A 72,089-nucleotide genomic window follows, 5' to 3' on the forward strand; every position below is an offset into this window, starting at 1 on the left:
CTTACCTCCAGCAGAGCTCTGCGCTAATGTGGTCACACAGCTCCAGAGCACTTGCTGCCAGAGCCATGAGCACTCATGGAGCAAGTGAAACCCAAGAATTTACAGGAGACTCCATGGGAGACAATTTGGGGGTAATCTTTGAGACAGAGAGACCGAGTCCCACACACCCCCAATATCTTTTTGGATATTGGAAACCAGGAAGAAGAGAACAGTACCAGAGGAGGTAAGGCCAAAAAAAAAGTAACACACTCACTAGGAAAGACAAGTGAGGTGAATGCTGGATGCTGATAGGGTTCAGCTCTTTTCTCAGCATTACTGGCCAACCTGAGTAAGACTGGACTTGGTATCTCCTGTTTCCATGAGCTTTAAACAGATGTGCTATTGTATTCTCTTATTGCTGCTTTATTTAACACCACTGCGGAAGCATGCTGAAAATATACACAATCAGCAAATGCTTACAGAGCAGAGGCGTTACTTTGAGAAAAATCCTCCCTGCTTTGTCTCCCCTCAGCTGCACTGTTCCCCCTCGAAAGACACAGGCAGGTCTCCTGCCTCTCCACAGAAGTCACTGTCACACTGAAGCCAGCAGCTGCAGCACACCGCCACTTATTTGTGCCCGCCCTCATCTGATGCCCTCCCAACCTCCCGTGCTGACCAGGGCAATCCTGAACCAATTGCTTACAGGTCTCTTGCTGGCAATTTTCCACTCAACAGCCTACCTCGGTGACCTACCCACTTGGACTGTGTTACACTGAGCAGTTCTGCAAGAAAAGCAGCTTTAAACATACATCAAAGTAAACGTGGACCCAGATAAAGCACCTCCACTCCGCTCTGCCCAGGGCAATTCCCCGCTATAACTGGCAGCCTGCAAAATCCAACACCCTGTACGGGTCCCACATGTTGTTCCAACCCAAAGCACTAATGCAACTGGTTTTGTTAAATCTTGAGTAATCACCATAGGCCCTCAGCCTGCGAAGGCCAATGCTGCCACCACCCAGGGAGTCCTGTGACCCCAAGCATTTGACAGTGACTACACCAAAGCAAGAGGCGGCTATTTCAGCAGGATGGACCATGGCAAGCTCATGCCCTCGTGTCCTGCCCCAGCCTTCCCCCAGGATCGTGCTGTCAGCAACATCAGCTAAACTCCAGCAAAACCCATCAGCTTCAGCAGAGGGTATTTACATCGGCTTAGTGCAGATCAGGACTTCAACCTCTCACCGGGGAAAAATGTTTTACCTTTCCCCCAGCAGAAGGAACTCCACCACCACCAGCAGTTTGAAAGGACAGCAGGACCTAGTCACTGAGCTATTCAGGTAAGCTGGAGGCAAGGCTGTCACAAGCACGCCTCCTCTTCACATGTCACATCAAACAGCAAGGAAAAGGGCAGGAAAAGGCTACCTTTGGATGAGAGGTTTCACTTCTCTCTAGAAGCTGGATAATCCGGGGCCGCCTCATCTCCCGAGTGCTGGCCAGTCTCTGCTTGGTGGTGAGAGACATCTCCTTCAGGAAGGCAGAGGGAGTCAGCTGAAATGCAAAACACCAGCAAGATGTACAGAAATGCCTTTGTTCAGGAAGGCTTTTCTTGTCAAGTGCCACTGATGAATAATTTGGGATCACAGCCACTCGCATAGTCCTGGAAGAACCCTAAGTCACCTGCTGAAATATTTAACATCAGTAAATGAATGATATAGAGCAGAATACACATGCCGTAACCAAGTGGCTCTGTCCCATTAGCTTCTTCATCATTTGGTGTGACATTTTGGGGGATTTCTGCTCTTCGGGCATTTGTTTCCTCTTTAGTTTTGCTGGATCGAGCCAATGACCTTTGAAAAGAGTGGGGAGGAGTTGTCAGAAATCCCCCAACTCCACCCTTGCACAACGCCAACACTCGTATGGAGACGTCTCTGCTGGGTGACTCAGAGGAAAGCAGAACAGCAGTGTTGTGCCAAGACAGAGGGGGAAAGGAATGGGTCCGAGTTTTAGTTCTCTCTTTTTAATTAGCACTTGCTCTATCTCTGTTCCGGCCTCACAGACCCCTCCACAAAAGTATACAGAGATACCTCCTGGACAGAGCCTCAGCACTAGGTCATCTCCAGTCAAGTGAGATCCAGTCAGCAAAGGGGACATTTGTGGAAGGGAAGGAGGAATTGCCCTGACTCCGCTGCTCTTTGCAGGGCTGGATCGGGGCTCCACAAAGAACACAAGATACAAACAACTGGTTTGCAGCCTGTTCTATCTGGGAGCAGCAGCTGTCAAGTCTTCAGGCAGAGTTGGAGCAGCCCACCACGTGCCCAGCTGCCTGGACGGCAGCTATGCTCAGAGCAGCACTGGCAAGTGCGCCTGCCCAACAGAAAATACCACTGCCCACGCCAAGAGGATGGAGAGAAGGACACGCTCGTGCTTCAGCCGTTCCAGTGCAATGCCCAGTACATCCGTTTAACTCTGCTCCGGCGGCACATCCAGGCAAGACTCTGGACTTTCCCTCAAGCAGCACACAGTCCATCCCCCACTGCACCATGGCAGCCACCTCCAACAGCAGCACGGCAGCAAAGAGATGGGGAGGGCGTGTCTGGCTTCGCAATGCTGCTCGACAACAGGGGGGGCCGGCAGAGGAGGGAAACACGGGCATTTTCCAGCCTTAACCAGCTCCTACCTGGCCTCAGCAGGTACTTACAGTTAAAGGCTCCTCTGCCTCTCTGACCAGCTTCGGATTGCGAGGTGCTACCACTTTGCTCTGGAATCCATTGGCCGTTCTGGAGGACCCCATGGAGCGACGGAGCCTAGCAGCAGCCATGTCTCAGCTCACCTGGAAGAAGCAACAAAGGGACTTTGACAATCCAGAGTCCCCTTCACGGCAGACCCAAAGGATACGCCTGTGTCTCCAGGCTGGGGCATCCTTCACAAGCGCAGAACGTTCAGGCCTCCCCACCCTGCTTCAGGATCAGACCATATGAAGTGGCAGAGTTAAAATTCATACAAGTCAAACCCCAGAACAAACATTCCGAGCCAAAACAGCCTGTTGCTGTGCGTGCAGTCCCACAAGCCACACACACACCCCAGGGCCTGCTGGCACTTCTCCCCACACTTGCATTACTTTTGGAACTCCATTTACTAGAATGATTATCCAAATCTCTAATATCATAACTGTCCTCTACTACTCTTTGGGTGGGAACAGAAGCAAGGTGTCACTCAGCTGCTTCACTTTGCAAGAGCAGCTGACCTGACTTTCTGCCTGACCCTACTAAGTGCTCAGACTATTGTGAACAACCTTAACCCCAGCAACTGCTGCTGCCTCGAGCACTAACAAAATCAGACCATCTTTTCCTGCTTTGCAAACCCAAATGTCCACCCTTTGTGCAAGAACCCTGGGGATGTTTCTCACTAATGGAGCATCGAGTTCAATACTCTGATGAAGAACTAGAGTTTCTCAAGGCTAATTTGGTTCTTTAAAGTTACAAAAATTATCCAGCAAATATGGCTCCTTCCAGGCATGAAATTACCACAGTGCCCAAGACCATTGCTCCACGGAGAACAAGGGCCCTAATTTTCACTTATTAACACCCAAACTCAAGGCTCCCTACAGGCATTACAGAGCCTGTACCAGCAGCATGAAACCATTGAAGGAACCTGAGCAATTAGCTCGAATAGAAATGCAACACACGTGAAAGCAGGGCCACTTCAGGCTTCATCCTAATGGCAGTTCTCCAGCATCCTTATCCTACAAGTAGCATGGGGTAACAGGTCCAAGGGCCACTCTTCTTCCAATCACCAGCCTGCAGACCGCCTCCCTTTGTCGTGTCACACAAAGTGGGGGTGTAAGAAAGGGCAAGAAGACAACCCCAGAAAGCAGGTCTCAAGCACCAACAAAAATCAAAGATATAAACATGTTCAGCATTTACTAAGCACTACTTTGGACGAGAAATCATTTCCCCTCCCCTTCTGGCTAACTGCACCAGGGAACAGATGGATTTGCCCACTTTTCTGGGACTTGACAGACCAGTGCTCTCAATCCCAGCTCTACTCTAGAATTTTTTTAGATCCTGACATTGAGTAAAATCACAGATCACATTCCCTCCTGCTTCCATTCATTCCTCATCATTTTTTGTGCGGACTTGCTGTGTACAGCAAGACATCATCTACACAAAGTTGACCATTCCCTTCCCCTCAAGTTTCACCCACAGCCTGCACTCAAAGCAGTAACTTCACTCCCTTCCTCCCAAAACAGCTACAGCATTGCACGTGGTTGTGGTACTGAGCCTTTAGAGTTTCAGGGAACAACAAGGTTGCCGTTTCCTTTAGTTCTTGCAAGAAACAAGAGCACAGCACTGTCCTACGGACACTAGGACCTGCTGCAGCAAGAGCTAGGATTTAAAGCTGGAAGTAACTCTTTTTCAAGAGACAAATCTAATTAATCTGGATTTCAGCGTTTTATTACTGGGTCTTGAGAATAACTGGATTATTTGTTCCAATTTTCTAACTGCAATTTCACTTCACTTGAAATTCATCCTGTTCATCATGCCCACAATGCTTATTTCCAGAGGGTTTCCAACCTTCACGCCCCCCATCCCAGTCTTACAGCTTCCCCTACCCTCTAGCCCTGGAGTAAGGCTCTCCCACAGCCCCACTGCCCTAGAGCCTCCAGGGATCAGCCTCCCACATTAGAAGGAAAGGAGCAGAACTACCAAGTCAGCCCCATCTCCCTGCAGAGGCAGAACAAAACAGCACCCACAACACAGCACGCCTCCAGCCCAGCACCCCTGTCTGGTGGGGAGAGATCTCCATCTTCCCCACCTCAGACAGCCCTCCACCGCCCCCCAGAAATTAAGGACTAGAATTCCCCCTCTGCTCCAGGCTCAGGGCACAGACAGCTCTGGCACCTCATGTTTCGGTTCAGAGCATGAATGTCCTGAGCCTGGGCAGAGGAACCAGCTGGGCCAGGACACAACAGCTAACACCACCTAGAAAAGCAATGAAGAAATACGCCCAGGGCTGGGGCAGAAATTCCTGACATGTCGCAGAAACCCAGACGTAGCAGAGCAGGGTGCCAAGCTGAAGATCACCAAGGACATCCAAGCTTCAGCCTCCTCCCCAAGGCTCCCCTTACTCCAGTATCTACAGCTCAGCTAAAGTCTCTACCACCCCTGCAAGCTACACAGCAATTTTACAACGCATTAAAAGCCCTTCTACCTCCCCAGACCTGCTCTTAGACCAGGTACATAGTTAAATCCTGCCGAGTATCACAGAGCTGCTGCCTCCCGGCTCTTGGCCCTCCTGCCAAAAAAACTGCCTCCATCTTGCCCAGTGGCCACACACCACCTCAGGACACGTAATTCGTGCTTCTCTGGGAGGAGCCACTACACAATGTGTAGCGCCCAGCATTGCTTCCTGAACCCCAGGGGCTATTTGGTGGCTGTGAACAGCCGGGAGGGACAGGAGCAGGCCAGGGAACTACGGGTGTGACCGTGCACCCACCAGTGCAGCAATAACTGTCACTGGGCTGGCAGCCGGGGAAGAAGCTGATACGAGCACTTGGATATGGCCCTAAAGCGTCCCAACCCCTTTGTGCACATGTCCAACAGCTTCCTTCTCTAAAATACAACTGAGCAGCTCTCTGAGGACACTGGGCTGAAAAAGACAGGAAATTAAGAATATACAGCAAATTTCTTAACAGACATTAATTAAAAAAGGGAATTCCATGTAAAGGCACAGCTTTGTGTCTACACAGATCCTGTGGCTGGCACTATGCCACGTGCCAGTGCCCTCATTTCAAGGGATCCCACGTCTCTTGGGCTCAAGCAGCAGCACCAGCCTTAGAGCTACTCTGATACCAACCGACTGCCCTCCGAACTTAAAGGCTGGGCGTGTATCGGCACACTCTGCACCACAGTACACTCTACTCAGCTTTTCTGTAGGAGCACAGACTGGTGGCTGAATCTTGCCTCAGTGTACACCATAAACCCTCTTTCTTCTTCCTTCTGCAAAGACAAACCATCTCTCTCTGGAGTAATTGGTTAATTTGCCTTTCTAGTACACTTTGCTGGAAGACTAAGACAGGAGATCTGTTAAACCTGAGAACCAGGGTGCTATTTGAACAATTTTCTTCAGGTAAATCATTTTGCCCTGTTCAGGGTTAAGTAGCAAGATCACATTTCTTGCCTAGAAATCACCTCCTTAGCTACAATCATCATAGAAAGAGCATCTCAAGGAAGCCAGGAATGGAAAAGCAGAATTTCCAGGACTAATCTCTTGCCCCTCCAGCCCACTGCTAAGTGGCTGAGGGCTTTCTAAATCAACTCTTGCTACCCAGGAAGTCCCACCTGCCATCTTACCTTTATATTCCAGTCCTTCTGTATTTTATCACTTAGGTACTGTCATCCTGCACTGTAATACAAAAGCTCTACCATAGCTGAGAAAATTAATAGGAGCCTGGTGTTACACCTTCCTGATATTTCTTTTCATGAACATCAGCTGTCAGCTGACAGCGAGATGGACCAAGCTCCCCTCCCAAGGGTCTGATGGAGCTTCCCCACTTCTACACACTGTAATTTACAACTGTGGCTCCCGCCTTAAGCATTTACAGTTTACTATTACTACTTTCCCTTTCCCAGCTGCCTCCCCCAGCATCTGCTCTCTGCTATCCTGGCTTTGCAACTTTGCAACTCCTTTTTTATTTACTCTGGGTCTCCCCAGTGCCCCCCTCCTTTCCCAGTCCGCCCGGGCACACTCACACTGGGCCCTGCAGCCAGCCAGGCCGCTGCCCCCGTTCCCACGGCAACAGGGCCGGCCCAAACACTGCCATGGCGACGGGGGACAGGGCTGCTCCGGCCCGCAGAGGAGCGGGGGCTGCCGGCGGAGCCCAGGCTGCCCAACGGCCCCCGACAGCCTCAGCAGGGAGCTCCTGCCCCCTCGGGGCTGCCCCGGGCCCCCCAACCAGCTGCCCCCCCCGGCTGTCGGGGCACGGGCACTGCGGACGCCCGCCCAGCAGGGCCTCCCCTCCCAGCACTCCCAGCAGCGCGGGGGAAGCGCCCAGCGAGGACACTGCCTCCAACACACCCTGCGGCTGCAGCCCAGCCACAGCCCTGCCCGGGGCAGCCCGACACCGAGCAGCGGCGGAGAAACTCCCGGCAGAACCCGCAGGGGGTCTCCCAGCTCCCAGAAAGCGAGCCAGCACCCTGGACTGGTCAGGAAAGACCCGCACACCGCCGGGAAACACCCACTATGTCCACGGAACCTAAAAATCGAGTCACACACAACCCACAGGTGCCAGCGCTGCCCTCAAACGGACTGTCTGCTTTCCTCTCCTGCACACTTTGCCATAACCTGGAGCCCCGTTCAACCAGCTCACCTGCTTTGCTGGCACCCCCCACCTCCCAGCCTGCCCCTGGCAGGGCTCCCAGCACAGGCTCACACCGATGCACAAACCAGCACAACCGACCTTGTCATTCTCAGGGAAGCACTGCAATAAATAAACCCTGATCAGCACAGCCCAGCAGACACAGCTCTAACCTCTTCCCTGAGCCCAGACTCCCCCTCCTGCCCTCACTGAGGAGCTCCCGATGGCCTCTCAGCTCCAGCCACCTCTGCTCTGCTCACCCAGATGGATTCCACCGGACTGCCTCTGCCCAGGGCTCTTGTGCAGGGTCTGACACTAAAGAGAAGTCAGTGCTTGCTGAGGTTTGCTCAGATCCCTCATGTTCATTTCAAGGCCAGAGATGCTGCTGCAAGGAGGAAAACAGCCAGCAGTTTCCACCACAGGGGAAAAATGAAGTTGCCTAAGATGGCAAACAAGAGCACTTCCAAATGAGATTATCTGGAGATTAATTCCTGCTTCGCAGTGAGCATCACCAGCATTTCACTAAGAATCAGTCCAGGACACCTCCAACCCTTGGGCAAATGCCATGGGACTGCAAAATGTGACCTAATGATCTAAAAGAACATGTCCTCTGTTCATCTTCCCCACAAGTCCTCTCCAACAAAAAGGCTCCTGCCTAAACAACCAGACCTGAGAAGACCCACAGTCACTAACGCACTTCACTTGGGAGGGCGGCATTGTGTTCCCGGGCAAGAGCAAGCCTTCGGGCAAGGCTCACCCTGTTCAGGACACCCTGCAGGATGCAGAGGACTGCAGCCGCCACTTTCTGACCCAGTGCTGGGCTTCACCCTGCTTGGAGATGGAAAAGTCCTAAGACAGACCGTCCCTCTCACAGACCTTGCTGCCCAGCTACACAGGTGTAGCTGAGACAGGGAAGTGGAGAGAAGACCAAGCCTCTTCCAGGCTTCTTCCTCGGGACAGGGCTGATCAGTCCCAAGGCAGCTTGCAAGCCAGCCACAAAAGGAAGCGTCAGCCACCGCCCCAGGGGAGACCCACACTTTCCAAAAGCGAGCCCAGAAGCTGAATTTCACACCGTCACACATGCTCAGGACCATGGGCTCAGGGGAGGTACAGGGTTCACATCACTGCCCCCTCTCCATTCCTGGGGCTGTGCATACCCACCCCCGCACCCTCCTCAGGGACCAACAAGTTCCCTCGCCAACACCCTCTCTGCCCCAAGAGCCCCCCTCTGGTTTCCTTCACCACATCCAACGGTCACCATCAAGCCCAGCTCGGAGCCATCACACCCCATCACACCCGCTCTCACCTGGCTGCCTGCACTTCTGACTCCAAGGACACATTCCAAGCAGCACAGCCTGCGGCCAGGCCCCGGGAAGCGCAGAGGGGACCACACTTGCACACAGCCCAGGCAGAAGCCAGCCAGCCACCGCAGCACTTCAGACAAGCCACCCTTCTCCACCCGAGCAGGGTCTGACCAACCCAGGCTGTTGGCCCTGCTCTCTTCAGAGGCACAGGTACTGCTAGTTCATGCAGGGAGCTGCTCTTCGGGGCTGAAAATCCCTCCCCCTTCCCCTGGGAAAGGCAGTTTACCCAGCTCCCATCCCCCTGCAGACCCCAAGGAGCATACAGCCCAGGGCAGCAGGCAGGCACGTTGCATTATTAACCCCTCCTTTGCTGCAGTGCTAGAAGGACACAGAGCACTATCAGCCAGCGTCCTCAGAAGCCCTGCTGCAGGCTCTGAGGTGAGACCTGACAGCACAGGCACTGTCTCCTTCTGAACACCAGAACCAGAGCCCCCGGGGGCATTGAAACAAGCCCATCACAAACATCTTTCCTGTCATCATTGCTGCACTCACCAGATCAAACCCACACAGTAACTGGACTCACTGGGTCTTGCACAGGACACGGAGCTGCAGCAAAGGCAGAGACAAGGGCTGCAGTCAGGATCCAGGGAGAGGAGGGAAGCGCTGGCACAGGCAGCTTACACGAGCAGATGGGAGCATTCACTACTCCCAGGTTAACCCAGCGCTCGGTTAAAGAAGGGACTGACAGCAACACTCCAATCACTTGAGCTGCTATCAGAACATTTCCTACCGAGCGACTGCGGCGAGATCACTCACCCAGCTGCAACTTCATGAAGTCACAATCATGACGTCACAATAGGCAGCCCATAGTCCTCTTTAATCCAAGCAGGGTTCGTATTGGTTTTCATCTGAGAAAGAAGGAAAATAAAGTTGGCTCATTTAACCATGTTTCCCCTGCCTTCCTCTGAGCAATGCAATCCCATATTGCAGGGGGGAACACTGACAGTTTTGGATACCATAGACCTCAACAAACAGCCCTGCGTTTGCTTTCTCCCTTTTTATTCCCATGTCAGGAACCAATTTTATTTCCTCACTTTTTGCTTATTTTATAGCTCACTTCCAAATCCTGAACTGCTTCGCTACTCCTTTTCTAAATCAAGACAATATTTCAAATGCCCACATTCTGGAGACCCTGACATTAACTGTGCAGCCATGAAATCCAAAAAGCGTAAACTGGGGTTTCCCCACTGCCTTTTAAAACAAAGCAAAGTCCTTGGCCCCAGCAAGTGTAACACCTCCTAGGTTTTCTTTTTCCTTAATACTATGAAACCATTTAATCCAGCTGTCTTTGTGTAAATACAGAAGAAAATTTATAAGCCTCCAGAAGTTAATCACAGTTCTAGGGGAATCTCTGACATGGAGGTTAGCAAGGCAGTAACTGAGGCTGTGATTGCCAGGAGACAATGCCACAGGAAGACAGGTAGATTTTGGATGGAGGTTCAGCTCTCATCCCCTCTCCTGCAGGGGACTTCCAAACACCAACATCTGGGTCTGTCATTTGAAGCCTGGCAGAGGAAGATTAGAAAAAACAATGGTTGTCAGTGGGACACAGGGAAGGGACAAACCCAGCCCATGACACGGGTTCCAACACAAGCCCACAGGAGCCCCTGTCACAATCCCAGCAGCTACGAAGCACCGCAGGGTGTTCAGCAGCAGTGCTGGGAAAGGAGTAGCTGGTTTTATTTATCACTTGGGAAGCACCAAAGGGACAAGCTGGTCTCCTTGCCACTGCCAGGCCAGCTGGGGCAGCTCCCTGCAGCACACAGGGCTGTGCTGAGAGGTGCTGGGACAGCCTGCAGGCACCAGCCCTGCTGTGCAAGAAGTGACAACCCGAAGCAGGCACTAAGACAAAAAATGTCAAAGCTGAACGTGGCTTTACCTGCTCTGGGCAGTTGCCTTCACAGGCCAAATCCAACCATGCAACAGCCACAGTGGCTGAGTTTGAACTCAAGCAAAATCCTGAAGCGATTCCCGAGTTGCTCAAGGAGAGACTGCTGGATCCCCTTTTGCTTAGGCAAGTATTGGGCTGCATTTGTGTCCAAGTCTTTTGCCAAAAAGACTGGGAGTTTTGTCAAAGAGTAGCTACGCAGAGGCTGTCCTGGGCTGGAACCTGAGCCAGGGCTTTCTGGTTTTTAAACAGGGCACCTACTGCATCCCTTAAAAGAGCCTCTGCTCTCTGCCATGCAGGTACCACCAGACTCTACAGCTTTTACGCGATCCAGGCCTCCATGCCGACCCCCAGCACATCACATTTTGGCAGTGAGGTGAGAGGGGCAGGTTTTCATTTTCCACATCGAGATTGTCCAAGCTGAACTGTTAAATGAGTTCCTCGGGTTCTGCCTTTGAACTGATTCCCATCCTTCACATGTCCCAAGAACTACCAGGAATCAAAGAGCCAGCAACAAAACCAGCCCCAAGCATCTCCTGAAGATTGTCCTTGAGAGAAACCGTCACACTCATGAAAGCCCAGCTTTGGAATAAATATATGGACTCAAAAGCAGAGGGGAAAATCCTTCCAAACACAAAGCAGGAGTGGAGCCACTCAGGAAATTAAGCATGGTGGATCAGAAAAGCCAACAGGTCTGTGCAGAGAGCACCAAAGGCCGAAAAAATGAACCTGTCAAGTCGCTGATGTCATTTAAAACAGCTGGGATTGCAGAAGACAAGACAGTAGCCACATGGAAAAAACAAAGATGAGGATAAGAACATTAAAAGACGGGCACCCCAGTGGGCCCAGGAACAGCCAGATTTGCATCTCTGTGACCATCAGCACAAGCACCTCTGAGTTTCAAGGCTCGGACTTGCAGGACAGACCCACCCGATGCAGAGCTGCCAGCCTCACTGCAGAGTTCTTGTTTCCCCTTACCAGGTCTGTTACAGGAGCAGCTCCAGCGGGTGCAGGTTAGATCTGAGCAAGCTCTCTCTGCCAAGGATGAAAGCAAGAGCCCGAGTAACCCATTTGTGACTTCCTCTCACATTAAAAAATCTTCCTAGTGCACTCTGGCACCCGATCCCATTAAAAGGGAAGAGAGGGAACCGATGGAAACATGAAAAGAAGCTGACAGCTGCCAACCACTGACCCCATCTGACTCCATCCCTCTCCCCGCTGCAGCAGGAGCACGACTGGCTGCTCTTGGAAGGACAACAAGGCCAGCAGGAGACAAGGAAGATTTCAGGCAGGCAACAAACAGCAGGAGCAGATGAAATCTCGGTGAGTAAGAGCTCCTTTTATCAGGAAGAAATTCACCTGCAATCAGGAAAGACAACACATGAGGACTGTGTCATGTCTGGGAACCCTCCTGTCCCTGCAAACAGTGAGGAGCGCGGTGCTGGCTGGAACCGCCGTGGTCCCTGAGGCCATTCCAGCATGCCTCTGCTCCAGGCACCAGCAAAGCCAGCATCAGAGTCCCAGCACACAACCTGGGATCCCCAGCAGGGCCTGCAGGAATCTCACACTCCTGTCTCTCAGCCTGTAGTTCAGGCAATCACGCGTGCTAGGAAGCCTCAGCAGACCCAGCTGAGGTCCTGTACCCAAGACCATAAGAGAAGGTACTTCTATCCACCACCCTTCCTTTCAAGGGGTTTGCTTCATTCCTGTCCCCAGAGCATCCCCCTTGGGCTCCTCCAGAGACAGCCCTGCAACTTTCCCTTACCAAGCAGCACAGGGACTCCCAGGGCACCCAGGCCACAGAGAAGCCTTCCCCATTTCCTTACCCAACCCAAAACCTTTCTCTCTTTCCCATAGGCAGGAAAAATCCCCCCTCTCATGCCAGAGGTAGCACATAACATAAACTAAGGAGAACACTGAAGGTCACCAATTTGCACTCATCTAGTACAGCTCTGCCAGGGACCAGGCAACACGTTTGATCTCACAGGGACTCAACTTTCCTACCTGCGAGGCAAGTCCAGCAATACCGATTGGGAAAACGCAAAGTCACAGGGACTAGCAAAGAGCTCACATTCACCACCGTGCTGTGAATATATGGAGAGGCTGATCTGTCCTCCCTCTCTGTAATCAGCCTCTCTCTAATGCCTGAGCAGCCCAACATTTTTAGCAACATAGAATAAGCTTGCTTGGTAGAAAATAGTATCTTTTACCAGACTGACTTGATGGGAACAAAAAGCATTCCTGACAAACCTTACCTTACCCATCTCCTGACAGCGCCCTGGCTAGAGCAACAGAGCTAAAACACGCGCCTGCAGCAGCTCTGAAAGACGGGGGGAAAAGCAGCTCAGCTTTGTGGCTGGAACTGCAATGACACTGCACAGGAAAATTAAGGTCTAAGTTTATTATACATCAGCTTTTCTCCAGCATCTGCCTACAAGCAGGGTCCTGTCCCACAGAAGACGCAAGGTGTCACACTCCACATGTGCTGTGGGCGTAGATGCCCACCACATCTGCAGTCAGGTTACAGCTGCCTGCCTCCTGCCTTGGTCACCCACCTCAAAACCTCGAAGCGGGAAACTGAAGGGCACCGAGCATCCACCTGGTGCCTTCAGCACTCAGCATCCTCTCTCTCTCTAAAGAAAAACAGAACAGGGCAAGTCAAATTATGCCCAGGCACCAGGACCTTCTAGAGGCATCCATCAGCTGAATGTCCGACCAAGAGACAAAGATCTACAATTCCTCTGTAACACAGCCTCAAAGCAGATACCTTCTTCTAACCCTCCCCGGCTGCTGCTCCCACCTTTTTAACTAGGAGCCTGTTTGTCTCCCACAAAAGCCACGAGAGAGCACAACTCTCCCACACACCCTCTCTCCCTGGGAACTAAGCCTGTGCTTGTCCTCCTTGCCTTAACTGTCCATTTGAGCCCACAGCAAAATTTCAAGGCCTAGAAACACCCGGCATGGAACGAAAACAAAGGTCAGACACCAAGCGCAACCTCTCCTGGGGATGTATGCCCAGCACAAACCCCGCTCTCGTTATGGGGGTAATCCAGGTGAGCCTGAAACAGCTGCTCTGCAAGGGAGAAGCAACACAAGGAACTCCTCAGCACATCCCTCCCAAAGCCCTGCTCAGTCCCCTGGCAGGGCAGGGGCTGCTGCCAGCAGGGGCTCCCTGCCTTCCCAAATTCCCCCCTTGACATTCCCCCTTGCCCCAAGCCTACACACAGGCCCATCTGGCAACTTCACACCAACAGCAGCTGTCTTTCCAGGAAAATAACTTCATCTAGGAGAGAAAAAGGCAGCTAGCATCCGCTCCCTGCCAGAGCTTGCAGCAGACAGGAATATTGCTACGTTTCTACGTGGTTTAGAACGCTTTTTTCTCTTCCTCTCACTCCTCATAAAGCAGACCACACAGGTCATCAGTGGGAGCAAGCACAGACCCATGGAAAAATTTAGGCGGAAAAGACTTTGGATAACTCTGGTCCAACCCCTCCACACAAAATGGATAATTTCAAAGTTAAAGCAGATTGTGCAGGGATGCATCCAGCACCGTTAAATATCTCCCAGGGTGGAGATTCCCCACCTCTGGGTCACATAAGCCTTTACCCGCCTTTAAACTTACCAGACACACACGTTTGTCCTCAGCTACAGCACAGGCTCCAAGAGATAGTGTGTGTTGTGATCATCCTGCAGCCCTTGTTCTGGAAGCTGACCTCAGCACACGCCTTCGAAGTCCTCGGCTCCTTCAAAAGAAGAAAGTCTCCTGTTTTGCATGGGTTTTGTTTTTAAGCAGCCATCTGCTGAACTGCTATCTGAGCCCAAAAGGCCAGCTGCTTTGTCCCAAAGGGGAAAGCCACTGTACAGCAGAAAGGCACTGAGGTTTTCCGCCTCGCACACACAAGTGCCAGAGACGTGCGATGGACCAATAACCCCACGGAAATAAAAGCCACCTTTTTTAGCAGCCTTTATCTTTGGTCCTGCAAACGTACTAAGGTACCTACCGCTTCTTCATGGTCTCCTGCAATCCAACAGCGCCAAGAGGGCCGGTCATCACGGCCAGGGCAAACACTAGCCCACTGCTCTGTACAGGGGTGCCACCAGAGAAGCCCCTGGTCCCACACCTGTCAGAAGAGCTGAGCGCTAAGGGGGAAGAACCACCAGGGCTCTCAAAACTAAGACAACGCAGAGTTGGTAACAGACTAGGAAGTGCCACTGCCAGATCTTTAACTGGCAGCAGGAGCCATAGTCCAGGCTGGGTTATCCAACAGACTCCCAGGACGAGCCTTCGCACCTTGCTCTCAAAAAGCTGGTTGCACCCAGCCCATGGGGACCCTTGCGTGTCCGGGGACCTTTGCAGTAAGAAGCACAGGCAGACACAGGCCTCCAGACTCGTGCCAGAGAGAAGGGGAAGGGTCAGCATGTCGGTGATTCCTGCTGAGCTGGCTCTGGTAACCAGTCAGGAGGAAGAGTTTGATTGTTTGGTATGTTGTGCTGCATCTCTTTGTGCTGCCTTCCTGGCAAAACTGAAGGTGATCGTTGGAGCGGTAACGCAGAAAGGGCACATCCCAGCCTCAGTCCTGGTGACAGGAATGGTAGGGGCTGGTCTCCCAAAGCCACCCGGAGCTCCCTGCAGCGGCAGTGCTAACTGTGAAGCACTGCTGTCTGTTCTACTTCCTGCTCTGTCAGCTGAACACACACATAGCAAGGCAGAGATACGCAGAAATCACCAAATTTAGGATGTTACAAGTGTGTGTGTGTGTTTTGAGGCTCATAACCACAGAAACCTCACCAGGTGGTTACAGTTTAAAAACCAGAGAAACTGGAAACCTGCCATGCACCAGTGATACTGCCTGGAAATCCCCTCACTTTTCCCATCTTGATTTGAATATCAAGAATTCTAATCAGTGGATATTAGTAGGAGAAACTAATGATTATTTCGGGAAAATAAGTCTGAAATGGAATAAATGATCAAATATAAACTAAAATCTGTATTGCCAAGGGTGCTAGCATATCCCTGCAAAGTCCCAGACCTAAGGTATTTATTAACCAATAATCTATTAGAGGTTAAAAACAAGGATAATGTGTTATTGTCCAAGATGTCTGCTGGACAGGATTTATTATGGCGCCCATTGTGTATAATCTTTGAATTGTGACCAAAGCAGGTATGAGCCAAGCGCCTGCGAGCCAAGGACATGTTCCTTGACCACACACGGTCCATTTGAGGAGTGGTCGAGACCTCCGACTCACGGACCACCTACCCAAATTATACCCCCTACTCACAAGGGAACAATGGAAGACTACGACAGAGGCTGCATGCTCATTTGCATCAGAAGCGAGAGAAGAAGAACCAATCAAGAGGACGATGCTGAATATGCATTGTATAGACTGAATATGGATGAATTTAATGTATAAATCTCTGTTGACTGCAATGTGCAGGCGGACATCTTGGGGAAGGATCCCACATCCCCGGGGCGCATCGTTAATAAAGGATGTCTCTACTGATCTCACTGTGTGCAGAGGAGTTTTCCTTACCAGTGCAGACTGGCAACAGGGACGGGCCACAGGGCAGAGAGGGAGGATTTAAGAAAGGGCCCAGTAAGGGGGGCAGAGAGAGACTCAGAAAGATCAGAAAGCCTCGATGAGCTCAAGGGGGGAGACAGAGCAATTAAAGACCAGGGACAGGGAGCCAGGCAGAGACCAGCGAAGGCAAGAACGGGCTGTGGGACAGATGGGGAAGAATGAAAACACAGGGACAGGAACCCGGAACGAGAGAACGTCAGGGGCTTCTGGAGACACTGTCCACGTCCCTCTTGCCGCCGGCACGACGGGGCCGGGGGCGGCCTGGGGCTACGGCACAGGCTGCGGGGGAGGTGCCGGTGCTGGGGGCAGCTGCTCGGGGCGAGCGGGGCCGGGGAGGCTCAGGGGCGGCTCTGGCGCCCGGGGGCTGCGCCCGCCTCCTTCCCCTCCTCCCCGCTCTCGGCAGCTCCCCGGGGCTGCCCTGGCCCGGCTCGCCTCCCGCGGACCGGCAGCCCGCCGCACCGGGGGGTCGGCGCTTCCCGTGCCGCCAGCGCCGGGCGCCCCGCGGGCAGCACACACCCCCGCGCCCGCCGAAGGGGCTCGCTCGCCTCACCGCTGGCCTCGGCCCTCACCTGCCGCCGCCGCCGCCGCCGGGACCCACGCCCGCCGCTTCGCCCACGCTGCCTCTGCGCACCGCGCATGCGCCGGTCCCGACGGCGCGCCGCAGGGGCCAGAGCCGGCGCGCGACCGCGGGGCTGCAGGACCGCGCTTCGGCCACGCGGCAGCGGCGCGGCCCGAGCGGGAGGGGGCGGCGAGCGCGAGGGACCGCCCCGCGGCACAGCGCTGCCACGGCGCATGCGCAACGGCCGCGCCGCAGCCGCGGCCGTCGGCGCTTTGGTGTCCGGGCGGCAGCGTCGCCTTAATGACTCTTTCTCCTTAATGACTCTTTCTCCGTGATGAATGACCCCATCCGAGCGCCCGGCCGGGCGGGAACGGCCGCTGCCTCAGCCCCGCCGGAGCCGCCGAGTCCCGGCCCCGCTCGCAGCCCGGGCAGCGGCGGTCCCGGCCCTGCCCCGCACGGCCGGAGCGCTCCGGCCCTTCGCCTTCGGCCGCTGGGAGACCTGAGGCTCGCTCCTGCCCGTGCCCCCGCCCCGCTCCCTGGGGAGGAGCAGCCGCGCAGAGAACCCCTCACACGGGTTTGTTCCCCCCGGAGCGAGCCCCGGGGGTCGCTGTGTCGGTCTGCAGGCGGCATCGGGGCTGGGGGAGGGAGAGCAGCGGCTCAGCACACGCTGGGGGGGGGAAGGCAGCCCCGGCGGCGTGCTGAAGGCGGGAGAGGAGGGGCTGCTTTCTGGGAGGGGGGCCGCGGTGTTGAGCAGGAACCAGCGCCCCCAGGCCGGCCAGACGCGAGGGGCTGACCCGCCGCGGGGCGAGACGCCGGTGACCCTCGGGCTCTGTGGGGGCGGCTGCGCCTTCCCTCGCCTCTGCGCCGCCTGTGCTCTGCTCTGCCGCCCTGCGCGCACACGAGGCTGCACTCGCACAGGGGACACTGCGCCACGGCACTCACCCCACCGGGGGGCAAAGGGATGAGCCGTGAAGCAGGGAAGGGAAAGAGGCGGCTGGTAGATGAGGTGTCCTCAGCTGGTGCCCGCAGAGCCCTGGAGGCTTCCTCTCAGCTCTGTGCCCCTGCTCTCCTTGCCCCTCCTGCCAGCAAGCGTCGCAGTTGCACTTTGCTGCCTGCAACACGCAATGCTTGGTGGGCTGGACGGGCTGCCCTGCCCATGTGTCGGGTGAGCAGCTCGCTTCCCTTGGCTGCCTGATGCACCTCCTTAAAACAATCGCTTCAACGCTCAGTTTCTTTATTTCAGACCCCTCTGAGTATCCCCTGGCCTGCAAGCCGTTTTCAGCAAGCAACACAGCTGAAACACAGCGCCGGTGTGCGGAAAAATCCTTGCACCAGCGGTCAGTGTTCACAAAGGAGACAGAGGAGTCCTGTAAAATAAACTTTATTCGAATAAAGGGAGAGTCCACTGGGCAGATCCCGTGGGCTCTCTCAAAGTTGCTGGGGTCGAAGCCCCCTTTCTATCCTAATTTCCCGGCCACATAGGACCCTCTCCCGTTCCCCATTGGCTAAGGTACTAGGAAGGCACAGACTTCCCGACCCGCCTACTACATATACTACATTTTTACCCCTTAACGTGTACCCCCCCTTTGCATCATGCATCGTATGTTTCATTATCATGTCATTATGCATCTCCTGGGTGGAGAAGATAATATTAATAAGTCTATTAAGCCTGCGCACTGTTTCCTAAAGTTGAAAAGTTCCAACTTCCCTTGAAATTTTTGAGGAAAATTTTTTTTTTTTAATGATTTTTCTCTTGCAAGTTGTTTTATCTAACAGAGCTTTGTAGTCTGGTTCTTGGTTTCCGTTGAGATTCACTAATTGCTGAGATATATGGCACCTTTTGTTTTAGGAGGCCTGCTGATTACTTCATAAACACATGGCTCCTCTGGATAAACAGTGCCATGTACTTGCAAAAACACTCTCCTCCTTATCTATTCATTGTTTAGGTCTGTGGTATCTTGTACCAGCCCGGGTAAATGGTACTATATTTTTGTAAAGACACTCTCATAATCCTACCACTGGTAAAAATCTGTCATCTCGCTCTGATGTCAAAAGACTTTTCTAAGTTGAACCCCTAACCGTTTCAGCATCAAGACTACGAGGCGAGAAATACGCTTCTTCTCGAAGCAGCAGGACACCTGCCAAGTCGCTGGGCACGGTGACACGTGGCTGCTGGTGACAGACACCTTCTTCTCGTGCAGAGCCCTGGGCAGTGCAGAACGGACCTCAGCGTCCCCTGCACCAGGTGCCCAGGGACCAGCGTCTCGGTCTGACGTCTCTGCAGCAGCCTGTGCTCCCAGCCCCTTGCCCTGGAGAAGGCGGCTGCCTGTAGCAGCAGCAGAACCGCTGCTGCCCAAAGGGGAAGGGAATGGCTTGGGGTAAAGCTCTCCAGGCTGTCTGGCCCCCGGGCAGTCGATGGCCTCGGCAGCCCGTACGCAGGGCAAAGCTACAGCCTGAGAAGGAGTCACAGGGTGTAGCAGTTTCTGCAACAGCCACACTGCCCTGCCCAGCTGGGCAGAGCCAGAGGCGAGAGAGAGAGGCTGCCGGGTGCCTCGAGGGGCAGAATTGCAGCAGACTGTGCCGTGGCTGTTCTGCTCTTTGTCTTTGGCAGAGTTACCTTCCCAGAGGCTGGCAGACAGGTATGCTTGCACGGCACGAGTACTGCTCTTAGGGCACAGAAGGCACGATAAAGCAGCGATGAAGAACAAGGCTGGGCTGTCGGGATGGTGGGAATAACATGGAGAGCCTAAAGCGTGAACCAGGCAGGGCTTGCGAGTAACCTGGTGTTGGGGTTTAACCCCAGCCGGCAACTAAGCACCACACAACCGCTCACTCACTGCCCCTCACCCAGGTAGGGTGGAGGCAGGAATCAGAAGGGCAAAAGTGAGAAAACTCATGGGTTAAGATAAAAACAGTTTAATAATTAAAAAGAAATAATGACAGCAACAATAATAACTCGTAAGGAAAAGAAGAAAAAAAAAACAGAGAAAAATAAAGCCCAAGACAGACAAGCGATACAGATGGAAACAACTGCTCAGCACCAACTGACCGATGCCCGGCCAGTCCCCAAGCAGCAGCCCCCTGCCAACCTCCCCCCTAGTTTTACCACCAAACGGTCTGGAACCCCTTGGGTCATGCGGGGTCAGCTGTCCCCACCTTCGGTGCACCCCCAGCGGTGATCCCCGTGGCTCTCTCCAAGCACCGTCCGGCAGGAGCAGGGATGGAGCCCGCAGCCCACTGCGCCCCAACCCCGACAGAGCCCAGCACCGCCCAGGGGTGCCCACAGAGCCCCGCACGGGACACCCTCGCACACACAAGGCAACGTGGAAAGACACATCGAGCAGCTCCAGGCAGAGACTCACAGTTCAACAGCCCGTTGACCCCTGATGAGCACCAAAGCAGCAGCGATCAGCGCTTTGGGGAAGGAAGCTCTGGTCATTTTTAACCCATATATGATGACAAGATTCAGCTCCCTGCTGGGCTGCAGGTATTCCCTGGTTGCAGAACAGCACCTCTAACTGCACCTCGAGCTAAAAGGGCAGCAGCTCTGCTGAAATAAGGTTATAGCCCACGTGGCACTTGCCGATGGTGTGATTCCCTCCCCAGCAGTTTCTAAAGACAAACCATTTGGGGACCAACGTGGCAAATGATTCAAGCAAAGCAGTCCAAACTCAGCTCTGTTCCTTCCTAAAACAAGCTGTTCATAGTCTGACCAACATCTGTCAGTAAAAAGTAAATGGTTTCACATTTTCAAACATTCCCAGGTGACTCAGGTTACATTCCCTGGTGTAAATCACAGCAGGCACTCACAGTAACTCTGTTTGTATTCCTCAAGCACATGGATGGACACACTCCAACCGTGCCTGCCTGGCACCGTGCCTATTTGCAAGTGTTCCCCCCACAGTCAAACAAGGCAGATGTTTTACAGCAACCTGGCTGCTTCATTCCCAGCTGGGAAGTCGGTGCCTTCAATGACGTGCTCCCAAATCAATATTTCTCTTTAGCTTTGGAGCTAATTATTTAAGGCTGGTTTTCATATCTGGATTAGAGGCCCTGCTCTTCCTAACCTGAGAAGTCCCACCTGAGTTGTCCTTCCTGCAGCTGCACACAAGAACAAGGCTTGGCCCCGGTGAGGGACCGGGAGTACATTACTGCTTAATTAACAGGCAGAGCAGAAGAGGGAGCTCTCGTAACATGCACAGCGCTAACGAGCCAGCAAAGGGGCTCTGCCAAACCCTCTGGAGCAGAGGCTCCTCTCCTGCCAGATGCTCAGGACCCTCAACTGCTACTCTCTGCAGCAGAGTCAGGTGACTCAGCCTCCGCTGGAAGAACGAGCACCTGCAGGCTCAGGTCCAGCAAAGCCAATTTAGGTGGAGCTGGGTAATTAAAAACTGAAAACTGATTCGGCATTCACGGTTCCAAAAACCTGAATTGGTTCCAAACAAAGAAATAAGAGTAAAGTAAACAGGCAGCTGGCAAACAAGTGGAATTTTCCCCAGAGGAAATGAATTCCACACAGGCTTCGCTGTAATGTCCTTGTTTCTCTGTTATTACAATTATATGCATTGTTAGATTTTCCCTTTAGTTTGGAATTAAACCCTCATCTAATTTACCAGGAGATGACAGCAGCCTCCAAACAGAGCTTACAGCCCTGCTCCTCCTTCCCTGCCCATCTCCCTCCACCTGCTTTTGCAGACCTTCCTCTGCATTTCAGGGGCTGTTCTTGAAGGTGCCATGCATCAAGGGCCACACTAAAGCCTGCTTGTTACTTGGTAAGACCCAGCTGTGCATGGGCTACCCCAGGTCTTCTCCCCCAAGCCCTCCTCGTAGCCACAGCTAATCTCCAGCTCCCAACAGGTCGTCTCCTCTGAGCCAAATCCCAATTCCCTAAACAAAACTCTTTATTGATGATCTCTGTTATTTGTAATAGCAGCACCTCAATGCACAATAGTTAACTTTGCTGGGTTTCCTGGGGCATTATGGAAAAACCATTTGCTACTGTAATTAAAACTGCCCAGACTAGACTTTCGTACTATGGAGAGAGGCCACAGTGGGAGGAACTGCTAGAAATGTGTTTATAGATGTGCCCCAGCACGACTGCCAGATTGCTCTTGGGCTTGGAAACCACAGAGCAGCTCTGGATGGCCCTGGGGATTCCCAGGAATGTTCAGACAAGTGCTCCCACCAACATCTACAGTTGTACCTACAGCCGCAGCAGAACCTGCCCTTTCGCTGTCAAACACTAAGTAGCAGCTTTGTGAACGTGGTGTGCAGTTCGACAGACAAAAACTCACTTCACCGAGGTGGTGTTTGCCTCAGGCCACAAAGGTCTGAGAAAGCAGCTTTCCACACCAGCTTTCCTTCCCAGGGAACCAGCACAGAGGCTACAGCAAAGCAGCAGCACGAGACTGGGACAGCAGCACATCATTCTGGTGGCAGTGCCTGTGTAGGCTCTTAGCATGAGGTGACAACACACAGGGTTGGTAGGGAAGGACACGAGGTCATGTTCTACATCTGCGTGTCCAAGTGCCTAAGCACAGCTTTGTAGCTCCAGAGACTGAACAGGACTCTGGGTTATGGGCTACGTGAGAAGTGTTGGCAGTGTTTCACAGTCCCAGCTTGGCTGGAGAACGTTGTCTCCTTCTGAGAGTCACACCCGTGGAGATCACCTCTCCCCCGAGCACCTAGCCTGACCACAGCCCGTAGGTATTATTTCCTCAAGGGAGAGCTGAAGGTGATGTGTCACACCGCAGGCAAACAGCCTTGGGCTTTGCAAGTTACAAACACGAGATCGGGAAGGAGAAGAGCTTCAAGGAGAGGGCAAAGGTGCACGTACCTCATCTGGCTCACGTGGCCGTCTGTCAGGAACAACCAGCGGTACCGGACGAGAAGCGGGCTGCAGTTGGTCATCTCGACGTAACGCACATCTTCAGTGTCATTCAAGATGCAGCCAAAGTCCAGGGCCGTGGTCTGGATACGGAGATTCGGGAAGCAGACTTCTCCCCGAACGGTGACCAGCTCCTCATGAGGATGCTCAAGGAACTTGATCTTCAGAACCTTCTCTACTACCCGGCTACTCAAGTCTTCTTCATAAGCAGGGTTAAACCTGATAGAGAGATGAAGTTCCTCCCCTATCTCCAGCTTGATGGGCTGCAAGGAGATGAAGAGTATTAATCACCAGGGTGATGAAGTCTCAGGGTCTGATAGCACAAAACATGCCAATGTTCAAAGGGTGACCCCCAGCTCAGGTTTCTCAGTTCATCCCTCATTTTCTTCCCAGAGTGCGCCTGACTGCAAGCACCACGAGACTCTGGTCTGAGACTCTCTCAGGCTCACGTCACTGTGCTCTGCACCAATACAAGAGGGAAATAAATATTGTTCTCCTGAATTCTGGACCCACAGAAGCTACACACTAAATACACAACCAGATCAGCGCTCTGGCACGCCAGGGCCTTTTGCCCGGCCTCTAGAGGAACTCCTTCACCTCACAGCACAAATGACACAGCGTCGCTGCCTCGCCCTTGCAGAGGCTACTCACTGGCACGGCACAGAAGTGGCGGCCATGCCTACAACAACCCGTGTTTAGCAGAGTCCATGTCCAACAGCTTCTACCAACCACGGGGCAGGTGCCAGGCAGCAGCTGGAGAAGCGTCCTCAGCCTCCTGGAAAGCAGGGCTGCCCTTGGAGAGCAAGCTGCTCTGGAGGTTATCTGAGACGGCTGCTGCAGAGCTGGGATGGTTTCCAGCAGACACCTTTACTACATGCCTTGCCCAGACCTCGCTGTCTCTTCCCTTCTCCTCGTGTCTCAGAGCCAGGACGTCTCTTCCCAAGTCAGGTATATTCTGTTTCCTTCGCTGGCTCATTTCAAACCTGATTTAGTTCAGGCCAGTCTACTGCTGACTCTAAGGAATAAATTTGTCTGCTAGAGGACCTCCCCACACAAACGCACCACCACCTTCCTCCCTCTGCAACCCGCCCCCAGCAGGAAGGTCTGTGGCTGCTCACCTGAACGTCTGCAGGGAGGGGCTGCTGGTCCACATCGCAGATTAAGAAGGGTTGCCCTAAGGCCAGGACAATGCTGACTGGCAGGGAGCAGACGTTTTTTAAAGAGAGAGGCTTGTACTGAAGAGTCAGGACATCACTGGGTTGCTACAGAAACAGAAGACAAGGAAAAAATAACCTGAAGTGCCCACGGATCTCCTTCCCCTTCCAATGCATTTCAAATTTTTCAACCCCCAAAGTGCATACATCTCTATTTACTATTTTTATTAGTTTCTACCCTTCAAGAAAGTTCTTCTCTAAGTATATCGGATGTTTTTCATATTCAGAAACCACAGCATCCCCCAGGGGACAGGGAAACAGTCTTGGGTACGGATGAGGGAACAGGACCCTGAGAGGCGGCAGCTGCCTGAACAAGATCAAAACCAGAAAGTGAACCCAGACCCTTTGTCTCCAGTTTTGTATGCTCTCTTGGGCAGAAAGGCACAAGATGATCTTCACTCACAGACAGTCATTTCTTACAACCTTATCGGTTCCAGTAGCCTCATAAAAGCAGTGATGCCAGTCAGAGGAGAAAAGCAAGCAGGATTTGGCCCGTAGCAGAGAGCCTGCAGTAGCCCAAGGTTGGCTTTGAACACTTCAAGGCACATACAGCCAGCTAGAAACCTCAACAGTCCGCTTGCAACGTGTCTCCTGCTGCCCCTGCTACAGCGACAAGGTGTCTGTAGCCTCAAAGCTACCTCAGCCTAAGCTATTTCTTCCTGTTTATGCATTGCTCTGGGCTTCCTGCACGGTTTATATAAACTAAACTGTGTTTGGGAAACCAGTTCTGGATGTCCTGATATCAAACAGCTGCAGTGTCATAGCACTTGAAAAATCGGAGCGTGTGGCATCAAGCAGACCACAGGCAGACATTAGGGGGTGCTGAAAAGCTTCTAACTAAAATCTGAACTGCCTGCTCACAGGAATTTGTGCTTCTCTGGAAGCCTGGGAACCAGAGGACAGACCTGAAAACACAGAAACTAAATAATGAAATATCTTCTCTTTTTTGACACCTCATGGGAGAGGAAAAGATGATGCAGGAGTCAGGATCAGAAGAACAAAGGGCATCTGCTTTGCATTGGTGTCATCATCACTGCAGCTGAAGGACATCTGCAGGTCCTTTGAAGAAAGTAAGGCTTGGGGAAACGCAGAGCCAGCATCCATACCAACAGCAGAGAAGGCAAAGAGGGACAAGAGATGACAGTTTTTCCTCATCAGACTGAGGCGTTGACAGGAATCTCAGTCTGTCTCAGCTTCCCTACAGGATCGGTGTTAAGACATCACCGTGCCTCCGAGGATCCTCAAAAACCTCCCTTTTATACTGAGTACAGAAACTGGTGGCTCTCTAGAAGTGGCCCTGATCCCCCCCATGATCCCTGAGCAGCTGTCATCTCAGTTTTACTTTGGTGAAGTCAAAAAAAACAGTCCCATCTCTGAAAACAACCTCACTTACTTTACAAAGCACCTCAGAAAGGGCAGGAGGGGGTTGAGCATCGCGCAGCTGCAGCGATCTGCTCTCCCACCTGCAGCCCCAGCATTCGAGGTAGCTGTGCAAAGCCCACGCTGTTCTCCTGGGTCCCCACACCTCACCTGGGTCCCTCACCCCGTGCCCTTGGCTCAGCAGCTCAATTCTGTTTCCACATCAAGAAGGGCAGAATAGAGCTACTGAGACTGTCCCTGACCCCAGAGGAGCAAAAGGATGATCTCAGACCAACAGCCAAAGCCCCGCGGACTTGGAGAAGCTGCTTAACTCCCTCCTTTGAACACCAGCACACACGCCCCACCGGCTTCCAGTCCTCAGCCACGCTACTGAATGCCAGGATGCAACCCAGAGACTTACCTTCTCCATCCGGAAAGTGATTTCTCTGGAGGACAGTTGCAGAACGGGAGCAACAAACTCACACGTGACATCCACTTGCATTATCTGTGCCTTCCCTGCCTCGCTCCCCACGACGGTGTGACACAGCAGCCGCTCCTTCACCACCTGCATGCAAGAGTCACACGTCACCCAGAGGGTCCAGAAAACACCCTGCATTTGCTGGCCACCCAACCACGGGCCGTGCTCCTGCCACACAGTTACAGTCCCTGGTCTCCTCAATCGCCCCCTTTTCTCTCCGTGCCGCGTCCTGTTTATTCTGACCCCAAAGGCCCGCAATGCTACACCCCAACAGCCACAAACGGCACTCGCGAGTCACGTGCTGCCTACAGCTGTAATAACCCCTGCCCCAAAGGATTATTGGTTTGGTTTGTCCTGTTGCCAAGCATAAGGCTTACAGAAAGCTGTAGGAACTAGTTAGAAAAAAGTATGGAACTATATTAAGAGAAAGAAGTGATAGAAGGGCCAACGGCAGCAAACGCTCCTTGGAAGCCAAGTGGAAAGCATCCTTGGGAAAAAAAAATAAATCAAATAGCCAGCCAGCCTTTAGGTAAAGGGATCGCTCATTCCTAGGATGAGCTGTGCCCTCCTAGAGCTGGTTTTAAAAGAAATCTCCCCAGGAAAGACATGCCTTGCACTTCACGTGAAAACCCTCTGCTTAAGTGGCATGCTTCAAGACTTTTTCCTGAGTTCGCATGGTTTCACTGCCTCAAAATTCCTCCCTTCATTTCTCACTCTTCCCTCTGGTACAACACCACAACCCAACTTCTCCTCAGAGCCTACAGACTTGAAAATCATCACGTGCAATGCAGGGGGCTGGGCTTCTGGCCAACCTGAAGAGTATTAAGTTCTCAAGACCTCAGGAAGGTGGAAAGCCTGCTCCCATGGTCTTGGCTTTGACTGCAGGAGCCAGGTAGCCACAGCTGAGCTCACAGATCCCCTTTTGGCCTTCCAGGCAAGACACCCTCACCAGTGCCCTCATCACTAGTTTCTTTCTGGAACCTTTTTCCCCTCTTCAGCAAAACCTCTGGGCTCAGAACTGCACAGGGACAGTCCCGCTGCAGGCACCCAGGGGAGTAATCAAGTCTGCCTCAAGCTACTGCTGAGGGAACCCTTTAAGACACCTTTCAAAACACCAGAATCAGCAGGAGCTTAACACAGATTTATTCTGCATTTGCTTAAAACACCTGTGCCCAGTGGTCCTGAAGCCAGGGAACGCACACCAGGGTCAGCTGGCAGCTTCTGCGCAGAGCTGGGTTTCCCCTGGGAAGAAGGGCATCCAGGGACCCTGCTGAAATGTTCCCCCCTGAGCTGCCACCCGAGGGTGCTGCAAGACCCGACTGCCCTTGGGACACTGGGGCAGGCTCTTACGGAAATATTGACCAAAGTCAAACTCTCAGTTATAATGATCCCTGGGAACAGTTTCCCACGTGGACGAACGTCACTCCGATCACGAGAGCTGACACCCTGTGTTCGTTTTTCTCCTCCAGGACTCAGCGCTAGACAAGCCCTCTGCCCATGTTTGTCTACAGAGGAAAAATGATGCTGCTCCCAGACACTCCCTCCCTTCGCAGGTGCTTTTACTCACTGCTCCCCCAGACACATTACTTGGCAGTTTTTCATTTACTTTCTGCCTGTATTCATCATCTCAGTGAACTTATTTTCTCTGCCCTCCCTTCCTGCCTCAGCACACGACACCTTGTAACCCCCCATTTGCCCCTGAAGCAGCAACACTTCCTTCGGCCTATATTTTGGTATCAGCAAATTGGGTTTATGGTAGCTATGGCAACACGAAAAAGCCTTAGCAACTGACAGTGGCCAGCAAGGAAAGCCACTGGGGCTGCCACGGTAACTTGTGGCCTTAAAACAGTTTCTTGAAAGCATCTGCTCATTTTCGCAGGCAAATGTCAAGGGGCTGCAGAAGAAGTCCCAGGGGAGGTGATCTGACGGGGAAGGGACAGCCCTCGTGGGGGACCTCACCTGGGGAGTGCTGGAGGAGCCTTCCAGCATCATCTCCACACTCTTGCCCGGCCTCAGCTCTGCCCTCAGCGGTCGAAGCTTAAACACAGGGCAGGCAGGCTGGGGCCTCTGGGAGGAGCTGCTGCCCTTGGCCTTACTGCTGGCAGGGGGGCGATCACGCTGGCGAAACGGGGCAAAACCTTCCGTTGTCCAGTAGAGCAGGTGGGTGCGTCGCCCTTTGTTCGTTACCTTGAAGCGGTAACGGCAGGGATCCAGGCTAGGAGAGAAGCAGAGATGGAAAACATCACGGGAGCTGCTGTCTCCCAGCGGTCGCCCCGCTGCAGCGCCCCGACAGCGTTCTCTGACGGCACACTCAGCAATAAAACCACCTCCAAAAAGGCTGACCCAGATCAAAGCTTCAGCAAACGTCAGACCTTGGCTGCCCCTAAGTTTATCACCATCCAGCAGCTGGTCTCTCTGCATACAGCAAGAAAAAGCTTCCTCAAGATCACCACCTCAGTTGCTGTGGACAGAGCATCACCAGCCTTTGCTGCTCAATTATCAGAGCATTTCTCCAAGGTGCTTCCTGCAACTCTCACTGCATCGGATGCTCAGCTGGCCTTGTCCTGCCTGCAAGGAGATGGAGCAACAGCTTCACTGCCATCTCACCTTCCCCTGGGGAGCTGCTGCCTCAGGTGGCTTCCTCTGAAGATGCTATTGGGAAGCTGCAGGGTGTATGGACTCATCTGGTGATCTGGGCACCACTGGCCTCGCTGGTGAGGCCCCTGCCCTGGCACCCATGTTAGCCCCCTCATCCCCCCACCCCTTAGGGAGCACCCAGCTCTCATCGCCCCCAACACAGCACCCTTTGCCTGAACGGTGCAGCTGTTTTTGTGTTTTAGGAAGACAAACGCACTGTGAGAACACATGATCAACAGAAACTTCCCCAACACGAACACAGCAGCAGGACCGGGTCTAGCTGCTGAGGGGGAATGGAGTGACAACAAGGGATGAATAACTGGAGCCGATGTAAGCCAAAATGGATATTCAATGGAAATTGATTCCTTAAGGTAGAGAAACACTAACTGCAGGCTAGTCTGGAGCAATTCTTTTACCCTCCATAAATCTGAGAATGGCCAGGAAATGTTCCTGCAACAGTGACTGTTTTTTTTCGAAAGGTACGGAATATGTGGCTGACAAAACGCATGTCTGCCACAAGCAGCTAAATACAAACACAGAAGTGACAGCATAGAACAAACTTGTCCTTGAAACAGACTGGTGAAAATGATGTGCACCAGCTCAGTATGAAATGGTTTATGTTGCGGGCAGCAACAGCTAAAAGCTTGGAGAAGCTTTGGGTAGATGCAGAATTGGTGGCTCTGGGAAAGCCCAACTCGTCTGAGGTGTTACCTGGGTCCCATCTCAGCTCACCCAGTGGCAGCTCCACAGCCAACAGCGATGGCAACAGCTCCAAACCAAGTATGCAGGCAAAGACATGAAGGGTAGCAGAAGACAATGGCACCGATCCCATTGACATTGTCCCCTCTGTTGTGTAGCCAATTTGTGGCTGCACAGAGCACAAGCACCACCCTCCCTGCAACGTCCCTGCTTATGTGGATGGCTTGTGGGTGCACATTTATCCCCCCCGCCCCAAATCTATCCTAAATGCTTAAGGTAGGATTAACCTCCCCTTTCTACCCCAAAATTTCAGTATCAGAGCACTGTGGACCCTCTTTGCAGCCAGGGAAAGGAACAGACACTGACAAGACCATTATTCTCATCCCAACAGGTCTCCAACACAAGGCAAACAGCACTTTGAAAAGCCTTATTTTTCTCTCATTTATAAGAACGTGCCCACCTTCAGACACAGGCATTAAGAGCAGGGAATCCCCTCCTTCGAGCTAAGCTCTTTCAATTAACACTCCCAATTTATCCCACCCAACCTCAGCGGGCTTCTCCCCCTCTCCCTTTCAGAGCTGCTCCTGCAGCCGCCTCGCCTGCCCGTGCCTCGGGCTGCTGCTGCGGAGCAGACGGCCAGGAAAGCCGGCAGGAGAAAGGAGGGAAGAGCGACTACGTCTGATAAAGAGCAGCCTGGCAGGGGAGCTGGGAAAGAGGAGTGAACTGAAGCATAATGCAGGGCAAAGAAATTCTGCTGCTCCTCCAGGACTGCTGGGCAGAAGGGAAACAAAACAGCACCATTCATTTAGCTGAGGGGTTGCTAACAAGCTACCGCCAAGGTTTGCTGTTGTGGCGAGACGATACTGCATAGCGAACGGAAAAGCAAGCAATGCTATTGCAAAGGGAAAGAGGTTTATACTTGTAATGTAGCATTTTCCAGCCGGAGGCTTCTGGGACCTGCTGTTTTCCTCCAAATTTTTGTTTGGTAGAGTGAGAAAATAAATGGTTTATAACTGAAAACAATTCAGTGACAATTGAGCAACTGCTTTCCATTTGGATGGCTTTTGAGGGTATCTAAGAACTTTCAAGTGGCCATAAAATGTCTCTAAAGGAATCCCTGGGGCTTCAGTGAAACAGAGCCAGGACCTTGAGCACTAAAGAACCAGCCTGAAGGACCACAGCCAAACTCCTCCTTGCTGAGCCCACGGGAGGAGTGGGAGCTGAGAGATACCCTACCTGAAGTGAGGTCCCAAGTTGAGCTCCGGAGCAAATCATTCGTTGGTGACGATCGTGGTGCCGATGCCAACAGCCCGGACAGGGATGACGTAGGTACAGCTGTTCTCGATGTACACGTTCACCTCGTCCTCGAACTTCTCAGTGTCGTCCAAGTTTCCTATGACAGCCACAGACACCTCGGCCTCGGGGGGGATCACTCCTTTACTGGGCTCAATCCTCCAGCACGAGTATTTGCCAGACTGTAAGACAGGGCAAACACTAACTTAGGATGGAACCCAGGAAGCCTGGGGGAGGGCAGGAAAAGGAAAGACTAAAGATTCGAAGGTAAAAACCACAACGGCTTAATTTCCCTAAATCTAAGCTACGGTGTCTGGAAACAGCAGCTATGCAGGAGCTTATACAACCTCTACTTTACCCTCCTTTAACAGACTCACTTCACTGACCCAGTTTTGCCCAAGCCAAGGGATGCTCATCCTCCAAGAAAGTTATTCCCCCTCCAGCCTCTCTTTTGGAGTGTGTGCCAAGAGAAGCTGCTTTCTCTCTCCTGGCTTCCCGACAACAGTGTCCGCATTTGGAAAATTCAGCTCTAAGTGGTTACAGCAGGGCAGTAAAGCCATAAGCACAAAGAAAACTGCAAGACATGTTCTGTGGACATGACCCCAGCTTCCCAAGCCCTCTCCTCCTCTGGTTTCTCTTGCACCTCCCTCTGTAAATGGGGCAATAAGGGTGCTGGACCCCCAGACCATCTAAAACCACAGTCACAGGGAGCAAGCTTGCTCGCAGAAGAGAAGCTGCATGTAACGCTCCTTGTCCAGCACGAAACACACTGGGGTGTAGATGTACGCCTTCCAAGTGTCCATCACTGTGTTGGTGGTACCTGCACCCCACAGTTCAGTGCTGGGTTTGGGACGACAGGCACTACTCACCCACAACTCTGCAGTATTGTAACAGAAGGGGTTTTTCCTTTTTTTTTTTTTTTTTTACTAGAAACCAACGCTGTGCTTGGAGGCCTGACACAAGCCAAGCAAGGCTAGATCCAGGTGAAGTCCGCTCGAGTTTCCATCTGTCAGGCTGGCAGCACTGAGCTTTAACAGGCCACCAGCCAGCCCGGGGGAGAGAAGCATCAGAAAACCAAGCAGCACTCCAACGTCACGGGAAGCATTTTAAATAACCCCCTCAGAACGACCTCTGCTAACAAGGGTAAGACGAGCTGGAGGCCAGGGAAGCAACAACCTGGTGAGCACTCAGGGTCCCCGCAGTGTGTGTAGGTGCCTGAGCTACGGCATCTCCTTAGGCTGGCTGTGCCCAGCACGGAGAGCAGGTCAGGCCTGCACGCCTGCATCCCAGGATGGAGCACGCCAAAGGCATCAAAAGGATTCAGGCGCTGGCCAAACTAATAAACTCAGCTCCGTTTAATTTGTCCTCTAGAGCTGCAAAAGAAAGTCTTAGGTAAGAATGGGATGGAGGAAGGCAGTTGGCACAGGGTGAACACTCACTGACCACACAGGATCCCACCAACCCTCTTCTGCTGTCGCTGCATCCCGCCCGTAGCTGATCGCCAGGCCTCGGAGGCAGCCACTGCGCTGCCATCGGCCCAGGGCCACCCAGCCAACACGTTCCTACCGAGCCGCTGGGCGGGAGGTTCTCACTGACATCAATGTACAACTCTTCCTCTGATTCAGGCGGGCACAGGGTAGCTCGCTTGAAAAGGAGACCTGGCAGCTCTGCTCCAGAGGTGAAGTGGCAAGTCTGCTCTCTGACAAAGCTCATTTATCAAAGCTTGGCCACAAGCTGGGCAGTAAGTTGTACCCAAGAAGCTATTACTGAGGAATAATGACAGGCTGTCTCGATGGAGCCAGACTCTGAACCTCCCAGAGTGGCCCAGCGCAGACCCAGCAGGCCCTGCCAGGCCAACAGCCCGCTCCGGAGGAGCACCATTTGCATCGTGTCCTCATTCTTTCAGGTAGCATTTGGTGTGGGTCCAAGGGGCAGCACAGGGCATCGCTGAACAGGAGACCTGACAGGACAAAAGGCTCTGCCGGGCTAGATTCACTCGGGTTTCTAGGTCAGCTTCTGCCTACATCCATCCAGGCTGTGTCCCAGAGACAAGAAATCTCTCAGGGTCACACTAAAAAAATTCCTCCACTTTGAAGACCACGCTCTAACTTCTGATAACATCCCTGCTACTTGCTTAGCCTTGAATGCTCCGGAAAATGATGCAATAGCTGTAGGCACTGGATAGACAAAGAGACGGTGGCTATTTTTGCCCCTGTAGGGGCTTGCACTACTGGACATCAGAGTCCCTGAGTTCTAGGCAAGCGTTGGGATCAATCACTCAATCAAGAAGTTCAATGCTGAGATCATTAGCTTCTCCCAGGCCAGATTTCCAGTGTGAAGAAGAGCTGCCAACATTTGGTTATAACCAGCGTGCATCTGAGAGATGGCTGGATGGCTGCCCTGAGGGATGACTGAGGAGCCACCGCACTCCGTTCTCCTGACGATACTGCAGCCCAGTTCATTAAAGGGATCCGGTCATTCTGGCCTTGCGCAAGTGAACGAGGAAGCAGAACTCAATATCAAAAATGCAGCTGTGCTGTACCAAGGCCCAGCTCTAGCAAGACAGCATTCACACCTCATCAGGCTGACCCATCGCTCCTCGCAGAGGTTGCACACGAAGGGGAAATAAAGCCCCCTCCTACCTCAGCTGTGCACAGAGCCTTGTCCCAGCAGGCCCAAGGTGGGGGACCTCGTGTTCTTCCTTTCAAAGCTACTCTTTACCACACAGGCTGCCAGTGACAGAAGACAGCCCAAAAGTACCCCAAGCCCCAGGAGGAGGTGGAGATCAGAGCCTGAGGCTGGCTAGATGCTCCCACCAACAACCAGCCTCCTCCTGGCACCTCAGCACCAGCATCTCCCTGGCAAAAGCACAGGCACCACTTTGGTTTAGCCTCTGCCCCAGAGCACCAGCAAGGGGATGTTCTACTGAAATCAAGAGACATGGCCTCTAAAGCCAGCAGAAAAGACAAAAATTGACACTGCTGCCACTGACAGCAGAGCCTAATTTGTCACGCTTGGTTCAGCTAAGAGACCGCCGAGTGAGGTGACGAGGCTTGTCTCCATTTGCGTCCCCTGTCCATAGCTCCAGATCCCACCTGCTCTCCCCATTGGGCTGGGGAGACCAGTGCCACCACTCTGCACATCGGGGTTCTCCAGCCAGGACACAGCTTGGCCGGCTGCGGCCAAGCACAACGGTTAATAACCAAACTCCTCCTGCTTTTCCCCTGGGAAAAGCACTTAGCGGAGTCACTCTTGCTTGCAGGAGCCTAATTGCCTTCAAGACTTCCACCCTTCTTCAGTTCAGCTGGCCAGTGGGTGCAGCACAGTACGACAAGTTCAGTTGCCCTAGACAAGCAGAATAACAATTTCTTTGATTACTGAAATACAGCAATTTTGAAAGGGCATGAACAGCTCCTTCATGTTGACCTACTCCTCCAGACTTTTCTACCCAAGAAAAAACCAAATCCTCCCCTTGCTGGATCCAGACGATTCTCTAATGGGGCTGCCTGGCAGCTGGGAAAGCAACCTGACAAGGACAAGCACATCAGACACAGGATTCAGAGGATGACATGGGATGACACACTGGTCCCAAGGGTCGCAGACCCGCAGACACCCTGGCAAGCAGGGATAAGCCAACACAGGCCTCAGGTATCAAGTCCTTCAAACTCCTCTTCAAACCCAAAAAGCCCCATCTCAGCACACAGCTTTGGAGGTTCCTTACTTATTTCCTTCTGGTGGCAGAGATGCTCAGTGCTGCTCCCTGCAACTCGTCCAACAGAGAGGACAGGGGGATGGGAAAGCCTGTGCACGAGGGGTACTCCAGGTAATCCCATGTCGCTATCCCAAACTGAAGTTATCCACCAAAACCATCTCTGCTTGCTCAGATAATGCTCGGAACAGCAATTTGCACATGACAGTTAAGGATATCACTGAGGTGGCAGCGTGGCCATCTGCATTCCAGCATTTGCCTTTGGACAAGACACCAGCCCTCTACTTGCCCTGTTGCTGCCCCTTCATTTAATCTCACTCAGTTTGTCAAGCTGCCAGTCAGTGTGCTGTAACATTGCTGATCCAACATCACTGTGAAAATTTCAGTCAACAGCTCTATCTTTCAAGTGGGGACCGTGATCTCTAAGCCTGACTGCAAACAGCCACAGTTTCCAGATGAGCCATCAAACGGGAGCTGGGGAAATCCCACCTCACCATCCTGCAGGGATCTCCAAGCAGGAAATCAAAGCAGAGGCTTTGGCATCTTAGAGAGCACAAGACTTGGGTGCAGGGGCACAAGTGAATGAAGGATGCCCAAGCCACCCACCAGCTAGGCTAAGGGGCAGCCGGAGCCAGTTCTGCTCTCGGATGTACGTGTGCAAGTCACCCTGACACCCCACTGCATCTCAAATTTGAGTTCTAAAATTATCCAGTCCTCTCTTCTTTCCATCAATAATCTGCCAGGCAGCCTAAGGCAGCGGCAAAAGGGCAAAACTTCAACTGAGGCACCAAAACAGCACCAAAGCAGGCAGCTGCTGAGGGCAGGGGAGTAGCTGGAGCACACTTCACCTCCACAGTGCTGCTCCCGCCCGGCAGGCTCAGCGTCACCGTGTTGAGGCGTCTGAAGAGCCCTCGTTGAAACAACTGATCGAGCAGCTTCTCGGGACCTGCCTGCTTGAACATCTCCATGACAGCAGCAGCTGTCCTGAGAAGCGGAGATGCTCACCAGGGGGTAACTCAACCCTGGGGAGTCAGCAGCAGGGACTATGGAGCAGCAGAGCCCATCTTACTGCAGGGAGAGAAACCATCCCCGAACCACTCCTATTATTGTTCTGCTTGTCGATTAGGCACAATATTGGCGGAGCTTGCAGTGAAGTAGGACAGGATTTATTGCTCAATCCCATACAATAGGGCCCTGAGGCAATGGAGAGGCACACCTACTCCTGCCAGCCCCCCGGGTACACTGCAAGCTGCCCAGGGGAGGGAGGGAAGGCATCACCCCAGGACAGCAGTACCTCAACAGCTCTGCCTGTCAGTGCCTGGTACAAGCATGCAAAACTCAGCATTTATACACCAGCACCACCCATCCGAGGTGGCCTGCTCTCTGCAGAGATGGAAAGTGCATTTTCATTGTGGAGTCAAAGAAAGCTGCCCTGGGAATCCCCCACTTGGAGGTTACATTTATCCCCCAAACAGCTGGAAAAGCAGCAAGAGGGAAATTCAGCCCCTTCCTCCTTGGCCCAGGAGGCTGAGCCCAGACTCTCACACACTGCCTGATGCTTTATCCACAGACACAGCCAAGCCTGCCGTGCCAGGGCTGGGTTTACCAGCTCCACAAGTCCAACCCACCTAGCACGGAGAACAAATCTCTCCCGAGCCCTGTTTGCAAGCCCCTCACAGCAGGGAGCACATCCCACCCAGCCTCAGCACACGAGCCGTTCCTGGCTGCAGCAGCCTTGCTCTCCCTGCCAGGGGAGCAACCCAAGCTCTTTCTGCTAGGCAGCTTGGCACACGAGGCAGCCTCCAGGAATTAAACAGCCTTTTTCTGCAGCCGGTCTCCAGAGAGGCTCTGCCACACGACGGAGTCCGCAGGCTGAAAGTACACAACCTTGAAAGTGTATTTTTCTGCAACAACCCAGCTGGTTTGACCCCCAGTAGGTGTGAAACTCGCCTCGCCAGGAGCAGTTTGAGGACAGACCTCACACCCTCGTTTCTACCACTAACAGCAGTTTGACACAAAGTGAATGCAGATGCAAGAGGCAAACCGTAGGGAAATCCGTGCTCTTTCAGGAGCAAAGGGGCACAGGGTTCTCTTGAGCTCAGAGCTCCAAACCCCACGACTCTCACAGCTAAATACCTTCCACAAAATAAAGGGAGAACTTGTAAAAATGATCCAGACTCTTTTCTGCTCAAAAATCTACACAAACTCTACTTAACTGAGGGGCGCCCCAGCTAAAACTGCCCCAGAGCCAGGCTCCTCGTGCCGCATTGCGACGGAATAGCTTGCCTTCTCTCTCAGACAGCAATATGGAAATGTTGCATGTAAAAATCAAGTCACAGGCTGCTACAGACCAGTCATTTTCATTGGAAAACAGCCCCACAGCTACTTACCATCTCTGCCCGGAAGGACGCAGGGATGACAGTCTGATTGGAGAGGCGGAGAGTTTGAGAAGCATCTTGTAGAACTTGGATACTGCCGAAATTTATCTTACTCGGATGCATGTAGACAACCGGTCCTTCTCCAATGCTCACTAGATGGATTTTCTGCTCCAAGAAGCAGGTGGGAAAGATAAAAAAAAACAACAGCAAACGTTTAAAAAGACTAGACAGCTCTAAGGGTACTCCTAGGCTGGGGATAACTACATCTGTTTGGAGTTTTCAGTGTTGTAAGACTGAAACAGAAGGCCTGGAGCAAGTGTGGAAACTGGAGTGATCCCATCTGAAAGTCACAAGCTCCCGTTACCAGAGGATAAAGAAACCCTGTTCCCCACGCTGCCTTCTTCACACCTCTCCCACACTGTTACCTTCAGGAAAGCTCAAATCCAGCCTTGCACAAAACATCCCCTCAGCATGGTTTCTTACACAGCGCTTGCTTTAGCGGCGTTCGGGGAGGTCCCTGGGTGCTCCTGAACAAAAGCCCCAACGAAGCAGCAGTCGCTGTTCATCTAATGACACAGCAGAGTACGAGACCCAGGGACTGTGCTGGGTTTCACACTGGGCTTCTTATGGCATCTCCCATATCCACCATTACATGCTGTGTCGGACACTTAGATCACCACCGAAGAGGACACCATCCTTCCTCTTCTCTAGGCATTAGCTGTTGCTTACGCCATGAATCCCTCCTCCTCTCACCCACACCAGCCATATCAAGTTCTTGTTTTCCCTGGAAGAAGCCCTCTGCACTTCATGCCCCACCAAGATGAGTCACACAAAGGCACACTTTTCCCCTCGCACTCACCAGTGAGGATCCTTCACTCCCAAACACCGCGATACGAGCGATGGTGTCCTGCTTCCCCATCACCTGGGCTTCCAGTGTGAACGGGACCTCCACCGAGCTGTGAGGCTGGATGATCCCACACGGCACAGGGCTGCAGTACCGCACAGCAGCGTCCTCCTTGCGTTTCTGCAAGGGACAGAAGCAAATGCAACTTCAGAGGGACTTCTGAGGAAACTTTAGACTCCTTAACATCTACCACATTGGCAACTCACACACATTTTTAAAAATCCCTAGGAGAAACGCAGAAAGGCACAGCCCAACACAACATGCAAGACTTGCATGGGCTTAGCACCCTCAGGGCGTTCAAAAGCTGCTGCATCCACAACCACCCACTCCTGTGCTGGCAGCCTCCTTGCAGCAGCTTTTCACAACCCTCGAAGTTCTCCTGCATGAAAGCATCCCAAAGACCAGAATATCAACTGCTTCCTGAAGTTTATATTCAGGTAGGCTCCTATTTAACTGCTTCCTAAAGATTATACTCAGGTAGGTTCCTGTTCTCAGCAAACCTTTAGGTTTGAATATAAACTAGCAAGGTCTTATCCAAACCACTTTTTTTCCTTAATAAACCCCTCGATAACCTTTGAGGGCAGGAGGCGGACGCGATGCCAAACCTGAGGAAGAACCCTGTAGCAGCCTGGAAGATCGCTGTCGTTCACAAGGGTCAGCATCTGCTGGCAAGGGACTTTCAGTAGGCACTGTTCAAACGTCACGACGGGGATGAGCGCTCGCAGCAGAGGCACCACGCATCTAGGCAAAGAGATGGCCGAAAGGGAACTGGGCACACTGAGAGAATGTAGAATGTTCACTCCCCAGATAGCGTGAAACGGAGCCTAACACATTTGTCACTGTCAAATAGACCTTTAATACCCCTACAGTGATAAATCACCTTTGACTTCGTTTTACTCAACAACCTCTTGTAAAGGAGGGGCAAACCCTGAGACTCAGCATCACAGAGGCTGCCAAGGGCCCAGGCAGAGCACGGTGCCCTGTCCCACAGCTGTCCCACCAGCTCTGCCCCTCCTCTGCCCTAGGAGGCTTGCAAGGACCCTCCCAAGGGTCCCAGCAAGGCACGACCTCTGGAGAAGCCTTCCCACCGAGGACCAGGGCTCGCCAAGACTCAAGGACACAAGACTCCAGTAAAAAGACTCCCTCCTCTCCCACACCACTGTTGCCCTGCCTGAAAACTCAGCCATTTGCCCCAGCGATGGAGGGCACAGGCCACCACCTGCCTCATGCAGCGGGTGATCATCCTCTCCCAGCTCCTACAGCTACCTTGGCCCTTCGCCCCCACGGGTCCGTGCGCTGTCTGTGCCCACTTGCTCTTGTTCTACAAAACTGCAGCCCAGGCGCTGACTGGATGACTCTGCCTGGGCGAGGGAACAGCACCCGGGAACTGCACCCCTCTTGTCATTAAACTGACACCCACTGCAGCCCAACAGGACTGAGTCTGGCTGCAACAAGAACAACTTCTGGCTGAAGTCTGAGAACATTGATGCTCAAAAGAAACCTGAGCTCACTCACCTTCCACATCAAGGACTGCTTTCCCCTTCATAAGATCTTGCCTTTATTTTTCCCTCACCAGTCCTGCCATAAGCTCCTTTCCCATTTGCATGTGTCTTCACCAACCGAACCAGACACCAACTTTCAGCAGGCTGCTCGCTGCGTCCCAAACAAATGTTGTATTTCGGTCGCAGCCCAGCACAAGCCCACCACTTGCAGGGAGGAGAGGTGGCCCTTTGGAAATTTGTTACACCTCAAGCACCAAAACCAAGGCCAATAATGAGTATAATTACTGTTCCCTCTCAAAAAAGGCTCAGGGCCGTGCCTGTCCGCTGAGCACAGGTGCTTCTCCACACGGGCTGCTTTCAAAGCCCTGCTGTTCTCGTACCCAGCTGGGCAGAACTCGCTCATTGAGCAACACTTCTCATTTGGAGCTGGAGCCAACAAACCAGGTGCGAGGCAACGTGCTGGTGATGGATGCACAAGGAGAGACGAGGAGCTGCAAGGAAAGCGCTGATACCTGGCTGTGAGGAGCAGCGCCGACACTTCCTTGCCCACACCATCCACGTCCACCACCAGTGCCAGCTCGTAGCTCCTCACGGTGTTGGAACACAGGGTGACCTGGTGGAAGAGAAGAGCATCAAACACTTCATGACTCCCAAAAGCCATTATCCAAGGGTGGTGCCCTCCGGTTCTCGTTCCATGGTAAGGAAAGGGACAATTTTGCCTTAATTCTGCTGCTGGCCCACGGGTAGAACACTGCCTCTGGGAGGAACAAAAGGCTTCTGACAACATCTTCTGTGTTAAATACACCTTGCAGTTAGCAGGACACATGCAAGCCAAATTAAAGCACAGTTAGACTAACGCTCTACCCACCACCGTATTAAAATCAAGGGATGAGTTTTTAATCTCAACTCCAACAGCAAAAAAACAGAGGAAATCTGTTGACTTCAACAGAATGAGTTCAGCTTTACAGCGGGAAGCAGAGGGCAAAATGGGGCCCAGCAAAAGTCCACAAACAGCAGGAAAACACAGAAGATGTGCCACTCATGGCTGCCAGAGCTTTTGTAGTCCCCGTTGGAGATCGCCGCAGTGAACACAACTCATTCTGCACAACAGGAGAGGAGAAATAAGACCGGGAAGAAAAGCAAACTGCTTTATACAATGACATCTCTTTTTTTTAACAGCCACCTTCTGTCCTCATCCTTCCTCTGCCCACTCTAAATCAAAGAAATTGCTCCAAGCAGCTCTCAAACACATGAATGGCTTCTGTACTTGATCACAGGGTGCACGGTCTTCAGCTTATGATTTTGGAAACAAAACGTTTCTCCTTCAGAAAAGCCCCACAGTAACCCAGCTAACAAAAGCCCAACGCTACTGCAGGGATATCACGCGTGTTATGCTCCAAGCCAGCATCACCAAAGCCCTCCCATACATCCATGAAGCTTCAGCTCCACCTGCTGAAGCACGTACGGCCGGACTCTTCCCCTACCTGGATATCCAGGTGTCCCTGGGAGCGGAGGGTCCCTCTGCAGGGCATTATGGTAAATTCCGTCGGCTTGACGTGACTTTGGGCTCCTCTTCTCCAGGATGACCGAGTGTTGTCCACCACTTGAACAAAACTGCTGACACTGGGCTCTCCTGAGCCATCCCCAGGAATGCGAAGGTTGAAGGTCACGGGTACCGAGGACGTGTTAGTGAGGCGACATGACAAGGTACAAGGAAAACCTGGGAAAATAACACAAATATGAATTTATCCGCCAGTTATCCCATGATTCCTGGTGTCAATATTCTGTTATGATCAAACTGCACTTGGAGTTCAGCTCTTTTGGATCTGAATTACAGCTGATGGAGAAGCTAAGCGAGGAACTGGTCGTCACTTAAGTTCCCTTTTACGCTGATCACGGATTGCTTCATTGGAAATGCCCTCTCTTAGCGACGTTGAACACCAGTTTTTCTCTCTCTGACTGTGAGGAGCACTCTCACCAAAACTAGCACTAGTTATTTCTCATGTAGGAGTCTGCACCCAGACAGACTATTTCTTCTGAAAATTCAACCCATAACATTCCCTATTAACTCCACAAACACTCCTCCCACAGTTTTCAACGTATAAAAGGAGTGTATTGTCATCGAGGAGAAGCTACAGTAAGAGAAAGGAAAGATGAAATTGGGAACTACAGCATGATGCAAAGCAATCTGAGGCAGCTTCTCTAGGCAGGATCCTTAAGGCACCTCCTGGTGTAATAGGTAGCATATTGTGCTTTGTTCATTAAACCTGTATGGGAAGGTATGGATGGAAGATTTCTGTGCCCGCAAGGCTTGATAGCCCAACTGAAGGACATCCGGCAAAGTCAACAGGACCCGCAGCTGAGGGGGTTGAGTAGTCACATTCTTGCATAAGTTCACCCACAGGGCAACGAGGAAGACCTTCAGCCTTCGTCCTTACGACCACCAGGAGGCAGAGAAAGACCCCCCAGCAACAGAAGGAACATGCGCAGAGTATCGACCTGATTGCGACATCGCGAATGCAGGAAATGAGACTGTATATAATGTGCTTACACGAGGCGGGAAGTTGCGAGCCGTTGGCAGAGCGCAGACTCCCCGGCCGCCCAGCGCTGCCTTTGCTCTTGTTCGCTTGCTAATATAATAAAATTCGCATTGGATTTTGACACTTTAAATTGTCCGTGTCTCTACCTATCACAATTTGGTGCCGTGACTCGGATCGCGACTAGATTGTGGCCTGCGGCTGCATTGGGGAGGCGCCCCGCCAGCCGGCGGCCCCTGCAGCCCTCAGGTCGCTTCTGTCTCGACCGACGAACCTAAATTGAACACTGAGCAAAGGAGAACCGGTAACCCTGTAATCTTTGTGCACGAAGCTCCGAATGAAGACGCAGGACGCGTGAGTATAGGCCGGGAATCCGTTCGGTTTGGGTTGGGTATCCTGGGGCACGGTGTATGAGACGTCCTGCCAGGGCGAAGTGAGTGCGGACCCTCTAGTAGTGCGTTTCTCGTAGCCCGCGAGGGAGCGAGCCCCAAACGAGGGGAGCGGTTGGTGTGTGTGTGTGAGTGCCTCAGAAGATGGGACAAAGGAAAAGCAAGCCCTTTGAGCCCATGGGAGAGGGGCCCCATGTGAAATTGCCCCAAATACCGCCCGATAGTCCCCTAGGGCTGATGTTGAAACACTGGGATAACTTTCCCTCTAGGCAGGGAAAGGATAAGGTAAAAATGATCCATTATTGCATAGAGGTCTGGGGCGGAAAACAGATTCGAGGAGACCATCTGTATTGGCCTGGTTTTGGATCATTTGAGGATTGGATATGTCAGGCGCTAAACATTTATGTTAACTCAAAGGAACCATTTAATTTGGAAGAAAGTGAATATGCCAGTCTGTGGATGGTGGCCGACACTAGGGTAAATTTATACCCTTTAAAAGAAAAGGGGGGTGGCTACCGAGGGAGGAAGAATAGAGAGGAAGAATTAATAAAGCTTTCAAGGAATATCAAGAAGCAGATGAGTCGCCCACTAAATGGTTAGAGAGACTATGAAAGAGTCTCCAAATGTATTCCAGTCTGAATGTAGACACTCAGGAGGGGCAGGCCCTGCTGAAAATGCAATTTGTAGCAAACGCATGGGAAGATAGTAAAAGAAAAATTGAGAAGATAGATGATTGGCAGAACAGAGGTTTGGACAGGCTGTTGAGGGAGGCACAGAAGGTGTTTGTCAGAAGGAAAGACGAGAGGTTTAAGAAGCAGGCAAAGGTGATGGTAGCAGTGGCTCGGGAAGGACAACGTGGAGGTGGGATTAGATCAACTCACAAAACGGACCCAAGACCCGGGGTGGAAGGAACAAGGAGAAAGGACGTAGGGTGTTGTTATTGTGGGAGGAAGGGTCATATGAGAAGGGAATGCAGAAAGCGGCTGCAGGATGAGAAAATATTCAAGGAGGATTAGGGGTGTCAGGGGCTCTATTTGCTGGGGGCTAGACGTAAGACCGAGCCCTTGATAAAAATTAAAGTAAGTCCCCAGCAACAGGAAATCGAGTTCCTTGTGGACTCCGGGGCCGAAAGGTCCACAGTACAAGAATTACCCCGGGGATGTCACTTGTCCCCGGAGACAATGCAAGTAATTGGAGCAAAAGGAGAGCCTTTCGGGGTTCCAGTAATAAAAGACGTTCTTTTTGAAATGGAATCTAAATTTGGGGTGGGATCCCTATTGTTGGTCCCAGAAGCAGATTATAACTTATTGGGACGAGATGTGATCATCACACTGGGCATTAATTTGGAAGTTAAAAATAATGAGATGCAAGTAAAATTATGTCCCCTTAGGAGTGAGGATGAAGTAAAAATTAACCCCGAGGTTTGGTACACTCCGGAGACAGTGGGCAAATTAGATATCCCACCCTTCACTGTAACTATCAAGGATCCGGAAATTCCAATAAAAATAAACCAATACCCAATCTCACGAGAAGGCAGGATGGGGTTGAAACCAGAGATTGAAAGATTAATTAAACCAAGGCTACTGGAACCATGCATGTCTCCCTTCAATACACCCATCTTACCCGTAAAGAAAACTGATGGGTCCTATAGATTAGTCCATGACCTATGGGAAATTAACAAAAGAACACTTGCAAGGTTCCCAGTTGTGGCAAATCCGTATATTTTACTCAGCCAGCTGGGACCTGAAAGTAAAGAGACCTTACTAACCCCATAGTGGGATATCCTGTTTTACTTACTACAGAAACCTCCATACGAACAGCTGAAAGAGGGTGGACTCACGCCAGCCGAATCAAAGGACCCGTAAAGAATCAACAGTGGCAAGTGACCAGTGTACCCGGGGACCTAAAAATAAAATTTCAAAGGACCTGAATGAACACCTTTAAAATTGAATATAGTGAGAATCCAATTCTGACTGAAGATGGGCATGTAGATGCTGAAATCAAGTGTGGTATATTAACTGTTACCCATTCGTGTGCTTTGTGTGTAAGGTGTGTCGGGAACGGTGGTGGGCCCGTTGCCGAAACGGAAGACCCCAAAGAGTGTCTGCTGGATCTGCTGGGAGTGGGAAAGGGAACTCACAGAATTGGCATTAAAATTAAAAGAATCACAGGGAGAGATTATTCTTGAATCAGAGGAATGGTGGGAGATATTTGCTAAAGGAATTCGGCCCGAAAATTATTGTTACCATTCGAATGAACCAATTCCTTTTGTCGCTGAAATAGTAAGAGGGCAGTGCCGGAAGTTCCTGAAAGGGGTGAAGTGCAACGCACCCCAAGTTAAAGATACCAACTGGAGTTCATACATCCTGAGGCAAGTGGCTAAAGTAAGCACGAGTCCTCCTGAAGAATACCCCTGCTGCCGAGAAGATGGTACCCCTCGTGGCTCGAAGCAACCGAGTCGACGAGCGAGGCAGAGGAGTAAAAAACTGTGGAGGAATGAACCCAACGATTGGGACCGTAAAGCAGTGCTTGAGATCCTGCCTCAAGGATGGTAGCGAAAAGGCGAAGCCCTGGAGTGCAAACGACAAAAATCAGGGACGGGTATCAAATCGGGGTAGGAATAAGCAATTGGTATATTACAAAACCCACCACTTTTCCCGATACGTATTTATAGGGGCAATCTGGGTAGTATTATGCATCCCTGTTTGTGAGCCGTACGCGCATGAACCTTTTAAATGGACCCTGTTTAGATGGGAAGACCAAGCTGTAGTACAGACAAAAATAGTCTCTGGACCTCCCAGTTTTACTCCCACATTGTGCCAACTCGTGTCAATACAACCATGCTTAAACCTGAAAGGGTTTTATTTTTGCCCTAGTTCAAATCCAGGAAGGACCTATTGTAATTCACCAGGACATTATTATTGCACATACTGGGGTTGTGAAGCCATAGCATCGGACTGGGCTCCCGGGGGAGGGAATGACAAGTTTATTACAGTAACATGGGGACCGGTGGGATGTGCACCCCCTCAGCGTGATAGTTCTGGTGGTATACTATTGTCTGGAAATTGCCAGTTTGTATACATGAATATTTCTCAAGACCAGAACCCTACATGGTTTGTGGGAAAAACTTGGGGAATGCGTTATTGGGAACCGGGAACTGATAGAGGAGGACTGATACTAATAAAAAAAGAGACCATTCCAAATGATCCGGAACCAATTGGACCAAATCCCGTGCTAACACATGAACAAACTCTGGGACCCGCGAATGATACTGAAACTAGCAATGATACCCAGTTTACTGGTAATAATACTCACTCTGGTATAAGCAATGATACTTAGTTTACTGGTAATAATACTCACTCTGGTATAACTATCTCAGAAGAAGAAAACTTAGAAGGAAATACCCTATGGAAAGTGATGCAAGCTAGCTACCGAATACTAAATAAGACTAACCCGCAAATAACCAGCTCCTGCTGGCTATGTTACAGCATTAAACCGCCCTTTTACGAGGCTGTAGGAATTACATCCAAGGCTAGGCAGGTAAATGGGACAAACCCTGCACAATGTTTATGGAGAAAAAGGAAAGGATCAGGTCCAAGGTCTCACCTTGGAACAAGTAACGGGAAAAGGACGGTGCGTTGGGACAATTCCACCCACAAAACAACATTTGTGTAATGTAAGTATTTCACTCACAAAGGAAGCTCCTGCGGATTGGTTAATACCAGCGGCAAACACAAAATGCGTGTGCTCAAGCATCGGAGTAACACCTTGCTTGAGCCTCTGAAATGTTAATAAAAGCAAAGATTATTGCATACAAGTAGCAATAATTCCAAAAATTGTATATCACTCAAATGAGTTTGTCTACAATTATCAAACCACCCCCGAGCACCATCTTGCTAGGAGGGAACCATTTACAGCTCTGACCATAGCCGCCCTCCTTACAATTGGAGGAACCGGAGCGACCACAGGAATAACCTCTCTATTAATCAACAAGCTGAATTTAAGTCACTTAGAGTAGCAGTGGATGAGGATTTGAGCAGAATAGAAAAATCAATAGACGCATTGGAAAAATCACTAAGATCACTATCAGAAGTGGTGCTTCAGAATAGACGTGGCTTGGATTTATTATTCTTGCAGCAAGGGGGATTGTGTGCAGCTTTAAAGGAAGAGTGCTGTGTGTATGCAGATCATACCGGAATAGTACGGGACACAATGGCAGAGCTAAGAAAGGGGTTGGAACAACGAAGGAGAGAGCGAGAATCCCAACAAAGTTGGTACGAATCATGGTTTAACCATTCTCCTTGGCTTGCTACTTTATTGTCAACATTGGCGGGACCATTAATACTGCTCACTTTAACGCTTGCATTTGGACCTTGTATTTTTAATAAAGTTATCGCGATAGTTAAGAACCGTTTAGAAGCCGCTCACCTGATGCTTGTTCGAGCGAAGTACGAATCGGTATCCGATGAGCCCGATTTGGCAGAAACCCTTATTTTAAGTGCTCAAGAGCTACAACGGTTCAATGAACAAAATAATGGACAAAAGAAAAAGGGGGGATTGTAATAGGTAGCATATTGTGTTTTGTTCATTAAACCTGTATGGGAAGGTATGGATGGAAGATTTCTGTGCCCGCAAGGCTTGATAGCTCAACCGAAGGACATTCCGCAAAGTAAACAAGACCCGTAGCTGAGGGGGTTGAGTAATCACATTCTTGCATAAGTTCACCCACAGGGCAACGAGGAAGACCTTCAGCCTTCATCCTTACGACCACCAGGAGGCAGAGAAAGACCCCCCAGCAACAGAAGGAACATGCGCAGAGTATCGACCTGATTGCGACATCGCGAATGCAGGAAATGAGACTGTATATAATGTGCTTACACGAGGCGGGAAGGCGCGAGCTGTTGGCGGAGCGCAGACTCCCCGGCTGCCCAGCGCTGCCTTTGCTCTTGTTCGCTTGCTAATATAATAAAATTCGCATTGGATTTTGACACTTTAAATTGTCCGTGTCTCTACTTATCACAAACAGAATGAGTTAAAAAATTTCAACAAAACAAGGAACAAAGTCTGAAATACAAATTACTGGGATAAACCTATGTTAAGGCAGGTTTATTAAATGCAGTTCTTCTGTCACAGAACAGATTGACAGAACAGTCGAGGTTGGAAGGAACTTCTGGAGACCATCTAGTCCAACCTCCCTGCTCAAAGCCTATGACCTCGTCTAGTCTTTCAGTTGGCTTTGGATTTTTTTATTTGACTCCAGTTTCTACACAAAGGTATTCTGACAAGTGTTCAAGCCATCCAATCACAGTTAACCTTAAGCCCAACAACAAAGAAGCAAAAGAAAAGGTAAGTGAAGGTAGTTTTTCTTCAAGGCAATAAATATTATTAAACATCACCAATTAACATGTGTACGCCCTGCAACTGAAGCATCCTGAATTGACAATAATTACAGCAGTGAGTCTAAAGTTTTACAATACTTACTTCAGAAAAAGCAATTCCAAACCTAAGACTTTGCAGCTGTTTAGTTTAATATCCACCTACACCTGTTCTTTTACTCATTTTATTGACTCTATCAGCCTGTCAGGGCTCTACATTTTTCAGAATGCAAGATGTATATAGATATGGTCCTACTTTCTATCTCAATGAACAGTGACACAGTAAAGTACTCGGACATTTCCAATCATCACTCCAAGCTGGGCTAAAAACTGGCTGGATGGCCAAGCACAGAGAGTGGTGATGAAGGGAGTTCAATCCAGCTGGCGGCCGGTCACAAGGGGTGTCCCCCAGGGCTCAGCATTGGGACCGCTCTGGTGTCACATCTTGATGGATGAGCTGGATGAGGGGATCGAGTGCTCCCGCAGGGAGCTTGCAGATGACACCACGTTGGGTGGGAGTGTCGATCTGCTGGAGGGCAGGGAAGCTCTACAGAGGGATCTGGACAGGCTGGATCGCTGGGCCAAGGCCAGTTCCACGAGTTGCAACAAGGTCAAGTGCCGGGTCCTGCACTTCGGCCACAACAACCCCCAGCAGCGCTACAGGCTGGGGAGGAGTGGCTGGGAAGCTGCCCGGCAGAGAGGGACCTGGGGGTGCTGGTCGACAGGCGGCTGAACGTGAGCCGGCAGTGTGCCCAGGTGGGCAAGGCGGCCAACAGCATCCTGGCCTGTGTCAGCCATGGGGTGGCCAGCAGGAGCAGGGAGGTGATCGTGCCCCTGTACTGGGCACTGGTGAGGCCGCCCCTCGAATGCTGGGTGCAGTTTTGGGCCCCTCAGGACAAGATAGACACGGAGGTGCTGGAGCGTGTCCAGAGAAGGGCAGCGAAGCTGGTGAGGGCTCTGGAGAGCAGGTCTGATGGGGAGCAGCTGAGGGAGCTGGGGTGGTTTAGTCTGGAGAAGAGGAGGCTGAGGGGAGACCTTACTGCTCTCTGCAACTGCCTGAAAGGAGGCTGGAGTGAGGTGGGGTCGGTCTCTTGTCCCAAGTGACAAGCCATAGGACAAGAGGAAATGTCCTCAAGTTGTGCCAGGGGAGGTTTAGGTTGGACATGAGGAAAATTTTCTTTACTGAAAGAGTGGTCAGACATTGGAACAGGCTGCCCAGGGAGGTGGTGGAGTCACCATCCCTGGAGGTGTTCAAAGACGCACCCATGTGGTGCTCAGGGTCCTGGTTTAGTGGCAGGCTTGGTAGTGTTAGGATAACGGTTGGACCTGATGATCTTAAAGGTCTTTTCCAACCAAAATGATTCTTCTATGTTGCGCCAGGGGAGGTTTAGATTGGACATCAGGATAAATTTCTTTACCGAAAGGGTTATCCAGCATTGGGACAGGCTGCCGAGGGAAGTGGTGGAGTCACCAGCCTTGGAGGTGTTCAAAAAACGTGTTGATGTAGTGCTTCTAGACATGGTTTAGTGCGCATGGTGGTGTTAGGTCAACGGTTGGACTTGATGATCTTAGAGGTCTACTCCAGCCTAATGATTCCATGATTCTATGATCACTACTGGCACAGTTTTAAGAATGGGTCAGTTCATACCTCAGAGCTATTGTTTTAAGCTCTCTGACAGCTCAAGCAGACAGTGTGTTACTGGATTGACTTGGTTTTGGTGTTGAATGTTTCCTGGCAACTACAACTACAGAACTGGTTCTCATTTGAAAACAAAATCAAAACCACAGGTCTACCTCTGTTCCCAAGACACTTTCTTTTATGTCCCCTGGGATTGCTGCTATTATTCTAAGAAGTTTGGCTTTACACAAAATCCTGCTTAAATTGAAGATGGCAAGGAACAGCATGTATTACACAAATCTGCACACAAAGTTCCACCAACAGAACTTCATTGATTCAGGTTGTGAAAATTTATGGCTACTGATCACCATGTTCAGAAAAAGGAATCAAATAGCTACACAAGTTCACTACAAATATTTCAAATCTTACTGTATTAAGCCTTTGAGTGGAATGGATCATCAAAAGCAACAGGACTGCTTAAAGAATGGAAGAGAACTTGCATTTCCAATGCACTGAGAAAAAAAATAATAACCACCATCATCATCATTTAGTCGGATCAAAGTAAGTCCTCGCTTTTTATCTGTTATCTGTTTAAAGGCTCCATATTTAATAACAGAGCTTTAATAAAGAACAGAGGACTTCCCACATTTAAGATACCCAGAGGACTTCATTAAGCTCCTCAGTACAACCTGACACCTGAAATAACAACATCCAAACAAAACACAGACATCTCACTGCGTTACTCAAAGGTCCATGGGGACTAAGGGTTTCTGTACAAAAGCCGGGGTAGTACAGATCTGGAAAAAACCAAAACCCATAAAGCACACTGGAGACTTTTTGGACTAAATAGTTGCCAAAGGAAGGTGCAATGGAGAGGGGATAAAACTAAACAAAATACAATCAGTTTAACTCCCAGGACACTCTACACTTTGTAAGTGAACAGGACAAAGTCTCCTTATCACAGTAACAGGTAAAACTTGGGGATAACACTATAGATTAGCCATGAGAGGTAGTTTTATGCATTTTATGCATATGAATATAACTTTTGATGAAGCTATTACAAAGTAAACATTTGAAGCCAGTTTGTTCCCTACTAGTTGGTTTTCTGTAGTGGTTTTATTGCTTTTTACCCAAGGGCTTACAGAAATAAGCATTAATTAGGTCTTTTTTTTTTCCGCTGATGGCAGAATACACACATGGTAATCTGCCCAAACCATTGTTTTCCCATGCTACAGCTACTGGCATAGTAGAAGCTAGCCCTAAAAGAAAAAAGGAGAGGACTAGAAGCTACTGAATATATTTTCCTGTTCATTGTCAGAGAAGTGATTGTCTCGATCTCTTTCAAAACAGACTTTGCTTTATACCCCTGTGTTTAGATACCCTTGCAGCTGGTTACCCTATGGAGAACTCCAAAGATTAACAACCAAATCTGAAGACCCAGGTGAACCTCGTAAAACACCATTCAGTGATTCTGCACCTTCCATATTGGTTTTGTTCAGCCATGTGCCTCTAGTGGTATATTCTACTTTTTGTAGTGAGATGCTCTAAGAGCTTTTACCGGCACATTATGTCAGCTTACGTGCCCCGTCATGACAAGCTTGAGTAAGGAATGCACTTGAACGCCAAGCTATGACTTTTCCTAAAGTCACTGGACGTGACCAGATCCGAAAGCACGCAGGGTGTTAACGTCAACGGTGTGATACACTTTGCAACAGCCCTACTGCTCATTGCTTAGTGAAGACACACCTCAAAAGAGCACTTAAGTCTTCCTCAGAAACTATCACTGACATTTCCAAGAACTGAAAAGACAGGCTGTCTTTCTGAAGCCGTGCAACAACTTCATGCTAATCATCCAGTGTCAGGAGACAGATCAAGAAGTTGTACAAGTTCAGAAGTACACTGACAAATCATACCTCCAAGTTTTTTGTCCCCGAGGTCGGTTGGAGAGTTATCGCTGCAGTGAACTCACAGTCCACAAAGATCACTAACTAGTAAAATGTTTTGGGGCTGTTGAACTATAAAGTTGCAACTGTGTCTCACTCAAAATAAAAAGGTTGTCAGGACGCACTCAGTTTTGTAAAGCAGTCAGAGTACTACTTAACTAGAGGCTCTAGTTTGAGACTGGAAAACTCTCTGTGAACACCAGTATCACAGAACACAACTATTCCCGTTCTCGTGTTTCAGATTTGGAAGTATTTGCATTTTATTTCCAGTACTAATGGCATCACTTTTGTTCTAGCCAATTTTATTATTTTGCTGTCCTGGCTCCCGGTCCTTTTGAGAGAAAGGTTTCATTCAGTCCTTTGAACAATAACGATGAGGTTACTAACAATGAGTTTAAGAAAGAACTGACACACACAAACTTGTTCAGGCATCCAGAACAAAAGAACCTGGAAGTATTGAGAGCAAAGTTCAGGACGATGAAGAAAAGGATCTATTTTTCATTTGTAATTAGACCAAGAAGGGAAAATGCTATAAAGTAGATTCAAATCATTCAGATCAGATCACCAGTGCAGCACTGTGCCAAATTATAAATTAGGACTTTACTTCATTTGACATTTTTATTGATATTAGAAGCATTTTCCAAAGCCTCAGTAGAAATTGATGGAAAAAACAAAATCTGAATTCTCACACCCTAACCATCAGACTGCTCTTCAGTCAACACTTACTCTTCCAGTGGTCATTCCAACACTTGGGACAACTGAAATAAACAGACTGTAACCAGGAATAAAAATCTGTGCTTTAAAAGTATTTTGCATAGTTAAGGCCAACACTTGACTGATTATTGCAAGTCCTGGCCAATTAACTTGAGTATATCAAAAGTAAAATAAACACAAAGTGCATTGAGAGCAAAGCACAAACCAACAGGAACTTCTCACACAGGTGACCGCCACAGCATAGTATTAATAGCGATGGCTGGGGCTGGGACAACCACCTGAAAACCTCCTATTGACGGAAAGTAAGACTAAGGCTTGTGCAACTCTGCAGAGAAGCTGGCCATTCAAATCCCTGGGGCTCTAGCCCTTTAAGAGACAAAGAATTCCTTTATTTCTAGGAAAAGCAGAAAAGAATTGCCATCGAAACCACCAGAAGACCTTGAGATCTAAAACCACAGGTCAGGCTATTTATTTTGTCGTGGCTTTGGTCAGAAACTCATTCATCAGTGTCACCGGGGTGTTTCTGCACTGTCCTGTTCTAAAATGAATGCTCCAGCAAACTTCATATTCATTTCTTCAGAAAAAAAACTCAAAACAAAACAAAAACCAACCTTTAAGAGAAAAACCCACTATATTTCTAGCTCTTTGATGACAAAGGCAGACTTCCAAATAAGAATCATTTCAACCCTGTGCCTGTAGAAAAATTGTTCCTCTGCCTCCTCTGTTGCTATTCAGAGATTTCTAAGCAGCTACGAGTCCCGACCAGACAAACGTAACAAATTCAAACACTCCTGGCAGAGGCCTGTTTATTATTTTCCAGTATGACTGTCTGCCAAGTTTCCCTGTCCAGGGTTTGGCTTGGCTTTGTTTGGCCTTTTTTTTTTTTTTTAAAAAAAAAGAAAAGAACTGTGTGAGCTAAGCTGTGTCAGGGACTCTCCTTCCAACAGTTCTTGCAGAAAATGGAAGTGCACCAGCACGTATGCAGACTTGTATCTGAATACGGTTCAAAACCATTAGAAGACACAGCACAGTCAAAACTTTAGTCTTCAAAAACCAAAATGCTATGCTGTGAGTCTTGGAAATCATTTACCAGTACAGAATACTCAAAGTTGTTTTTAACACATGATGAAAAAAGCATAAACTTTAATGAAATCAAGCTGAAATTGATGAACACAGACAACTTTGGCTCCCCTCAAAATACAACCTTTTAATAACACCTTTGGTTTGATGACTTTTCAATGCAATCCTACAGCGCCTGTTTCCAGTCTATTGCCCATCAGTTTAGCTGTACAAATCTGCACACAGCGTTACAGCACAAAGGCACAGATCTGGTGAGGGTTTCTTAGAAGCACTGCTGCACGCTGTTATCTTAAATGATGGTCTTGTGATTAAGGCACCTAAAGGCAAGAAAAGGAGGACGAACCCCCCTTCAAATCCCTCGCGACCCTGTACAGGTCATCCAATCCCTCGCTCTATATTCCACATCTAAAATACCAAATTAAGAATTGCTCAAATATTTTAAATTTTTAAAAATCATTTGCTAACTGCATACGTGGCACTCAGACACAAAGGCAGTCAGGCAGTCTGTATGGGCGATAAACACTGAAAACAATTTCTTTGCAGGAGTAGAATTAAAAGCAAGAAAAACATCAAGAGCCTTTGCAAAGGTTCTGCACACAATTCTCAGCTTTCAATCTGAACACAGTCTGGAAAGGCCAACGTGAAGGAATCATCCTCTGGCGAGAGTTTAATCCAATCTCAAATAACTCCAGTAAAAGCACCCAACAACAGAGATATTGCTTAAAAGGGCAGGGGTTTGACACGGCAAGCCTTTTGATTACTCTTGCTATTAGGAGGTTTTCAGGTCTTGAGGTACAAAACTCTGTTCAGGACATGAACTGGGGAGTTGTGGGGGAGACAAAACCCTGAAGTTATGACTGCATGAACAACAGCAATCACTTAAAAGTTACCATCCTGAAGAACTAAAAACTTAAGCCCATACACGACTCACAAATGAGACCGTGGGTTCTGCTGCTTCTCTCCTACAAATAAGTAACTCTCCTTGACAATTATGCATTAGAAAAATGCAGGGCTCCAATTATTGTTTCTAACTAAAAACATTTGTAGCGTATTTCTAGGAAAAAAGGATTAAGGGTGGAACTCCTGGAGGCAGCCAGACATACACTGACTTTATAGGAATTGTGATCATTCTATACTTTTGAAAAACCACGTTCTCGATGTTACGGAGCCAGACCAGGCAGATCATCTCCTGACAAACTTCCTTGCACCCAACGGAAGGATTGCCCCTTGAAATTTTAATCATGTCTCAACTATTAAGAAACTGTCTTAAAACAAAAAGATAGATCTAATACATGATTTCCCACAACAACGGCAAGCTAACAAAAATATTTAAAGGTGACATTTTGGACACATTCATCCTGTTATTGTGGCTGCTACTGGTCAATAGCCAGGGATCAAGGTCTCTGTTAACACAGACAACTCCAGAACATAATCCTCACATGAATACACTACCTCTAGTGCTAGCAGTACCCTGGTTTGAGGAGCTGAAACAGCAGAATTCTTCTGCAGAGCTTCAGTGTGTGCAGCATTTCAGGACACACAACTGGTAGAAAATCCCCTGCCCTTCTTTAGTTACTCATCGCAGCATCCACAGGCAGCTCACAAAATACTCTGAAACAGTAAACTACTTTCAGCTCCAGAACAGCTCAAACCTCCATTAGTGCTAACAAAGAACTCAGTCATTTGAGGACAACAGACTGAGTCGACCTCCAGAAGAAAAAACCCGAACCAAAACACCCCCCAGCCCTCCTCAGCTCAGCAAATAAATCGCATCAGGCTTTCCCCTCTGCTTCCCCCTGCCCCACAATTCTAAGTGACTTTCTAGTCTAAAGGCACTCACAAATAGCCACACCGTGCCTTTGTCCAAACAAGCCCAATGAAATCAGACGGCTTCAGAAAGCAACATTTACGCCGTGTGACGGCTGCTGCATCAAACCCTCGCACTAGGAAACTCCTGTTCACTATTGCACACCACGAAACATCTAGGATTATTAACGAAACATAAAAGAAAAATAATGCAAGCTACTGGATTTGAAAACTCAGCCATCCACCGTCGAGGAAGGTGCAGATTCAACTGTATGACCAAGCTTCCAGTTTCAACTGATGGCTGCTGCAAAGCAGCTGTAAAAACGGCCAAAGTTTTGTACTACTCAGTTTTAAGCATTACTTGTGCTTCTCCTGACCCTTCTACACCAAATTATCTATCTTCAGATAATAAAAGCATTACGCTGCAATCTTAGTCGCCAAGGTTTCTCCTAAACCAACTTCTTACTAAAGGGTCTTTGGCCAACGCCACTCTGATCTACTGTTACTTTTCCATCACCATTTTATCTCCACAATTTTATTGTCAAATGTATAAGCTTCGGCCTCTCGCCGTCAATGTTCTGCTATCAAAATACCAAGTCCCTGGTCATGAGGGTACTACAAGTAAAAAAATGGAACCGCTCAACCTTTAGAAACTACAGAATTCAAACATCCAGTGAAATTAAATGGTTTACTATGAGACAGATGACTATTGACAGAAACCAGATTATTAATAAAATTAAAATATCGCATTGCTAGTGGTTTCCACAAGAGAATGACATTCTGAAAAAGCCGAAGACTATCTTGGAAAGAATCAGATGTTGCTAAGGTTTTCTTTCAACAACTCAAGCTCCCACAAAACAAGTAAGGTATTTATGGAAGCAACTGAAGAACATGACAAACAAACAGGCTACAGAAAGCCCCCTGAGCCTAAAGAAGAGATGATCAGTTGAAGAAGTGACCTGTTTCTCACTGTGTTTGTGTTTTGTTCTGTTTTTTAAGTCTGCCACATAGGCACCTAGATTAGGCAGCTCCACCAAGCTTTCTCCGCCAGCAAAAGTATTTTCTTGTGCACGCATCACCCTGCAGTCAGGCTTGAAGTCTGGCTGGTTTTAGTTTATTTCTGCTGATAGACGGGCAAGATGAACACTAGATATTTGGAATTCATTTTATTCACATTTTCACATCCCTTAACCTAAATATAACCACCCAAATTTTCACAAAAGCAGGCAACACAAAACGTGCTCACAAACTGCACAGTGCTCACAAGAACACTGTAGTTCTCCACTATGTTCAACACCTCTTGGACACTTCTCAGCCAGGGGGACTTTGTTGTCCTTCTCTCCCACTGCACAGAGCAATCAACCTCACCTAACACTTCATCTACTTCCACAAGTCTGGAGATAAGAAATTCCAGGGGATGAGTCAGCCCCGTGAACCAAAGCAAGCGAAACCAAAAGGGAGCACCTTGGATCACTGGTCCCTGTTGTCACAACTCCCACGTCAGCATTTTCTGCAGCCCTGGCTCTCAGCGCTCTCTTCCTCCAGCCACCCCCACCCTCCCCTCCACCTCACCTCACATGCTCTGCATCTCCCTTTCCGCTCCCAGCCTTCCTTTCAACACATCCTCCCCTCCTCCTGTTTGTCCACTCGGGCAATCCCTCCTACAAAACCCCACTTCAAAATGACGACTAACAATATTGCCATGCCATCTGTTTTCGTAATATATCACTCTTCCTACACCTTTTAACTCCTCCTTTTATAGAGAGCAGAATTCTTTTGGAGTGAGGACTATCCACCATTACACTGTCTAAAACAACTGGTTTCTGTTCTTAAGTCTTTCATCTTTAATATAGCCGTGGTTAAAAACGACTATGTATTTCCTTGATTAGGTTTCCAACTGCTGGCATAAGAACACAAGCTCACCAAAACCTGACATGCTGGCACAACCTCTAAATGCTTAGCAGAGCTTTAGTCTGTTCTTCCCACCTATCCTATGGTGGGTGGTTTTGTTGGTGGGTTTTGGAGGTGTTTCAAGCACCAGACTCAAACCAGAAATCTAGACTGTAAAGGTACTAAATCCATCTCTGCATGGGCATTGCAGGTTCACAAACATACATGTGAATGCACAAATTCCTTAAGAACCATCCATTAAAAAAGAACATAATAAAGAATGACCTGAATTACCATGGCAAGTTAAATTACTTTATGCACAACATATGCCACTCTTCTGAAGTAAAGAAAACATGGGACAATTTAAAACTGTATTTCTGGTACAGAACACCTTCTTAGTCAAATGACGACTTATATTCAGTTATTTTAGATCATTCCTGTGTTTTCTGTTCAGGTAATACATACCATCAAAAATCAGAAAATACAGACCCAGGATTTGTCACTATTACTTTAGTCATACCATACCCAAGATATCTACATAAAAGTTTTCTAAAAGCTACAGAACAAGCCTTGCTGTAATCAGAAATGAAATGCATCACGTACACGTTCACCCCAGAGGACAGCATGTTAAAAAAAGGAAGAGGTAACAACAAAACACACCCTGGAGAGCTCTAAACCAGATTTGGCTGTTATGCAGCGGAGAGAGAAATGAAACTGAAGTGAGGAGAAGCAGCCTTGTGGTAATGCAACACAGAGGCCAGTCACTAGTGGTGCTCCAGAGGTCAACACTGAGGCCAATATTGCTGAACACCTTCATTAACGGCCTGGACAGCGAACAGGTGTACCCTCAGCAGGTCTGCAGATGCTAACATTTGGAGGAGTGCCTTACACACCAGAGGGTGGTGCTGACATTCAGCAGGACCTCGGCAGGCCGGAGAAACGGGCAGAGAGGAATCTCCTGAAGCCCTACAAGGGGAAATGCAAAGTCCTCACGCGGGGAGGAATAACCCCGTCCCTCACTGCGGGCTGGAGGCAGACTGTCTGGAAAGCAGCTCTGCAGAACAGGACCCGGGGTCCTGGGTGAAGCAGCCAGCAACGCGCCTCGGCCACAAAGGCGGCCAACAGTGTCCCGGGCTGCATTAGGAAGAGCACCAGCAGGTCGGGGGACGTGACCCTTTCCCTCTGCTCAGCACTGGTGAGACACATCTGGAGTGCTGGGCCCAGGTCTAGGCTCCCCAGTACAAGGCAAACACGGACATACTGGAGCCCGATTAAGGGCTTGGAGCATCGGACATACAAGGGAAGGCTGTGTGAGCCAGGATTTTGTAGCCTCAAGAAGGACTGGGGGTGGCAGGAAAGAATCTTATCGATGCGTATAAAAACCCGATGGGAAGCAGTAAAAAAGAGTGGGTCTGACTCACCCAAGTGGTGCCCAGTGAATGGACAAGAGGCAACAGGCACAACTGGAAACACAAGAAACTTAAAAAGGAAGTTTTGGGTGGGTTTGGTTTCTTTCTTCCCCCCTGCTCCTTGCTGTTTGTTTTGTTTTTCTATGAGGGTGGTCAAACACTGGAACTTACCCAGACAGGTTGTGGTGTTTCCATCCCTGGAGCTGGTCTAGGTGACCCTGATGGAAGCAGGGCGCTTGGACTAACTAAACGATCTCTAGAGGTCCCTTCCAACCTGAACATTAATCTGAGGGTAAAAAACCCACTTCTGTGGTAGGAAACAGAGGAGGAGATAATACTCGCAGCAGAACTGGGTTGGTTTTCCTGCTGCTGTTTACATCTAACAGTAAAGATGATTAAGCCTCAGTATTACAAAGCTAATTCAAACAGCCCAAAAGTCAAAATAGTTGATACCAAGTATTTATAAAACCAGTTTCATTTTGCCTCAATGTAAGAAACTGCCTGTAATCTCTCTCAGTTTCCTACAGACACTACACTGGGTTTCACTGCTTACAAATGTGAGTGCCAGAAAACCGTTTGCTTAAAGGTCAATGGATAAAACCACACAAGAACATGAAGGAAGATTCATCTGTGATGAAAGTCTTTTGTAACATTTTAGCTAGGTTAAATATACAGCTTTTTAAAAGGAAATACAAAAGCTGCTGTATCGAGAACTCCAGAAAACAACCTCCTCCACTGGATGACAAATATAATAGGGGTGGCAGCAATAAAAACGTGTTCATTACTGATCTGAAGGCAGGACCCGCAGAAGTGAGGCCCAAATCAGTTTCCAGATCCCACTGCTTAACCAGAACTGTGCTACACAGAAACCCACCTCGGCAGTTTCAAACACAAAAGGAAAGACTCATTGTACATCTCATCATACACAACTCAGAAAACTTGTATTGCAAACCTCCCCTGAGGAGCCATGCCAAGCATTATGGATTAGCTGCAACATCCCACAGCCCTTTCAACATTCCCACTGGGTACCGCGTACTGATATTGCACCTGAAACAGGACATACAGCCTTGCTGTAGCACACACTGGTTTAGGCAGCAAACAGCACAGAGGCACAACTGGGATGGAAATAAGCAGGGTCTGCTCCTACTTTCTCTGCAAGTTTCAGGAAAAGAACCTGTCACTGAGGAACAAACCCAAGCTGACATGGGCTCTGGAGTTAATCTCTTTCTTTTCTTCTGCTTTCCAAATCTAAATCAGTTTTCACTAACAGCGCCAAAACCTGCCAGTAACTTTTACAGCTGCAGGGTCATCAACTTCAAGACAGCTACTTGGCAACCTTTCCACACCATTTGGATGCGACTGTGTTCACCCGGACACACAAACAGGCTGTACAGAGAGAGACAACATAAGACAGACAACTGTTTTCAGGCCAGCATGTTATTTTGAGGAGGTTCACTTTACACCCTGAAAAAGAAGATATTTCAACAAGCAGCCAAAGAGCACCCTTAAGAAGTATGTGACAGAACTGGAAGTTGTAGCTGAGAGACATAAGCTGTTAGCCTGCTTCCAGGGACACTGATCGTAAAAATCAGTCCTAAGTTATATATTAGACCCAGTATAGATGCAGCTACTTTGTGGAACACTTTGAAGCCTCCAGCTGATGGAGTTGTAAGCATGCAGTGTCAGCTATACGCGTATTTGTTTGATCGAATTACAAAAGCACAACTATATTCAGTGACTTGATCAAGAGGTGACCCACAGTGGCAAACCGAAGAACGGTTATGAAAGCAATATCTGCATTCTAGAACACCGATTTTGTCACAGTATTTTAAGGTTTATTCAAGAAACAGAACTAAAGCAAGCTGTATATACGGTACCATAGATGGGTACTAAATTTGCTACTGAACGAGTTTCATGCCAGCAGAGCTGAATCTCGCAGTCTATTCAGGCAGCCTCTCATTGCTCAAACAACTCAGCAGGCAATCTATACAAAGTATGGAACAAACGCCCCCAAAACGGAGAAGGTTCTTCAAAAACACCCCCACGACACACCAGACAACACATCCTTTTAAGAACCAGGGAAGGTAGAGGCTAATGACCTCCCATCTCATCACTGACAAAATTCCAACACTGAAAACAATCTCAGAATAACTACACGGTCTCCAATTCCTCAGTCCTACTCCAGCCCTATTCACAGCTCACAGAAGCTATAAACCTCTGGAGAAAAAAAAGAAACAAAAGGACAGGAGGCTATTTTCCAAAGAGCTCTTCAGAAGCACGAGAAGCCTGCCCGTGCGAGGCGCAGAAATGGTGTGCTGGAAGCGGAGCTACACTGTACGATGCGGACAATCTGCGAGGCCACGCTGCAGCCCGCAGAATAACCCCCTGTCCGGAGCTGGACGCTGGGGTAGTTTGGGAGAGGGTGTGAGAAAGGAAGGCAGAGGCATAAGCCGCACCACAATGCCTGTATCCGCTTTGCAGCCTCAGCCCCTCCCTATGAAACCGCAGAAGGGACTGGAAGGCTGTGGACAAGAAGTGCCCACTTCTGAAAAACGGAACACGGGAAGTGACGGCAACTGGAACGATGCTGGGCCGTGAGCATTGGGACAGTGAACCAAGGAGGCTACGGGGCAGGAGCACTGCGGGAAATGAAAAGTTAATCCCGAGCTGAGTGTAGAAAGCAGCGAGTTCCTGCCATGAGCTCGTTCCTTCTCAAGTGAGCAGCAGTGGAGGAGAGACAGACACTTGGATGGCATCAGATACACAGCCCAGCCAGGGGAGGGAAGGGAAGAACAGAGGAAAGAAGAGAAGCAGGCCCCCTCACTGAGCCAGACCAGAGCTACTGCTGCTAGAAGGGAGCCAGACTAGAGCTGGAGCACTTGCCTCTGCTTTTTTCCCCTCTCAGAAAACCAAGGAGAAGCCACCAAACTTAGACCCCTACCTGAAATGCATTCAGATTTTGCTGACTGCAAACCCCTACTCTGAATCACGCCTAGCCTCAGAAAAACTCGCCATCAAAAGCACGCAAGAGTGACTTCAGAACATCCTCCTCTTTGGCTGAGTGTTTGTGCTGCCCTGAAGTAAGATTCATTCTTGGATCAGTGATTTCATAATGTAAAACAAAAAACCCTTCAAAAAGAGACAAATACATAAGGTGGCAGTTGAGGACAGCAGTTATAATATTCCTCAAATTACACGTTGCTTTCTCTTAGGTAACTTCCTAATCTGCCTTCTCCAAAGGCCCTCCTGTCAACTGAACACACATTTCTCAGGCTAACACCCTTCAAATGCAATTTTAAAACGTGTACCTATTTCTGTAAAATTTGTCATGTAGCAGCCTCAAATCAGAATTCTGATTTTTAAAAACACTTCACCTATCTGTTTTACAACACTCATCACACACCAACAGGTATCTTGTATGCTGTTTACTCTCAGTGTCCTCAGCTGCTTTGCACTCAGGCTTGTTAAGCAAAGCAGTAATTTAGCAACGTCGGCTCGTTTGTTAATGTCTCCCCTAACATGACATCTAGTCTCCCCCTGATTTCTTTACAGCTGGATTTACAGCTTGGTTCTGTCTTCCTGCAGCTGAATAAGCACCTGACAGAAACGCCCAACTGAACAGTCACATACTCATTTTGAAGCAGTCACGGAAATCTTGAGGAAAGACTCAAGAGCTTGAAATGGCCAAGAGCTGGCAGGAAATAAATCAAAACTTTGATACCTCCATACACCCCAAGTTAGCAACAAGAACAATTCAAGAATCACTAATTAAACAAAAGGCCGTATGTAAACGGAAAACCCCATTTTCATTATGATTTTACTCTAATAAACAGGCCTTGCAATTTCTCAAAGGGTTTTTTTTGTGTGTTGAAAGGAAATACTGCCTTAGAAGGTAACGAAATTTTGTTTCATAGTTCAGCATTGCCTAGTGAACTACAAGCTATTGTTTCTATATATAAGCAGCAACGTTGTGAGACTCCTTTAGAGATACAAAGACTACCGCATCAAATAATACCGACAACCTTACACCTCAAAGCATGAATTTAACTCTGCTTTCATTGTATTACCACCACGGCAGCGTTACAGCATTTCTGAAATTACACTTTTGTCCAACTCACTGTGTCAACAGACAAGCCAGTCTGCTCCAAGCACCGAAGGGCTAAAATGGAATAAAACGGCTCAACCAGCTAAGATGCATTCAAACATGAATTCTAGTGGTGCTTCACTTCACTTTGCTACTGTAGTCAAAATTTTACTCTCTGTATTTTACAGAACAACAGAAAATCGTAGGCGGATTTTTGGGTTCAAACAAAAGTTTGATGCCTTGCCTTTCAAGCTCTTACTACGTAAAGATGCAGGACATCAAGAGAGGACCCTAGCCCATAGTCTTGCCAAATGCAACGAGATTTCTCCTTCAGAAGACCTACAGAAGTTGTCAAACCTTAGTGCCAGCACAGTCCATTCGAGGAGCTGATCCTTCCACCATTTTCAATTAAAAGTCAGGGTTTCACTTCCCCCAACCACCACAGCACAAACCACTTTAACTTCCTAGATTGTACCAGCAAACCTTTACAAACCGATGGCTGAGCACAGGAGCACACAAAAGCCCTCAGAGAGAAGAACACTGGCAGGCCTTGTTCATACACCTCGCTGAGCACAACCCCTCCAGAAGAAGAGGCAGAAAGACTAGGTAGGCAGCTTCAGAGCCAGCGCCCACAGCTGGCACTAGCCACGAGCTGCAGCGCTGCTGGACGTTCGGCTTCTGAACATCCGCATCAGCCGCTTCCACGTGCCCATCCGCCCCTTCACTGCGCAGGTGGAACGAGGAGCCTGGGCTGACCCTGACTCCCCAGCAGCTGCCCAGCCTGGACACCCAGCCTGACACAGACGGAGGCTGGTGCAGAGCTCCCCACGCCACAGGAGCAGCAGCCTGTACAGGCAGGGTGGGTGGCTGGCAGGCAGGCAGCCCGGCAGCTGAGCGCCTTCCTGCAGGCAAGACACATACGTCAGACCCCGTGAGAAAGGGGCGTTCTGATCCCTACCAACTCCAGGGAAGACAAGCATCGCGCTGCCTGCGAGCCAAACAGGAAGGACACTCCGCTCTCTTGTACAGCAGGTTAGAAGTTGTTTCTGCTATTTCTTTCTCCTCAAAGAAAATGTCAGTGTGGACACAGGCGATTACACTTGATTTCATTCTGTATTTCAACTCTCAAGCAAATAATTGGATAGGTGCCTCTCTGAAGTCACCTACAGGACTTCTGACAACGACTGCGTGGGTCCAACACCTCTGAAAAGAGACAGAATTACATTTATCTCCTTTTTTTTTTAAAAAAAAAAAAAAAACAAACCACAGATGTAATAAGAAGTTCTTGAAGCTTATTAGCAATCATCACTAAAGGTATAGAAAGTAAAAAAAGCCATTACAAAGTTTCACATGGAAACAGATAGAAAATGGCCAAATCACACTTCCTTTGCAGACTATAGTGAAGTGTCTTCTCTAACCAAGACAAATTAGAAACGCCTGTATTATGCAAACTCATATCACAGTTTACGGCTTGAGAAGCCAGGGATTTCCTACTGTGTTTCTAACAGCTGGACAACTAAACTACTTCACTCTTTACTTTGTGATGCCGCATTCGTGATATGGCAGAGCCTAAACATTTTCTTAAAAGAAAATGAGCCTGAAGGAGTTAACCTCACACACAGAAAGCCTGATACCTGCCAGACCACCTCAGGCTCTACAGTTTTTAATAATGAATAGTTACTCATGCATTGCATAAATATTATTACATCATATCTTGTATGTATGCAAAATCAGAACTACAATAAAATAGGCTCCTCTGTTTCAATATTGTATCAATTAACCCACTCATCCACTTAATTTGGAGCTGTAGATGCATCAGGTCACAACAGCTTTAACATCTCACATGCCTCTGTGTCTAAACAGGAACAGACAGACCATTCTAAATACAAAAAAACCCAACCCACCACCACCAACAACAAAAGCCCCAACAAAAAAAACTTGCTCTACCATAATAACTGGGTGAGAGGAAAGATACCATTACTGTGCTTTTTTATTATGTTTTTGTCTTGCCTAACATCTAATGTACATATCAACACCTCACTTTCAAGATGTAAGTCAATAAAACACGTAGAAATACCTTCATCCCCAAGGTCAGCATTACACAACATGAGTATAAAATGGATCACAACAAGGACGCTGAACATGGCTCACACCTCAAAGAACACGGCTTTTTTTCCAACTCGGTAATTAATGCATGAGTAAACTACAATAAGTATTACATTCATTTTCCTAAATATTAAACTCATTAGAAATTTGTTCTGACGGTCAGAAACACACTTGAGACACGGGAAGACTGTAACCCTGAGCCCATGGGGAAGGGGCAACGAAGAAGTGGGATGTGACATGAGGAAGTCTCGGGGGCAACACGGGCCAGGGGTTAGGACGTTCCCTTCTGCAGCGCAGCACCAGTGCCCGCCGTTGTAGGCAGTTTGTACCACGCTAGCGTAGGACCACCATAAACCCCCCACTTTGCAAGTCCTGCACAAGTCTCCCTTGTGACTACGCCCAGAGGTCTCCCCTCGCACGCTCACCCCTTCGCCACTCGCCCCGCAGGAACACACCTCCTGCTGTGCCGCCTCCACCCCCGTGCCCACAGACTGACCCCCCAGGTGACAACCCAGGAATCATTTACAGCCACATGAAACATCTGAATTCGAATTACTTCACATCTCCAGCTTCTGACTAGCAGCACGAAATTCAGTGGCTTTAATTGTGAAACAACCTTTCCTAATTCTAAGCTGCTGAAATAGGCTGCTGAGTCAGCACCGTATAAAAACTTAAGTCTTACGCTAAAGGGGGAGATGAAAACACAAGAATTTGTGCCCCCCTGTGCTGCACAGTAATCCCACCCCGAAATTCCACTCCCCGTGGCTGAGCGCAGGCTGTATCTAACAGACCCCAGCCTGGCACGAGCAAACCTGTCCCCACGGCATTCCAGAAGTCTGGGCAGAGACCGACTGCTGCTCCTGGCCCCGGCAACTCGGACCCGGGGGTCTCCCTCTTCACCACCTGATGTTGCCCTTGGCAAGCGAGCCCTGGTTTGAACACCTCCCCAGCAACCCACCAGCACAACTGGTCTTGTACCAGACAGCTGCCCTTTTTCCTGACAGAAGCAAGGGGCTCGAGGAACTGGAAGACCAGCAGCCAATTATCTTTCCTAATCACAAAACAACCCCGCAGACCCTTACTTCAGCTGATGGCAAACTCCTTCCGTTCACAGCTCAGTCCTTGCACAGTCCTCACCATCCTCCAGGAAACTGGGTGGGCCTGGAAATAACTGGGTTCTCTGGACATACACACACTCTTCACCTTGAAGGTGTACTGATAGCTACACCCACAAGGTACCGCAGGGATCACAGCATACAGGCCTGTTCTTCTGCCAGAATAAAACACACAGCGCACACCCAGAAACCTGTACCGTGAACTCTGATCTGAGAATCAGAGCTTTTAAAATCCCCAGTTGCTGACACTGCTGAACTGGTAAAGCACGGTAGAGGTGTAAAGCTTTTCCAAGAAACTTCTCTGCCTACGTTGTATCTACGTGCACAGGCTACAGGTATTTAGAGGTTCTTATTCGTGAGTGCCTAAATTTTAACCAAACCTTCTGAAGCACAGCAAGTTCTCCACTACTTCAGGGTTCTTTGTTTTCGAGGAGACTTTCACACTTGGAATCAGCCTGTCTCTAGTTAGATGAAGCTAGCCATTTCCCTCCCCCTTCATTGCCAAAAAAAGCTTGTTTCATGTCCCCCCGAGATGGAGGTGTTTGTTAACTGACCTGCTCCCGTCTCTCCAATCCCACACGTGGGACCAGTCCGTAAGTATTGCCTCGGGGTTGCTCAGCCACAGCTTTCCAGGCTCAGCTTCTCCTCGTCCACCAAGCACCTTGTAAAAAAAGACGTAATTACAAAAGTTACTGCCTTTGCAAAGTTGTGGGATTCTAACTGGGCAGAAAAGTTCCCCAAGTCATCATACTATCCAGTGTTACAGCACCCTCAAACACAGGGCTCAACTGGTGGTTCACAGGAAGGCCGAACACTCCTGCCTCGAGCACAGTCACACTCAGAAGCACCAGGAACACCTTTGGGGGCTGTAGCAGTTTGGGCTGTCTAATTGCAGTCCACGGGCCTCAGTCCGTTAGAGTTTGCATCCAGCAGCGTGCCTGGCTACGTCACCCCTGAGCCATGACTCTTCCCAGTCCTTCTCCCTCCACCTCTACCAGGAGAGTTGTTTCAAGGGACACAGGAAAAGTTGTGTTTAGAAAAATCCAAACAAAACCACAAAAAATAAAACAAGAGATAATTCTAAAGCCTCACTGATTTAATGTGAGCAAGCTTAAAGCTTTGCAGAAACTTCAGGCAAAGCACCTAGAAACTGAAATGGCTATTTTTATCTTCTTTGCTGGAGGCACCCACACAAAACTGTTTAGAAACTCCACCCAAAAGGGAATGATTCCTAAGTACTGCCTTTTGATTTGGGTTGAGGTTTGGGAAACTGTAGAACAGTAGGTACACCAGAGACATCAGAGAGGACTTCTCTGAAGGAAGGTGAGGCTAGGAACGCTTCTGAACACACTGCGAATGGTCAACACAGCATCAAATTGTGACTGCAGACAGTAAAACAGTGTTGAGTCCTTCATACCAAGTAAAATACCATCTCCCCTCAAAACCCACGCCGACAAGCAGCAAGGGTTACTGACACTGGCATTACTGAAGCTACAGAGAACTGTGCCTGCTGCAGCTCAACAGCTGAAATTTTTACCTCACCTACAAAGCCAAAAGCTAGAACATTATCTTCCCATGGAACATACTTATTTGCCACTTAAGAGGCCACCTGAATTCAAAACCATCGGCTCCGTTCCCGCAGCTTTCAACAGCGAGGGTTCTCCTAAGGAAAACCCACTGTGTGCTGTAAGAAAGCACAACCAGGGGCATTGATTGTCATTTTGCTTCAGTTAAACACAACCGCATCTCCGAGTCCAACGATTCAGCTCTGCCCTCCCTCGCTTCCCGGCGAGGTGACCTCGAGTACGGCGTCATGGCCAAGGTGACAAGTCCCGAAAGCTGCGGCTTCCCAGTTCAGCTCCCAGCCCCCACGGTCTGCAGTTACGGCAAGGGCCGTCAAGCACTTCCCTCCCTCCCTCCCTCCCTGCCTCCCTGCCTCCCCCCCCGGCAGCGCCGAGATGAAACCCTCTCACCTCCACCCCGCCGCGGCCGTCCCCGGCAGGCGGCTCTCCGAAGGCACGGGGCGGCCAGGGAAGGGGAGCGGGCCCGGCGGCAGGGACGCAGAGAGCGGGACCGGAGGCCCCGCGGGCGGACGCCGCGTTACCTCGCTCCCCTCCGGGGCCCCGCAGCGGCGCTCCCGCCGGGAGAGGCCTCCCGGCCGCGGGGCTGCAGCTCCCTCGGCCCGGGCCGGGGCTGGTGTCGCGGCAGCCGCAGCGCCGGCCCCGCCGCCGGACGGCGAGGCGGCCCCGGCAGCGCCTCTTCCCCCGGGCTCTCACCGCAAGTGCGAGCGGCGCAAGAGCGCAGGCGCCGGCGCGGCGCGGGGAGGGCGGCCCGGGGCGGGGGGGGTCGGGGGTCGGGGGGCGGGGCCGGGGCGGCCCCTCCGCTGCCCGGGGGAGGGCGGGCGCGTCCGGGCCGCGTCTCCCGCCGTGCCGGCGCCTGCGGGACAACGGTCCCGGGGCTGCGAGCGTCCCGCCGGTTGCTTCCGCCTTCGGTCCCCGCTGCGGCGATGAACGCGCTCGCGGGGCGGCGGGCGGGAGGCACGCGCGGCTCCGAGACAAAGCCGCGATCGGGCACAGGGTCATCGGCCACCGCCGGGGCTTGGGGCCTGACCCCCCCCTCTGACGAGGCTGCAGAGCTGGCAGGTAGGAGGTGCCCTTGGGCCAGCGCCTTGTAGCTCCTTTTTAGCTGTTTTTCATCTCAAAACGGAGCGCGCGAGCTGGGGAGGCTCGTGTGGCGCCGTGGGGGATGTGGCTGGGGAGCTGACGTAGGCAGGATCTCCCTGCGGTTCCTTCCCTCGGGCAGAAATCAGTCTGAAACTCGACTTTCCCGGATGAGTTCGCCTTCCCGGTGGCAGCGTGGGATCCAGGAGCAGCGTCGTGAGTGATAAACCTCCTGTTCGCCTCCGTGGTCAGAGCTGAGGCTTCTGCTTACCCGCTTCAAACACACCCCCCCCCCCCCGCCCCCCCGTTCTTTTTTACCTTCCAATCTAGAATTTATTTTCCTCTGTGAGAGAAGGGGAAAGTACTGTTTCTGGAGGTACATAGTGGTAAGGGGATGGCACGACTTGCAACTGAGGAAACGGTTTCAACCATTGAGTCTTGACGGTGCTGTAAGCCTTTGTGTTCTGTCTTGATGGTCACTGCTTTTTAAACAAGATCGAGCTCGTTTTATACTTTAGATATAGGGAGGAAAGGATTGTAGAAGAGTTGGATTAGTGGGACAACAAGAGGAGGCAACTCATCCTACTTCTACTTACGGGAGAGGGAGTGGGGAGAGGGGGTTTTTTTGTACTTGGTATTGATGTCCTCAACTTGATCGTCATTTAAAAATCCAGCCAACAAATGAACCAAACCCAAAATCCACAACCAAAAACAACCAACAAAAAAAAAAAAAAAAAAAAAAAAAAAAAAAAAAAAAACAAAAACCCAAACTGGTTTGGATTTTGCGTTTCAGTGGGGTTTTTTTCACTATGGTAAAAATTCTTGTTTTAAGACAGCTTATAGTAGCTTCTCAGTACCTCCCTACTTCTGGCAAATTTGGAAAATTCAAGCCTTGTTCTACACCTATTACGTTCTTAAGTTTAGGCTGTAGAAGTTGTAGGCATTTGAACATCTGAAACTTGGGCCATTTTTTGGTTTAAGTATATGTTTTAAGAAAGTTTTAGTCATGTGTTTAGTGCCATTTGTGTTCAGAAAAATCACAGAATCACACGCTCTGCTGACTTGTGCGTCTGTATATCTCTTTAAATGTGTGTTTTGAGGCTTAATTTGCCTCTGCATAGTTAAAATCTTGATGTTTACCCAAACTGAGTTTTTCGTGAGGCCACTTCACCTCCAGAGCCTGGGAAGCATTTGCTGAAGCAGTGCTGTAACTGACTCAAAGAAAACTCACTGACAACTCAGTGTTATTAAGCAGGGATTCTGTATTACGGTGCCGGGCAGCACGGGGGATGGCTCCTTCCACCCGTGCTCCAACGGGTTAGCAAAACACATCAGTTCCTATACACAAAAATCATACGTTGGTGAAAATGAATTTGTGAAACATACCTTTGTGTAGAAACTGGAGTCAAATTAAAAAAATCCAAAGCCAACTGAAAGACTAGACGAGGTCATAGGCTTTGAGCAGGGAGGTTGGACTGGATGGTCTCCAGAAGCTCCTTCCAACCTCGACTGTTCTGTCAATCTGTTCTGTGACAGAAGAACTGCATTTAATAAACCTGCATTAAAAGAGGTTTATCCAACTAGTTTGTATTTCAGATTTTGTTCCTTGTTTTGTTGAAATTTTTTAACTCATTCTGTTGTCTTCAATGACAAGAAGGAATAGCTGAGTCATTTCCACGTAGTAGAAATTAATGGAATCAAAACTAAAAACAAGTTTTCAGCTCTTCCTCAGTGTTGAAAGTTTTACAAGACCTTTTTTAAAGGTGTTTTTTCTTTTATTTTATTAAGCTATCTTGAATATTCCATAGTAGACTAAACAAATCTAAGAGGGAGATGGTCATAGACCTAGGGATTATTAGTCAGATGACTGAAGAACTTGCTGAACACTAGAAAAAAGAAAACAAAACCAACCCAAACCCCTCGCTCTTGCCAGATCCAGTCCCTGAGCACCTCATCACACACCTGAGCTCAGCACTGGACACAGCTTAGTGCAAGGCAGCAGCAGCAGCTCATGCTGCTGCAGAGCTACACTTTCAAACCCCAACCTGTTTGTGAGGTAGCAGGGTCTGGTTAAAGCTGCTGGTTCTCTGAGTTCATTGATAACGTCAGAGTTAAAGAAATTAGACCGAAGCCATTCAGTACAATACTTGAATGTGTAGTGCGTCAGGCAGAGGGCTTTGGAGCCGGGATTGAGTTGCTTACAAAGAACAGAATCAGGATTACATGGGGCTGTTCTTTGATATTTTGGGATTTTCAGTCCTTTGCCACCCATGTGTGTAATTTTCAGCTATTTTGTTTTTTCTTGTGAATGGACACAGTGAATACCTGGCTATCAGTGCTTTTAAAGCCTTACTAAAGCATTGAGTAATAAATAAATAGGGCTGGTTTTTCTCATGTTGCTACCTCCACATGCAACATTTTGTGATGTCTCGAACAAGGTGACAGTTCTTAAACTTTTGGGGGTTTTATGCTTCCTGTACTACTTGTGGCATCCTCAGGCAGAAAGCACGATACCCAGAGCAAAGCAGCAGACTTTTGAACTGGGCTAACTTGGATTCTTCCCTTAGTTCTCTTGCTGCAAAGCACGTTCTAGTTACTCCTCACGGTTAAAAGCTTGGAGGCACAATTACCAGCTGACACAGCTCCCGTGTCATTTCTCTGTTTTCCCAGATGTTGAAATCATAATGCAGTGCCTCATTCCTGGAATGATGACCGGGAAAATGCTCACCAGCTGCATGTTATACTGTGCTTTCTTCAGTGTTCTGCAAGTCCAACAAAACTACAGTTTAGTAAACGCTTGTTCCCTGACTGCAGCATGGCCATCCGCACATGTTGTTGCAGCCTGTTGGGTGTTTATTTTTCCATAGGTAAAAATTAGAAGTACTTGATTTTCAGTTATTAGGGCTAAATGATGAGGAAACACATGGGAAAGTTCCACTGTATGTGATAGAAAATGTACCTTAAAAGCGAGAGTCTGGCTGTTTATTTTGGAAAACTGGTTGTCCGTGCTTTAAGTTCAGGAAATGTGAGTGTGTACTCGCACAGTTGGATACAGCCGTGTTTACTCTGCATTTCTGAAATTACAGTGACTGTATCCAACCTGTTGTGCAGTATCGTGTGGAGTCCCTGGTGCTGCGTATTGCAAAGCCAACGAATTGTGTTCCTGGGACACCCAGCATCCAGCAGCGAGCTCAAGGGAAAGCCCTGCAACGTGCTCCCTCAGTACCGGAGCCAGAATCCCGCTCCTGCGGCAGTGCTGTTCTCGTGTGAGCCTTCCAGCCGTTAGAGCCTTCCGCTGGGATAGCGCACAGCTACTGGTTTTCAGCCTGCCTGGGACAGGTTGAAAGCTTAGGGAAGTGAGTGGTTCATCTTTTCTCACAAACTTGAATTCCATGCTGGGCGGGGTGGGGGGTGGGGTAAGGGGGTGGTGTATGCACACACATATTCCTATGCACATCAATATGTATTTTTAATTAAACAGAGAATTAGACTCTGTTCTGATAAAAAAAAAAGTCAACTCTGTATGTCCATGTGTGTAGAGCTGTCCCATTCTTGTGGTGAGGCCGTTTTTTTTTTCAGAAATAGTTAGAATGTCACATAAATGTACTCCCTGTTTTCAACACTGGACTGGTATTATTTGGCTGTATGTTAATAAATGATTGTTGTTCTCTTTTAACAGTTGTAGTTCATTCTGGTCTTAACTATGCAAAATGGAAAGATACAATGAGTTACTCTGTGTGGCCTCTCTTATGGAGCTTAACAGCGATTCTGTTGATTGGAAATCTCATGGGTCATTATAACGTGTTATTTGTAATTGTACGTCGCTAAGAAATTTTGAATGACAGTATGTTTGTTTATAGCTGAGATTATACTTGTGACTGTATCCTTGGTAGTGTTACCAGCATTTAATGTGAGTTGGTGGGTTTCCTTGCTCGGGCTGTAAATGAAAGAGTTGTCTTCATATTTCATTTTCCTCTTTATCAGACAGGATGCATTCCAATCTGGCCGTGCATCTCTCAGAGCCCTTCCTGACTGACTTTACCAGATTAGAGATGATACCCCAGTGTCACCTAGTGGAGGAGCTTTTGTCAAGGTGATGATGTCAGGGCTCTGTGACAGGCACTTTCCCTTCCTGTTGGCCGAGCAGCTGAACATCAACTTGATCTTGTGGTTTCTCTTTCGCTGCATTACGAGCAGACAGAAGGGGGGGAGGTTCAGTCTCCCATTTCCCCATGTTTTTTGATATTTGTCAGACGGCTGAACTTCTGGCAGTTCAGGAAATATTTACACTTTATGCTTTCATGTACCCTGAAGGCTCATTTCATCAATAGTTCAACTGTGTTTTACTTGTGCAGTTTGGGGATCAAACAGTAATTATCTGTGTGTAACACGTCATTCTTCCTCTGCCTGTAGAGCAGAATATCTTCTCAGAAAAAGAGTCCTGGTTTGGGAGATGAAACTCCCTGACCTCTTTCTGTTGTTCTCGTTTTATATGAGGTGTCTGCTGGCTGCTTGGTAAGGAAGTAATAAATATGGCCTGGAGCTCTTTCAAATAATTAGCCAGTCACCAGCATACACC

At 49.6% G+C, this 72,089-nt stretch overlaps 1 pseudogene; it reads right to left on the reverse strand.

Moving 5' to 3' along the window:
- Positions 1–22,466: 22,466 nt before the first annotated feature.
- LOC147413139 (axonemal central pair apparatus protein HYDIN-like) lies at positions 22,467–40,906 on the reverse strand (annotated as a pseudogene).
- Positions 40,907–72,089: the final 31,183 nt, after the last annotated feature.

The sequence above is a fragment of the Leptosomus discolor genome, unplaced genomic scaffold (assembly GCF_034619465.1).
Source record: "Leptosomus discolor isolate bLepDis1 unplaced genomic scaffold, bLepDis1.hap2 HAP2_SCAFFOLD_48, whole genome shotgun sequence".
NCBI lineage: Eukaryota > Metazoa > Chordata > Aves > Leptosomiformes > Leptosomidae > Leptosomus > Leptosomus discolor.